This window comes from Mauremys mutica, chromosome 11 (genome assembly GCF_020497125.1).
Source record: "Mauremys mutica isolate MM-2020 ecotype Southern chromosome 11, ASM2049712v1, whole genome shotgun sequence".
Classification (NCBI taxonomy): Eukaryota; Metazoa; Chordata; order Testudines; family Geoemydidae; genus Mauremys; species Mauremys mutica.
The window spans coordinates 53,862,818-53,927,582 of NC_059082.1; the positions used below are offsets into that span (position 1 = coordinate 53,862,818).

At 46.8% G+C, this 64,765-nt stretch overlaps 1 protein-coding gene across 1 annotated transcript; it reads right to left on the reverse strand.

Annotated features, from left to right (window-relative positions):
• Positions 1-4,734: 4,734 nt before the first annotated feature.
• On the reverse strand, positions 4,735-48,936 carry CDIP1 (cell death inducing p53 target 1). The gene is made up of 5 exons (XM_044980009.1): positions 48,776-48,936; positions 13,395-13,493; positions 9,877-10,023; positions 8,843-9,104; positions 4,735-7,998 (listed from the first exon to the last, which is right to left on the reverse strand). Exons 2-5 carry the CDS (start codon positions 13,477-13,479, stop codon positions 7,887-7,889), a joined length of 606 nt encoding a protein of 201 aa, XP_044835944.1. The 5' UTR covers positions 13,480-13,493; positions 48,776-48,936; the 3' UTR covers positions 4,735-7,886.
• Positions 48,937-64,765: the final 15,829 nt, after the last annotated feature.

Below are 64,765 nucleotides of genomic sequence, written 5' to 3' on the forward strand. Positions count from 1 at the left end.
CTGCAAACAGACTAATTCAGGATGAGCTCTCCCCACCCCTGCTGAGGGGAACACACTTGAGTCTAGGGCTAGAGGAGCAGTAGTCTCCCCTGCTGACAAAGCACTATTCATCAGTAATAGCACAAAGATTTCCCTGTAGGGGGGAGCACAGGGGCTGTGAGATGCTAGGCTGCAGGCAAAGCAGCTATCCCCTGCTGAGTGGACTGGACTCAGAACCTGTGTGAAATTGTGGATTTCTTCTGCACAGGCTAACAAATCTTGCTGTCTACAGGGACAAAGCAGCTGTGATGCTGACAAACTGGGTTAATGCTTACTGCCTTTGCTGTAAGCTGCTGGCCTGAATTTCAGAATCTAGCCAGCATGGGTGCCTGCACAGCCCAGTCCAATCTATGTGGAAACTACCTCTTCCTTTCTAAGGGCTGCACTCTCATTTGTGCTGGGAGTGCTGATGGCTGGATTCCAGGTGGGGAGCTGGCTTTTACACTTCAGGCTCATCAGCCCCTTTAAAACAAGACAGAGCTGTGGTAGTAACCTGTAGCTGCATGTGGCCAGACCTCTGGAGGAGGGCAACATGGTCACAGTACCAGGTTTACAATGGCTCCATGGAGCTGGGTCCATGCTCAGAAGAGGCCCCAGCCTGCTTTGCTTGCATTATGCCCCAAGATCCCTCTGACTCCCCTTGCCCACCACTTGCTGCTCTTGGCCTGTCTGCCAACTGGCCCCACCCCCTGCTCCTCTCAGCCCCCTGGCTCTGGGCAGTCTCTGCTTCCCCCCACCTGTCTCGCCAGAGCTGAGCTGCCTGGGACTGGTGCAGAAGCCTGGCCAGTCTCAGCCAGGGGTGGGGTGGGGGAAAACAGCATGGAGGGCTTGGCTGGGCCCCTCCATGCAAGTGCATCTTGAGGGACCACACCAGGGCAAGTCCTGGCCTCAGCTGTGTCATCTCCCAGTAGGGAGGCAGAGCTGGCAGGGCTTGGGGGAAGGGAGTCAGGGGTGTGTGTGGGGCTGTGAAGGGACAGGGAAGATCTGTGTGTGTTGGTGCACTAGGAAGTGGGGGTTCTGTGGGCAGGAGTGGTGGTGGGCAGGGTGCTGTTGGTGGGTCAGAGGTGTGTATGCTGGGAATAGTGGCTCCAGGGGGCCTCAGGCCCTAGGGAGTTGGGCAGGGGAGGCTGTGTGGTGTTAGTATAGGCCTGCCCCCAAGAGGAAGGGTCATGGTGGGAGCACAGGGCCAGGCAGGCCCCTGTGCATCTGCAACTGTCAGTTTGTAAATAGTGCCCTTGCACTGGGCAAAGCAGGGCTGCCCCTTACCATGCCCCACTGCTTCCAACTGGCCCCTCACTCCAGAGACTGGCCTCCCCCCACCATGCTCCATTGTGGCTTACAACTATGTTTGGCATCAAGCCCACAAATGGTTAATCCAGCCCTGACAACATATGCCAATTTAAGCACCAGAATCTATTTGTCCCAAATGCCATGGGAGCTGCAGCAGTCCTGGACCTAAGCCTAAACCCTTATCATCCCTTTGGCAGCTGTGCTCATGGGCACCAACTTACATGGGCTTGTGGAGCTAAAGCCCCAGGAATATTCAAAATCAGGGGCTCTGCTCCACCAATATTTGGAGCTAGGTTTCGCCCCTTTAAATCCCAGCCGCGGCCGGGAATCAGAGGGCTCTGGGCTGCCCGCTGCTGCGGGGAGCCCAGAGCCTTTTAAATCCCAGCCGCAGCTGGGAATCAGAGGGCTCTGGGCTGCCTGCAACCGCGGGGAGCCCAGAGCCCTTTAAATCCCAGCCGCGGCCGGGAATCAGAGGGCTCTGGGCTGCCCGCTGTGGCAGGGAGCCCAGAGCCCTTTGAATCCCAGCCCCTGGCTGCTGATTGATTGCCTCCTCCCCAGACCTCTGCCCCAACTGCCCCCCAGGACCCCCACCCGCTATCTAAGCACCACTGGTCCTTGTCCCCCATTACCCACTCCTGAGACAACTGCCCCTTGGGACCCCAGCCCCTATCTAAGCCTCCCTTCTCCTTGTCCCCAACTGCCCCCTCCTGAGACCCCACCCAACTTCCCCCCAGGACCCCACCCCTTACCTGTCCCCTGATAAACCCCCTGGACTCCCATGCCTATCCAATTGCTGCCTGTCCCCTGACTGCCCCTCCGAACCTCTGCCCCATCCAACCCCCCCTGCTCCTTGTCCCTTGACTGGCCCCTGGAATTCCCTACCCCTTCTCCAACCTTGTAATCTTGTGGCACTGACGCGTTGTAGCTTCATTTTATATCGGCTTACAGGGCGGGAGTGGGGGGGCCCCACCAAAAATTATACAAACCTGCCGCCTATGGCTGTGCTCCCTGGTGCTTAACTGCTTGTATCTCCCCTCCAACAGCTGTAGACCCATGGTAGGGAGTGATAGCTCAGTGGTTTGAGCATTGGCCTGCTCAACCCAGGGTTATGAGTTCAATCCTTAAGAGAGCCATTTGGGGATTGGTCCTGCTTTGAGCAGCGGGTTAGACTAGATGATCTTCTGAGGTCCCATATAATCTATGATTCTATGATCCCCCAGCCCTGTGCAGTCGCTGGTGAGGCAACAGTGGCTGCTTGCATTTTTTGTGTAGCCACTCTCCTAGTGCCCAGTTGCTGCTGGAAGTGTATGTCCAGGACCATGGCTGCTGGCAGAAGATTGAGGGGGCTGGGTATATTACCATTCACCAAGTACAGTTTGTACAAAATGGGGGACTCTTCTCCCAGGAGGAAACCTCCTTTGCATAGGCTGCTGCAGTTAAGAGGTGGGGATGGTTGGGACTAGCAGTGAACTGGAGCTCAAAAAGCAGGGGGTGGGTCAAACTCAGCCTCTTAAACAGCTGCTCATTGAGTTATGCAAACCTCTTCCACAGAAGAGACAGAAAAGTCACACTCTATACTGCACAAGCTGGGAGGGTAGTTAAATCATCCCTTGTAAATGTTGCAGCAGCACTAGTGATCTGTATGCTGGTGAATAAAGGTTTTGTACACTGTTTCAAAAAAAAAAAAAAAAAAAAAAAAAAAAAGTGTATAACCTGGGTGCTCAAAAGGTCTGTTACACCTCCACACACACACACACACACACACACACACACACACACACACACAATCTCCTCTCCCTCTTTGAATACCTGTGAAGTGGCTTTTCCCCTCCCCCTCCCTCCTGGAATGCTTGTGGGATGAATAGGCTGCTTGAACAGCTGGAAGATCAGAAGAGCTTTCAGGTAGATAAGGCATCTGGGACTCTAATTAGGCAGCGCTCACACCCCTAGTGCATGGACACTGTCCCAGGTGGAGTGTGACCAACCAGACACACCCACATTATCTCTAGTTGCAGGGGAAGGGGCCATGTGCTCAGCAATGCACTCACAAGCTTGTACCTCCCATGAAGGACCTTCACCCGGACCACCTGTATTCCATCATGCCTTGGGAAGACTTACCTCCACCACTGCCTGTGAAACACCTTAAAGAATCCTGACCTCTCCAGTGCTGTGCCTGTCCTGGGAGCATGAGTATACAAATGTGACACACACACACACCCCTTTGAGCTTAGCTATCAGTATAATAAACATGCTGCTTTCTGCCAAACTCTAGTGGGTCATTAGTCCTCCCTAAGCTGACTAGCTGGCCCAATTTCAGGTAACACTAAGCCTCAAGGCCCCTGTGCTAAAGCAGCCATTGCATGCTGAAGTCAGCTGTCTGGTTTCCAGCATCACAACTGACACTAGCACAGCTGTTAAATGTTTGAGTGAGGGAAGGCAGAGAGGATTGGCAGTTTCTCCATGCCTGTAGCAGGGAGGGTGCTGTCCAGGCTAGGCTAGCAGGTGAAGCACATAGCAGTCTAGCCTAGTCCCATCCAGCCTAGGAAACAGCTAATTCTTCAGTGTTTGGTCATGTGCCAGCAGTGGCAAATGTTCATCTCCCAAAATTGGATACCACCATCTGCAGAAGCTCATTCAGGTTCTCTAGTGATAAAGGAATGAAGACCTCTTCCGCTGTTAGCAGAAGGGGTGCTGTTTCAGGTCATGCTGCCAGGACCACTGCTCTTCCACTAACATGCAGCATTTAACCTACACCCTTCAAAGACAGCCATCATTGAGCTACAGCATTTTCCACAACGTCATATAGCCATGATGTATTACCCAGCCTGTGCTAATCTCCAAAATGATCCCTGATAATGATCACAGATCTTACCCATCAAAACTCATACAGAAAAAGCACCCCTTCCCAGCCTGCTCGCATGGGCTCTCTTCTCACCAGGAAAGTTTCCTACCCTCTTCCCCCTCCCCGGAGTTCTGGTGAAAGCCCCTTGCCTTCTAATGAAGTCACTTTGACCTTTTCATGTTTTTATCGGTTTTAACTTTTACTCACACTTCCATGTGGGAAGGGGTCCAATCTGCACATACAATTTGTGTGCCACATTACAACAATTATTGATGCCCTAAAGGGAAGTCTTTCTTTTAGCCCCAGACAGTACTGCAAGCTTCCCCAGTGCCAGTGCCCCTCAGGCATGGCCTGGCAAGGCAAGGCAGGAATTTTCAGTCCTTGGTCTCCAACCAAGAAACTGTCTGCCAAGGCCTGGGCTAAAACCCACTGAACAGCCATCAGGTCAATGCTGCCCTGGGCTGGCTGTGTGCGCCCCATGCCCCAGCCTGGAAAGACTGTCACTACCATTCCCCTGAGTCAGCCAAATCTCAGAGGGCTTAAAGAAGAGCAGCACAGTGAGATCAGGGTCTGGTCTTTTATTTATATACAAACATCATGTAAAAGCGCCAACAGTTTGCTTTTCTAAGCACAGAATAATTCACTCCTGACATCAAACAAAGCTGACACCTGAACCACAAGTCAGAACTCAACCCCGAAGGAGTTCATTTTAAGACTTCCAGTTGGTTTAAAATGTTTACTCGAATATACCGAGTACAAATACCCTTGCACTGGAGCAGTTTAAAATCAGGGTCTCACTTTGGGCTGTGTTTCTCTAACCAATCAGCTTAAAGAACAAAATCAACCATTTCACGTTCATAAGCCAGAGGGCCAGAGCCCCCACGTGCATACATCTGACCCAGTTTAATGACAGGGGTGACAGACAACCAGATAAAGAGCAGATGTTCACTGTGTTTTGATGGCATGCACTCAAGACACACAAACCAGAAAGGATTACATCAACTGAAATAAACTGAAGTACAGAGCCACTGAAAAATGGAGATTCGGCAAAGGCTCCCTGAATAGCCTTGGGTTCAGCATCTCAACAACATCAGCTAGTTTTAACCCTCAAAATCTACATATCCTCTTCCTAGTATAAAAAAGGAACCAGAACTGAACCGCGTGCATAGAATAATTCATACCATACCCATTAGTGATGGACCTCTGGGCAGTGATTCTTCGTTTTCATGCAAAAACTGATTGGGCTTGAAGGGTAGAGGATTCACATTTTCAGTAAGTTAGTTACAACCTGGTGGCCATTTAATAATAATATAGTTAAATTAAGTTAAAAACAAGCCCCCCTACAGTGCTGCGCTGAGTTATCTACACACTTGGACGCACTGCCATTAGTGGGGAGAAATGAAATGTCAGGCTCTAGGTAGCACGGTGAAAAAGTGCATTGAGGGAGATTCATCAGTTTTTCTATCCCCCAAACATAGACATTAAACAAACGTGAACAGAACAAAATAAGAACAAGGCATATGATGCAAACCTACATGTCTAGGGAGAGAGCAGCACAGCCAGAAATGGCTAGAGCCATACACCTTCCCTTTCACTGCACTGTGTGGGTTCGATAGACGGGTGTTTCATTAGGGGGAGGGAGGGAGGCTGACAGCATCGGCTAGAGCTGAGGGTGGTGAAGGCGGACGAGTGTGGCATCCAGACTGCATCCCCACCTCTTACTCCGATAGGGGAGTGCTCTTGGTGATGGATTTGGACAAGATATCCAGTGAGGTCACCAAACCCATTGCACTTGTGATTGGCCACCGATGTGAACCCAAGACGCTGGTGACAAAGGCTAATGGCTACACCACTGAGTCCCAGGTAAAAGCTTATTAGAAAGTCAAGGCAAAGGAAATGCAGATGCACACACAGTTTCTATTATCTTACACTAGACAGCTCCAGCTCCAGCTCATCCATGTGGCAGCTCGGAGCACAGAGGGCCCGAGTCTCCTGAATTCCATTGAATGAATGGGAAAAAGATAAGGCCCATTTTTCTAGCTCTCAAGCTCATTGTCCACTAGATTTGGGGGTGGGGGAGGAGCAGGGAAAAACTGCTACTTAATGCTGAGTTCCAGAGAGAACCAACCCTCGCCCCTCCCGCAGGCTGAGCTTTCTCATCCCTCGGTGACACAGGCTCTGTTCCCAATGCCAGAGGTGTATGGTGGGGTTTACAGAACCCAAAGGGTTAAAGTGGCTTCATGATTCCAGCAGACTCACGGCAGGAGCTACTGCTCCATTCTCCATCCCTGGCTTTGTAATGGAAGTTTCTCAAGACTACAACTGAGGATGAGAATTTCTAGTAGCTGCCAATTTCCGTACAGAACTGGTGGGTTAATGCCTGCACCCGCACTGCAAGTAAAGGCCTGTCTCTTCATCTGTGCCTCAAGATGGCAGATGCCCTCTGTAACCCACTGCCTCTGGGCTGCTGTGTAATCACCCTGGGGCTACAGGAGCCATTACACCCATGGAAGAGCCAGACTTAGGGAGATACAGCCAGGGACTGACACCTGAGGCTCCAAGAGCCCAAAGCACTTCAAAAGAAACAGAAAACATCCCCTGGACACCTGCAAACTAAACAGAGCTGCTGCTTCTCCATCTCCTTCAGGGCAAGGCTGAGCCGGCTGGGCGCCAAGGCAGGAAACAAACATTAGCTTTGCTCAGCTGCATGGCACAGCCAGATGTAAAAGCACAACATACAGAACTGAATGAACACTGGCCCTAAAATAAAACCTTCCCTTTCACACCACATAGTCCAGCAACATGCACCCTCCGGTTGCTAGCCTACAGACAAAGCAGGGAAACGGAGCGAGTCTAAGCGTCCAAAGAAAGCGACCAGTCAGAAGCACTGCACTTCCTGCAGACAGGTCGCCCCTTCCTGGGGATGGACGGATGCGCTTGCTTTGAATCTGTGGTTTGTAGAGAACTGCAAGTCAACTAAACTACAGGATCTGTCTGCTTTAAAGAGACAGAGCTGGTGAGCACAGGAGCACCCCAGCACCCCACCGTCCCCGTGGGAGCAGACGGGACATCTCGGCGTATTCACACCTTCTAGAGAAATAAGCGAGCTGCCTGCATGGAATGGAAGGACAGCACCCTCGTTTTGCAATGGCTCAGTCTATCGCTAATTGGGCAAGAGCCCGTTGGAATGGCCGCCCCCCGCATGCTGCCAGCTGAAGGATGTCTGCCTTACATCACTTTAACAGTGGCTACCGACAGTGACTGATGTGGGGGATGCAGGAAGGTGAGGTAGGACAAACCACCAGAGGTGGCTCTGATGGACAGACATAATCCGGGAAAGTCTCTGTGCAGTCTGATGCCTCATTTGCTATCCTGGTTCTAAGCCCTCTGCAAACAGCCGTAAGGGTGAGAACAAGACGGGATGGCTGGAACGGCAAGGCGAGTGTCGCAGCTATTCAGTCTCACAGCCTAGCCAAGCTACTTGTCAGAGCTCACAGCTACACACCAGCTCTAGCTGTTTGGGGTGGGCCTATGGCTTCCTCGTCAGTGTGTGCGTACCGTCGCTCTACTACAGCTTTCTAAGCTCTTTACAATGGAAGGGGAAATAAACACACACTACCAACGTAGGGCTAAGCAAAGGAGCATTCTGCACGTGTAGATCGGCGTGGAGGAGGGGGTGACGTCATTCCAGCAGGTGTGGCTCCCGGGGGTGCTGTTAGCACATGCGCTTGTATGTGTAGATGTAGGCTTTGCAGTTGGGACAAGTGTGGGTCACATCCTTGAAGTCGTCTATTAAACATGGAATCAAGCAGCAGCCCAGATCACATCTGGAAAAAGAGGGAGAGATCGAACCCAAGTGAGCAGGGAGGGCACAGCAAGCACCGTAGGGGCCTCTACTCCACCCCTCACAGCCTGGCCAACTAACTACACACACGCACCCCCAAGAACAGGGACACTGCTGCCACCCCAGACACCCAGTGAAACCTGCTCCCACTGAACCCTGGTGGCTTCCCTGGTAAGTCCTAGCATCCCTTTGGAGCCTGGTACAGACACCTCCCCTCCCGCTCCCGCAGGCTGAGAAGAGCAAAGCCTTTTAAGGGTCCATATTTAAAGAACACAGCAAACACCTGATTTAACGTCTCTCACTGCTGGATGGAAGCTCATGATTGGGAGTGCAGGGACGCCCAGCAGGAAATTCCCCTTCCAGCTAAAAACCAGTCCCATCCCCACGACAGGAGCTCTCCTGACACCACAGTGAGTGCAGTGGGGGCAGCTTCCTGCTAGCACCAGAGCTGCCGGAGCAGCAGCTGTACTAGGGAGTGGCCAGAGCCCACCAGCAATTGGCCTCAAGCCCAGCTAAGATGGAAGGCAAGACAAAGGGCACACACAGGGACGATCACACACACTGCAGCTCAGGGTCCCCGTGGTGCCTCACTACCTCCTGGTCCAATTTCCTCCTCCGCCAGCAGCAGGCGAGAGGCCCAGTCCTGTGTGGGACTCTGTAGGGGATAAAGCCAGCTGGATGAGTAGCCCGTTAGTGGAGAGGAGAGGTCAGTGCTGCTTGGGCAAGTCCATTGCTTGCTCCTTTAGCTCTTCCCTCCCCCAATCCATCAGTGACCAGAGTGGAAGGCACCGGAGAATGGTAAAGTTCCTCCTCCTCCCGGCACATACCCGACAAAGCAGCAGAAGAAGCCGAGGAGGAAGTTCATGAGCCCTATCTCATGTGTGATCGCGGTGGTGATGGCCTGCTGGCAGTGAGGACACACTGTCTGCACGGGGCTGCCCTGGAATATTTCTCCCTGCAGCACGGTGACGGTGGTTGCAGCCCCCGATGGTACAATGACAGTTGCTGTGTGGCCACCAGGAGAGGGGTAATGTCCCGCAGCCGGGTAATAGCCCATGGGAGGGTGAGGTCCTGGGGGTGGATAATAACCTGCCAGTGATAAACACACACAGTGAGAGGTCTTGGCACATTAACAAGCGATCCCTATGCCACATTTCTGAGCAGCGGGACGACGTTAGCACCCAGCTGCTCAGTACTCCCCAGCTGGCTCTGTGGGCTCACCACTGACAGTCAGTACACGGATTCTGGTAATGCCCAGGGCCAGCCAGGATCGGGGCCCCACTGAGCTGGGTACTGTACAATGAGTTGTAGACACGTCGTACCACAGCGAGTGCAACTGAGGACGCTGCAGCCCTGTAATTGCTAACCCAGCGCATGGCTCTGCGCAGAGTGGGCAGTGTGGAGAGAGGAACCACAAAGAGTCAGTCTCAGATTACCACCGACGCCTCTCTGGAAAGTCAGGCTGCAGGGGCCCGGGAGCTAAGGCTCCTTCCTTGGTGCTAGGAGACCCCTAGTGAACATCTCCTCTGCCCACAGCACAGAACCCAGCACCAAAGCTCTGGGAGCTCCTGAGAGTACATAGCAGCCACTGTGTTTGCCTGCCTGGTCCTGACAGTAACTGGCACCGGCTCATGTGACACCAGAGCCTATCCTGCCATGCCACAGAGAGCAGCGACTGTGTATTCACTAGCAGGGCAGCTGGCATGGCGAGAAGCCCCAGCTGCTGCAGAGAGCAGGCAACAGCCCAGTCAGATTTCTGGGCTCCCCTCAGTGCACCAAGACAAGGCGTCTTGAAGGACACATTCATCGGAGCTCCCGCTGAAAGCCATTCTCCACATTACCCAGCCCCTCCAGTACTCACCATGGGGCATGTAGGGCATAGAGCCATCTGCAGAAACGGGAGCGGGGATGTACCCTGGCTGCAGGGGTGGCTCGTACGGGGGTGGCCCAAAATCTGAAGGGGGCACAGGCATCCCATGGGGCTGGACTCCAGCAGTGGAGACTCCGTCTGAAAGGAAAGGCAGAAGGCATAAAGGATTAGCTGGACTGGAAGGAGGTCGCTGGGGAGAGTGGAGGGGCAAGGCAGCGAGTGGCAAAGCAGAGCTGAGCTGAGCGTTCTAAGCCAGGCTGCAGTGGCAGCCAGGCCCCCAGCATATAGAGTGCAACATTAAAGGGGGCCTGGCAGAGACCAACCAAGTGGAGAAGACCAACTTAATGTTGCAGTGAGGGCCACACCTACAACCCACAACCGGGCAGTGCCAATGGGAAGAATCTAGCAAAACACTGGAAACCCTATGCTGTGCTGTGCTAGAGGGAATTGGAAAGTGTGTGTCTCAGCCAAGTAAGCTCTGCCAGAGAGACCCCAACATCTCCCCTTGCCAACTCGGGGGCTTTAACACCCACCATGTTCAGAGCGCAACTCATCTCCGGTGAACATACTTTAGCAGGGGGTGCCCCTCCCTCCAACCCTCCCAGCCAGTACTGGAAGTCCCCCGCACAGGCAAAAGGTGCTGTGCCGATCCGGTTAAACCTAGAGCAGATCCCGGAGCACTGGGATTAAAGGCCCAAACTGTGGAAGGGGCATTAGCTAGAGACCAGCTGCATTTCGCTTGGGCACTGGCCTAACAGCCCACTGCAGTTCCAGCCAACGTCTATAGCTCAGTGCCTCACTTCCTGCTCTGCGACCATCTGAGCCATGGCTGATGTGAGTTCTGTTGCAGAGCACTATGGACTCTTTGGGAGGATAGTTATGAACTACAGGCGAGTCTCATCTTACGCTGGGGTTACGTTCCGCTGTCAGCGCGCAAAGCGAAAATCACATATAGTCAAAATTACATTGAGTGTAATGGCAGGAGAAATCGCCTGCACTACAGAAGCAGCAAAGAATCCTGTGGCACCTTATAGACTAACAGAAGTTTTGCAGCATGAGCTTTCGTGGGTGAATACCCACTTCTTCGGATGCAAGCAGTGGAAATTTCCAGGGACAGGTGTGTATATATAAGCAAGCAAGAAGCAAGCTAGAGATAACCTCGCATCCGAAGAAGTGGGTATTCACCCACGAAAGCTCATGCTGCAAAACTTCTGTTAGTCTATAAGGTGCCACAGGATTCTTTGCTGCTTCTACAGAACCAGACTAACACGGCTACCCCTCTGATACCTGCACTACAGGTACAGTATTTAAATTGGTATTTTTCTCTTTTTTTTGTTTTTGCCGACCGCACAAAGCTGAATTCATGCATGTTAAATGTGCGTAAGATGAGACTCGCCTGTACAGTCATTCAGTCTGGCCAGCTGGGGGAGCAGCAAGGATGAGAGGGGGATGGGCAGGACCATTTGGGAGCTGAACTGCCCTGCCAATACTCTCACACAACGTCAGACTCGCCTGCATCTCCCCGCTGGCTGCAGCTGTGCTAGACAGGCAGGTTTCAGCCCCAGATCTCCACATCTAGCTGGGCTCCGAGATGGATGGATGGATGTGAACTGGGGACCATAGAGTCCCAATATATATGCAACCACTCGAGGGGTGCACAGCAGGCCTCCACCAGCAGCTTGGCTCCTTTTGCTCTTGGAGCACTAGGATTTTAGACCTGCCACGCCCACCCTACCTCAGACTAACATGCTGTGTGCTGCATTGTGTCAGCCATGCCTGCAGAGGCATCCCGGTGCTGGGTATCTCAAGGGCCTCCTTGGACCCTGGGGAGCACCTGATCCACGCCCCAATATATACAGGCACTCGCTGCTCAAACCAAGCTGTAGTTACCGGGAAGCACAGCTCTCCCCCTCGCTCAACACAGGGGCAGTGCCAGGGCACGGGCTGATACTCAAAGTGCAGTAAAGTCCCCCTCAAAGCTGATTCACATCATTGTATTAAGGAGCTAAGAAATCCCTGCTAGCCGTTCCTCTGCTTTTTTGGGAGGTACAAAGAATGCTGAGCAGCCACCCTGAGTCCGGCAATCCTGGGGCTGAGCGTCTTCAAAAAGGAATTCTGGGAGACTCTTGAGCAGCCAATCACTAACCCTTTAAGGTAAAGGGCTCCTGGCATGCTGGGATTAATGCCTTCCTACCGGACAAGAGGTGCAGGGAAATGCACAGCCAGATGGGTTTGAGGAAGCACATCTTGGTATCTTTTCAGCACAGCAATGGGACTGGCTTGGGGCCCACCAAACCCCAAGTGGCCAGGAGAGCAGCGAGGAGGCAGTATGGGAGAGAAATACAGAAATGGAACAATTCTCTGGCTGCTTCAGCTCATGAGGGGTTCTGTGGCTATAGAAACCTTCTACAAACCCCAAGAAACTGTGCTGCATGCTCATCAGTTATACAGCACCATGCAGCGGTGGCAGGATTTTGGGCAGGGCCTGGGTGTGAGGGGAGAAAAAGGGAGGATCCAGGCAGCTGGTACTGGATGGGATGGGAGCGGAGCAGCTGGTACTGTGAAGAAGCAGGAGGGGAGAAGGCCCAGTGGGAGAGCTCAGGGACTTTGTTTTAGCCATGCTGGGTCTAAGGTGGCAGTGAGCCATTCAAGATGGGACACTGGAGAGACAGACAGAGAAACAAGACTGGACTGGAGATGAGAAGCAGATTTGTGAGAGGGGTACAGTGGAGTCACAACAGCTGGTGAGATCATCCGGGGCAGGAGGAGTCAAGGATGGATCCCTGAGAGACACCAGCTGAGAGGCAGAAAGTGGGAAAGCTCCGAAAGTTTGGGTCAGAACCCACAGAAGAGCAGAGTTACTTGGAAGCCCAGAGAGACAAGGGACAGGCTGCAGGAGGGTGATCAACTGAGGCAACAGCTGGGTCATGGAGCACAAGCAGAGGAGAGGAAGTGAGATTTGGCCAAGGGCCCTGGTGAGAGTAGCCTGCGTGAAGCCAGAGGCAGGGGCTCATCTACAGAGAGGAGTGAACCTGCTTTGACTAAGTCTGTCACTCCTTGGGCCAGCAAGACGAGGACGAGAAATACACTGCTCAACTGGCCAACCGCTGAGTCACTGGCTGGCAGGTTCAGGAGAGAGAGGCAGGCCCTGCCACACTGGGCTAGAGTCTGGCCTGCACATAGAGTCACTTGGGTGGGTGACCAGACCTCTTGGCAGTCGGGAGATCCTGGGATGGTTTTATTACAGCTTCTCCAGCTGCCCACTGCATAGCTGCACCACAGACCTCTCCTTGCCTCCCTGTCAGGGAGTAAAGGGTCTGAAATCGAGGTGGAGCAATGTGCTGATTTCACTGCTGTAGCTGCTCTGCATTGACCCCAGCGCGCCCCACCCAGCAGTGTGTCTGTAAGGAGACCACCTGCCCCTGGGTTTCCCCTGCATCTGCCCTTCTCCCTCTGCCATTGGGACTGGATTACGACATAGCCAGAATGCCCCATCCTCTGCAACTTACCTGACATGGTGGGTGGGCCATTCTTCTCTTGTAGTAGCGGTGCTGAAGGTCCCCCTGGGTAGGGTGGGGGCGGGTCACTGGACATCGCTTACAGCTGGTCTGCAAGGAAAAGAATTACAGTATATACAAACTCATCACCCTTGGAAGTACAGAGGCATCCACCCCCCACACACCCACAGTGCAGCTCAATGCAGGCAGACAGGGAGAGCTTTAGGGTTACCGACAGGAACCAGATTTTTCCAGAAGTGTCATTTTGGTGGGATCCTAATCCAGCTCATCGATGGACACTCACTGCAACCCTAACACCCTGGGCTATGATCCTGTCCTCATATCTCCTGAGCTAAGCAGCTCGAGCTGGGGCCAGAACTCACGGGAAACCCATGGTGCTGCAGACAGTACGGCTGCGGATTCAGTGACCCTCAGCTCCTGGAGCAGCTGCAGGTCACTGATGCAATTCCTGCATATATTTCCTAAATGCTTTGGGATTATTCAGGATGGAAGCTGCTCTACAAAAGAGATCAGCATCATCACTGTAGGATCAGAGATAGAGGATGCACGTCTGAAATAAACATAGGCCCTGAACTCTGGATCCACACTTCATTCGGGTTAGAATCAAAGCTTTGTCTTATGTTAAAACGAGCAACACCTAGGGGGCAAGAGCAGGAAGAAAAAGCCCATAGATCACTGAAGGAAATTAAATATTTGTTCCTAGAAGTGCCTAGTCCGCTTCTAAGAGAGGCCTAGGAAAAGGATCATCTTTAGTTTCCAAATAGTTTTACCTTTCTTCTCCCTAGAGCAGGGCAAATCAGATGCCCTGATTCAGTCAAGAAAATGACAAAATTCTTGTCTAAATTCTATAGTCTGAAAGTCATGTTAATCTGATGAAGCTGTGCGAGGGGAAACACACACTTTATCAAATGAGCAAAATGATTTCCCCACACCCCAGAGGTGGATTTACAATAAAACACAGGGTGCCCTGGCACGGGACCCCCCGGGCCGGGCAGCTGAGGGGGCAGAAGCTTGGTCCTGGTTCTCCTGCTGCAGGCTCCGCACCCACCGGCATCCAAGCTCCCCACTCCCCTTTCCTCCCAGCGCCTCCCCCACCCCCGAACAGCTGTTTGCCAGTGCTCAGGTTGCTCCGGGAGGGAGGGGGAGGAGTGGGGCCACAGCGCGCTCGGGGGAGGAGGCAGAGAAGAGGCCAGGGCAGGGCCTTAGGGAACAGGGTGGAATCGGGGGAGGGCGGAGCAAAGGCAGGCCCCCTGCACTCCCCCTACACATACCCCCTCCTCAGCCCTGTGTCATGAGCAGCTCAGGACAGGGGGTTGGGGTAGGGTAGGGCAGGGAGCAACCCTACAACTCCAGCCCACACCCCCAGCCCTGATCTCTGCATCCCCCTCACACACCTATAGCCCCCTGCCCTCCCTGACTCCTGCACCCCCCACACATACCCTGCCCCTCCCACCTCATGCCCTGACTCCTGCACCCCCTCACATTCCCACCTTCACCCCTCGCACCAAATGGGAACTGCCTCAGATAAGCACTCCCACACCCTAATCTCCTGCCCCAGCCCTGAGCCTGCTCCCGCACCCTAAGTCCTGCCCAGACCCCGCACCCCAACAGTTTTTTATAAAGCGCTCTTATCCAAAGCGCTTTACAATAGTTAGCCAACAGTACGAACAATATTTGGAAAGACCATTAAGTGGTCCGCCAAGACGCCCAGCGATTTTCAAGTGGTCTGTGGAAAAATAAGTTAGACTACAAAAATAATCAAGGTACCTCACTTTATTTTCATTTACTTCCTATGACTTATAGGAGAAGGATGAAGGAAAAAAAGAATGAAAAATGGGGGCGGGGAAGGGGAGATAAGAGAGAATGGTTTTTTTCTTGGCTGGGTCCCCAGGAGGGGCCTTAAAAATGAAGCTGAGCACAGAGTCCCACTAACTCTAAATCTGCCACTGCCACACCCCTTTCTGGATGTGCTTCTGTATACATGTGTGGAGAGTGGCACAGCTCCTGCAAAAGAACTGTGTATCTGCACAAATCTCCATTCAGGCCAGTGGTTGTTCCCTCCCTGTGAATCAATAGGGAAGATGCCTGGGCGGAAGGTCAGGATCCAGAAAGTCCTGGGTGTTTTATTTGCACTTACTGGGAATGGCTTCTTTTCTGGATGTTTTAATGACTAAGAAAGCATGTTCCATTGCTGGGGGCTCTCTAGAGCCCCACTCCTCATGGGGACAGTGCACGTGCCAGTGGGGAACCAGGGCTCTCAGGGTCAGGACATTCCTTGGCAGATTATAAACACATCACAATTGGAGCCTACATTCTGTCTTTTCACTAGGAAGCCCAGTTCAGGTCAGGTCATGCAGTCCCAGGCTGGTGTCGAGCACACTGGCAGCACTAGTGGTGACTGGGTAGGCATGCAGATAGCACTTTGTTGTGGGGCAAGAGCTGGGACTTGCCCTGGGGCTAGACTGAGACTGTGTGATAACAACAGAGTACTAATCATGGAGACCAAACACTACCATACAGCCTTGTGTAGCTCAGACACATTCCTACCAGTATTTCAAGACAGCTTTTCTACGTGGGTGAGGAATGCACTTCATATGGGAATCCATTTGGAAACTTCTCCCCAACCAGGATCTTTCCCTTGCTGCAGTCCGGACAACAGGGTCACCGGGAATGATCTGCTGAGCACCTCCTGCTGAGGTAGGGGCGGGCTCCTTAGTGGGAAGGGAAAGGGGATGGGTATCAGTTTACCCGTAGGGCACTCACTTAGCAAAGCTTTAGATAAAGAGATTAAGAGGGTGGCTTATACACAAGTTTATACGGCATTTCTTGCCCCTTGAGCAGTATTTCACAGTGATTGGCAAGGGGTAAGAAACACTATTTCCCCTCCAAACAGAAGCACATAGATCTTATGCATGCTGCAGCTTGTTTTTCAAAATAGCTATCTATTCATTCCCTGGTGCTCCATCCCCCAGGAACAGAGTATTTTTTAGGGTCACTGTTAACCATTGCTGGCTATTGGGGCAAACGGCACTGAAATGCAGCAATAATAAAACAGCTCAGACTCTGCCAGCACAGAATTCACTGCATCACATCCAGTTCTAGGGCAATTTCATCCGCTTAGCCAAGTCCAGCACTGAAGGACTGGGATTCCGGACTCCCATTGCAGGAGAGGAGGGGAAGAGTGACTTGGCGATGCCCAGAACTGGGATGTAATTTTTTGCCTGCTCTACTACCACCTGTCTCTGAACCACACGTCTGCTAAGTAAGGCAGATGCAGACAAAGCCTTGACATGAAAAATTAAACAAGGCAAGTACCTGAGTATGGACAAATCTATACAACACACACTCACCTTTCTCAAAAAACTTCAAACATGCAGCAAGTTTCCCCTGTGAAGCATTACACCCATTTCACAGAAAGCTAAACTGAGGCAGAGGTAGACTAACTTCCATCTGTTAAAACTTATAGCTCCTTTTACCTGTTTAGTTTATTCTGCTCATATTTTTCCAATGACCTTCCCCAGATCATTCAAAGCGTAACCCAGTCAAGGAGAATTTTGTAGGAAACTGCAGAAAAATCTTACCACAATCAATCACCCTCTTGTCTTACAAACTTGTAATCATCCAGGAACCTTCTCATATCTCCAGGGGAGCAAGGGAATCCATCAAGGCCCATATGTTTTCAGCTGTTTCTATTTATTTACTTAAGCCAGACTACACTACAGACCTATATCAGAATAACTCCATCACTCAGTAGTGTGAAAAATCCGCACCCTGAATAACAGTTGTACTGACCTAACCCCACATGTAGACAGCACTACAATGGTTCTCTCACCAGCACAGTAACAGCGCTTTGAAGCGCTAAGTGTAGTCAAAGCACCAGCGCTGGGAGAAAGCTCTCCCAGCGCTGTCCGTACTCCACCTCCCTGTGGGGAATAACGGACAGCGCTGGGAGCCGTGCTCCCAGCGCTGGGGCTTTGACCACACTGGCGCTTTGCAGTGCCGCAATTTGCAGCGCTGGAGAGGGTGTGTTTTCACACCCTGCTGCAGCGCTGCAAATTTCTAAGTGTAGCCAAGCCCTAAAGCGCTACAGTGGCACAGCTGCACCAGTACATGAAGACAAGCCCTCAGATTTATGCTCTAGGGCATCCTTGACGTAATCTCAAAATGCATTGTAAGTGCAGTGCTTGGGGAAAATCCATCAAACAATTACAATCTTCATCAATCTCCATTTTCAAATGCCTGGGGGGAAACAGTACTTATTTCAGAGTAGCTTAATCAATTTGCAGCATCGCTCTAGAGCGTCATTCTATCAGAGTGACCTACAAAGACAGACATTGGGTTTAAGCCCTTTTTAGCTTAATTGAAATAACAGGAATGTCAGGTCTTCCCCATTTGTGCTTGGGATCTCCAGGAGTGACTCACATATGGACTGAGAGCGCTCTCAGCACTGAATTGAAGAGGTATTAAATCCTCTAAGAGACCTGTTTTGCCTCAGAGTGTTTGAGTTAAATAAGTGATAAACAAAAGCGTTACATTTGAAACACTGATCTTTTCACTAAAAGTCACTCCCCCCTCAATTGCTCAAGTACCACTTACTTGGTACATGTAATCCCAATTATCCTAACAGTTCACGACTCATCCAGATAGGTCTTGTCTGCCCTGGAAGACTAAATGTCTTATGTGAAAACCCAGGGAGGGGGCAAAAAGCCCAGGAGGCCTTCTTTATAAATCATAAAGCAGCGAGAGAGCACAAACCCACATTTTGTGTTTGTCAGTCACCTTAAAGGCTCTACAGATTTTGGTAGGATAGGGCAAGAATTAAATACAGTAGATCTCTTAAATCCTAACTCTCAGTCCAGAGATTATCCTGACCACAAGCCTCTCTCCTGTTTCTAGGGCTAATACACTTTTTTTCAGGGTGTGTGACAAATTTCTGCTCACTGGAAATAGGGAATAAGGATGCTTGAGGAATAACCCATCTTTTAAATACTCAGAGGGACTGACCCTTCAAGCAACCATTAAAACACCAACTGCTCACCCCTCTCTGCCTGTGGCTGCTAAACTGCCATTTCCTCCAGATTGCAACAAGTCAGGATGCTGCACTACAACATGTAAGTCACTTTCATTCAGGATGTTAGGAGGGGAAAGAATGGGGTATCTCAGATGTGCCAAAAGCTGACTGATGCATTCCCAAAGGAATGCGTCCAGTCCCCCTGGGCTGGGCAGGCAGTGGCGATACCAATCAGTCGGAGGGCTCATCACCTATATACAAAGTTTCACTGCTTTAACTCAAGGTGCTATTTTAAACTCATGCAGTTAAAGGGCTGCAAAAGGTATGTGGACACTATCAGTTTAAACTAGGCTTATTTCTGTTTAGTTTAAGTCTATTCTTAACTGATGGAAACTAAACTGAAATAAGCCCCCTTTTAAGCCAAAACAAGAGTGTCAATAAACTAGAGCAAATGTGTTTAGACAAAGCCTAAGGTGCTATAGGATTGAGGCAATGAGGTAGGACAGAGAGAGGATCTCCAGGGAACTGAGAAAAGGGACATACTAAACTATAGTCCCACAGGATCTGCCCGTTCTAATAGACCAGGTGTCGCCGAACTGTAGCTCACAAGCCACAGGCAGCTCTTTTACCATTAAAGTTTGGCTTGCGGAGTCCCTCCCATGGACCTCATTCTCTACCTACCAGACTGGAGGTGGGGGGAGCTCAGGACCTCTGCCTTACAGCAGGGTGGTGCGGTAGGGGCTTCTGCCCAGCAGGGAGGTGGGTCTCGGGGCTTCAGCCCTACAGGACGCACCTGCCAGGGCCCAGGGCTTCAGCAGGAGCGGGGCTGAAGCTCCAACCCCCAGCTCCTGGCACGTGTGTCCTGGCTCTCAAACTTCTGAAGACTGCCGTATGTGGCCTGGAGGGCCAGTAAGTTTGACCACCCCTGTAACAGGCAATGTGATTAAAGCGTTGGTTTCAAAGATTACGATGGCCCCAAGGGAGTGCTACGGCTTTGTGGGAGGGGGAGGGGGTTACACTTCATTTGAAGAATTTTATCCATATGGCTCCCGTTCAACAACTGAACCCCACTGATGGGAGCACCAGGGTGTCATGGAAAATAACCCCCTCCAAGGATTGGTTTGGCAAAAACATGGTGGGCAGCAAGATAGCTCTCCTAAAATAATCAGAAGTGAAACAGATAATAAGGCTGGCAACTAAAATGTCACCATTAGGCTTCTGAATCACCAGCCTCTTAAGAGGAACAGAGGCAGTTCACACCTTGCCAAGCTATGGTTTCAGGCTGTGATTTTGCAGACTCAGCAAGACAGCTGTACAACAGGTCAGGGTCAGAATGTTTTCTTTGCTACAAAAAGGGCTAAGAACTGAATTAGTTTGTAAATGAAAGTTTAAATTCTGTATAAACTAATGAGGCCATCAGAAGTACTCATCCCTTTTCCCATTGTAAGAATATGCCCATAAAGAGAGACATGAAAAGGCAAGAAAAATCTGTGCATGCCTTGTTGTTCCTGTAAGGTGTATGCAGAAAGCCTGAAAGTTGCTAGCCCCCTAAAAAGAAGCTGTCATTTTTCCTGCTTGTTTTTAACACTAGAAACATATGGCTTGTTCTACCCTGTTACTGCTGGAGGACTCTACGCTGTCTGGAGAGCTAGTGGCAGGTGACACCACAAGATGCTGAAATCGAAGCTATAGGGGGAGGAGGGTATTTTTGTCAGACTGTTTAAAGCTCTATTTTTCCATTTGCCTTTTTTTAACAGCAAACTCAGAACACCGGCCAATCTGTTGGAAGCTGAATCTTTAACAATTATATTTCCTTCCACCTTCACAGGAGGGCTGACGGCCCTCTTGGAGGACTAGAGAAGAAAAACGGGGAAGGCAAAACTTGACATGCCTGACATTGCTAAGATTATTATTATTATATTATTTTAATCAGTCAGGTTTCATTTATACATCATGAAGCAGCAAAAAAGCCACGAACAATTTCCAAGTTCTTTGCAAGCCACTTTTAAGTAGCACCACACTGTTCAGTATGCCAGCCTTCAAGACAAATCAGGAGCTAAACTCCCTTCTGGGGATCATTCAGCTGGAAGGCTAAAGCAGACACGCAAAAGAAACAAAACATGGGTTTGTGCCCTTTTTTGCTCCTGATGTGTTTGAGAAACAAAAACTCAGGCCCTTCATGTTTGCTTTTGTTTGTTAAGCATAGAGCATTCTGCTTGATTTTTCATTAGAAATTCAGGTCTCGGCTAATGTGGCAAAACTAGGATTACAAGTCAGTATCATAAGCACCAAGGAAACAAAATGCAAGCCACTGAGACAGGGAATCTGAATTAAAATCACTTCCTAAATCTTGTTTAGTTTAAAGTTCATTCAATTCAAACACCTGAGAAACCCACAGAATTAAAACTCTGTTACAGATTTAGCATCACAGGCCCTTCAATTAAGGACGGAGAATGCTTCCAATGTACATCTCTGGGCCCTACAAGATCTCCAGCACAGCAGAGAGCAAAAGGCTCAAGATTCCGAATACTGCTAAACAAGTAGAATCCTCCCATGCTTCCCCCAGCAAAAAACCATGGCACAGACCCAATTTTGAGTTTCTTTTACAGGTCTCTTTTCAGAAATGTGTAGCTTGTAAAGTTCTTTGGAATCCTTCAAGATCAAAGGCACTAACGACATTAAATATATTTTAGAAAAGTATAAAACTAAAGCATGTTCTGCAGTCTGGGGAACATGCTGGGAAGCGAGGAAAAGAATAAATGACATCTGAACTTGACATCACACCTGGCTATGTCGCACTCTGCCTTTATCTGACCGAGGCACTTACATTGAGAGTACCTACTCACAAATGAACACTTCTTGTTACCAGATACTGGGCAAGACAGCAAACGGGTGTGACTACAGTTTGCATGAACAGTGGAAACGGTTAGAAATCCAGTAAGATCTAATGAAAGGTCAGTTATATTTTTGAGCTACTCTACTGTATTTTCCTGGGCACAGGCTGTGCGTATTTAGCATTATCGTCCAGGACCAGAACCCCACCATGCTGAAAGAGCCAGTTCTACACTAGCACACTGACAGGTTGGATCACAGAAAACCCTGTGAAAGTAGAATGAATTATTGTAAAAATAAGAATGGATTAAAGAAATGTTGTATGTACCTTTAAGCAGAAATAAGAAATGTTGAAATACAGGTGCCAGGAAAAGAAACATTAGGCATAAACAATGGTGCTAATGGCGAAACATTAACAGAAGATGGGTAATAGTTAAGTAAGGAAATAAGATATGCATGCCTAGCCCAGGTAAACTTATCTGATTCTGCCTCCTTTGTTATCTTGTTAAGTTCTCACCCTTTTATCTGTATAAATAAGATAGTTTGTGTCTTGCATGGTGCTCACATTATCTGGGTGTTATTAGCAGGAGCGCTGTGCTAATAAAACAGAGTGGTCTGACAAACTGTGAGTCCTGAGTCTAACTTTGACAATTTGGAGGTTCCACCGAGATGGCAACCGTCTTCACTAGGGCTGTGTGATTCCTGACTGTTTTTGTAGGACGACCGTGGCAGCCGGCACCTGGGCATTTGGCCCGAGCGGTCCTCCACCAGAACAGAAAGGTGCATGACCACAGTGAAGTCTACGCCATTGAACCTGTTGGTTCCCACTCTGTTCTGGTAGGGATCCCGGGATCTGACATCAGGAATCTGGTCAGGTAATTATTTCTGTGTTTTGTCCGGACTGAGGACTGTTCTGTCTCTGTGTCTATCCGTCTTCCTGTGGAGTGTTTGAGTCTGGGTGCCATCTCCGTCCGGGGATCGGCCAACCAAGGGGTTCCTGTCCCTGCGGTCTGAGTGAGTGGAATCTGCACAATTGCAGCCGCACCACACTTTGGGTAAATCCCTGGGTGTGAAAGCAAGGGCAATTGAGGCAGTAGCCTGTGGGCTCCTTTTGTGTGTTGCACTGGGCATTGCTCTCACGAACCTGAATTTCCTTCTTGTGCGATTGGTGTGTGAAGTCCTCCTGTATGGGTAACCAGACGTCTAAGTCAGGACAGTTCCCTAAATGAACGCTGGCTCATTTTATATATTTAGGATGGGTCCAGACTCCTGTAAGAAGGGTCCGGACTCCTGTAAATTTCTGGAAAAATGGTCTAGGCTAACTCAGGGGGATCCTAAAACTCAGTGGCCACTGTTAAAATCTTGGAACAAGACCGAGTGGACGTCTTAAAGGACAAACTCGGCCAACCTAAAACTAAATTGGCTAAAGAAGAGGTTAATTGTTTCATTCAGTGGTGGGAAGAGGCAAATCGTAGCTGGACAAAATCAAAAACTCGCCTCTCTCAAATATTCAAATAATAAGTTGAAAGCTTTATTAAAAGCCTCCTCTCCCACCACCAGACCGAGCGCTCCCCTTTACCCCGTTCTCAAAAACCCACCCTGGATCGATCCAACCCCCTTAATACTCCCATCTCATTGTAAAAAGGACAAAAAGCCCCTTGTTCTGTTCCCCTTTGTTGTCTGCCTCAAAAACTGATTCTTTAGTGTTCCACTAGCAATTCAGCAAGGGTGGGGGGGCTCCTCAACTAGCCCCCACCCTTCCTGGTCCCTTTCCTTGAACATTTATTTCAAAATTGTGAAGTGACCACAATATCACTCACAAACGGTTCATTGGAAAAAAAAAAAAGCAGGATCAGGCCCAGACAAGCAGGCAAGCAACAGATAAAGAAACTGAAAAACAGGTTGGAAGCCCTAAGGGCCTAATGTCAGGAGTAAGAAAAGCAGTAAGTGCAGGCATGAACCCCTGGAACAATACCTAAAATGGTGAAATCTGAGGTGATAAAGGTGTTATTTTGGGAGATAAACAAGTGATTTATGGAAAGAGAGTGAAAAGTTAACTCTACAAAGGCTGGAGAGAATTAAGCAGTTAAACTTTGTGAAAATGTTAAAAAGGACCATGTTAAAGAGAGAATTCTTGGTTTCTTTGCAGCCATTCTGAAGGGAAAATGGGCCCTTTTCCAAAAGAATGCCTGTAAATAATCCAAATATATATAGAGCTATGTAAAAACAAAGCAGTGTAAAGGAATAGAAAATGTGTATGTATCTATTTGTCTGTCAAAATATGTAAAGTTCTAAGAAGCTAAACCAGCACATCTGGTTTGTAAAACTCCTGTTTTGTAGGTATAAGATAAATTGGTTTTGTTTTTGTTTTTAATGCCACTAAAAATTCATTTGACTCTTAATTCAAAGTTGCAAAACTGACAGACCTTTTTGCAAGACACAGGTAATTAGTGTTGTTTGGCTTTGGGATTTAGCATTTAACCCTTAAGGGGTAACTTGATTCTTTATAAAATTTAAAATGTTTTTTAAATAAAAACCAAGTCATGGCTGCAATAGGGCAGTCAAAATCAGGAGAATAGGGAGAGATTCTGGAGTCTTTTTGTTTGGTTGGTTGTTGTTGTTTTTTTGTAACAATAGCAGATAAGAGCTGTAGTGAAAGAATAAAAAATTTTTTTTTTAACAGTGCCCCTCTGAAGCAACAGCAGAGGTAAGGTGCACAAAACAAAAAGAAGCAATGTTAAAAATACTGAGCCTTAAAATGGCTCTGTGTAATCAGACTGTCACTTTTGATAAGGGTACATAAAAACTCTGTAAGAAAAAAAAGAAACAGTTACATCATATGTAACAATTGATATGGCTAATGTTTAAAAAAAAAAAAGTTGTAGTATAGAAGGAATGTGCTTTTTCCCTAGGACATGTGCAGTGTATATTGTAAAAAGGGGTAAAAGAAATACAAATGAAATATGCTACTGAATTAAAATCCTATTAGGGCTCCAAAAAGAGCCGCAATAGACTGTTTTCTTTTTCAGATCTCTGTGTGTTTTGTAAGCAGGAGTTGAAAGTGGAAACAAATGAAAACTCTGGTGAAAGTTGATTGTGTCCCTTTTAAGACAGAGTCTCTGAGCTCTGCTGATGGCTTTAAATCCAAAAGCCAAGCCTGTGTTGATGCAAATTACCTAACTGGAAGGTGAAAACTGCCAGCACAAAAGAAATTGCCTAAATAAAAAAAAAAAACATGGTATAACAAGATATCTTTAATAGATTTGACGCTAATGTTATTGTTAATATTAAACATTGATAAATGTAATGTTAGTAAGTACCCCTGTAACAACGTATAGTATGTATGATTTTTGGGAAAATCCTTTAAGGTAATATGGTAATGATGCTTCTCAGCTATTACCTGTGAATAAACTTAAAGCTTAACACAGCAGGAAAAACATTACAAACTTGGTCTGCTATATAAGAAGAAAAACTTGAGGTACACCACCTCATGAATTTAATAACTAAACAGTAGAATAATTTCCCCATAACCCTTAAAAAGTAAAAGCCATTAAAACCTGGCCTGCCTATATTAAAAAAACAAAAAACAAAAACAAAAAACCACAGGAAAATATGGGGGTAATTCCTCTGTTTTGCCTGCAATCAGCAAGGGTATTTGTAAAAGAAAGGAATCTTTTAAGCGACAATCAATGCCACCCTGAAAGGGGTAGAAAAATGTTTTTTGTCTTTTAGAAAATCAGAAATGAAAGTTAAAAAAAACATACTGCAATAGCTATGACATGTACTGAAATGCAGATATTTAGAACATAAAATGTTTTGGGTAATATAAAAAAAAAATTTAAGGTTTTAATACATCTGTTAAAGCAAAGAAAAAAATAATTGTTTAATACCTATCAATATAACTGGATGCAGTATGTCTCCAGTACGGTAAGACAAAATTTGTTAAGTGAAGAAATTGTTAAAATTGCACACCAACAGGCTCTGGAAGCAAAGAGATGGAAAGTTAGCCCACTCCACAGATTGCACCTGGGATCCTTCTGGCTACCTCAAACCTCAAGCCAATTGGGCTGGGGAGGAAGGGAAACTATTGGACACTAGAGGTTGTACCAAGTGAACTCCTCAAAAGTGGGTATGCTTATCCATGCCTGTTGCTCCAAAGCCCTGTAGTAAAGACATCTCACTAGGATCCTGTATGTGGGATAAAATTAATAATTAGACCAAAGTATTGTATAACGGGCAATGTGTGTGTTAATTCTTGGAAAGAAGTGTTTTAAAAGGATAAAAATGTTAGCAACCCACCAGTAGACAAATGTACATGTAATGTAAGTACTGTGTTTACCAATAATCACATTTACTATTTGCCACAACCAAAAAGTCTCAGCTTACTGTAAGCACTGATTTAGCTGAGTTCTCTATCAGTCTTGGCATTGAATGGCAAACAGTTACCAATTATCTGTGTAAAAAAAGGTAACAGTTCCTAAAAACAAAAACAAACAAACAAAACAATGTGGGAAACAGAACCATTCATATTATCTGGATGGACTCCCACAACTACTGGCATACTAATGTTACTACCCCTAATTGTTTTTGGTTTTAAATTATATGTGTTTAACTGAAATGTTTAAAATATGCTGGTGAATAAAACAAATGTATGCAAAGCTAGAGCCTCAGGCCCAAATCACCTCCCAGTATTTTTACTACATAAGAAGTGACACTGGCGATTGATAATCTTAGTGTCAAAAGGGGGATATGTAGGAGCTGGACTTTATAATGTATAATTTGATTTCATCCTACCAGCCACCCTTTTTTGAATAGCAGAAAGAAATGACCCTCTGGGACTATAAGATTCTGTTTTCCCATATGCATTACAAATTGGGCCCTCTCTAACTCTTTGTTTTAAGATTTAGGTAGTAAGAGACAGGATTCTCTATTGTGTCTATGTTAAGTAAATTAGAGAAACATTGAAGGCCTGGGTCTCAATGTAAATTGTCTTGGTTAATTGTAAAACTTAGCAAGGTTTAATTTGCAATGCCTTTTTGCTCAATATAAAATACTACTGTTTGTATTCTCAATCTGTTTGTGTGAATGAGGAATGAATGCATCAGGAAAAGATAAGGTGTGAAGGCCATTGTTATAGCCAGAGTCAAAGAAAGAAGCAAAAAGACTTAAAGAGTATCAAAGAATCATCAGGCACTGCTTACTACCCAGACGGCTGTTAAACTGTCTGGCATCCGCAGCATGAATACATGCTTTGCCGTGTAAGAATGCACCACCCTCAGCGAACCAATCATCACCTCAGGACCACGCAGAGTCAATTTTGACTCCAGAAGATGACGTAGAGGAACAGCCTGCAATACCTTACAATCTACGTTCTCGTAAGGGTTGCCAGAAGCAGACGACTACCTAAAGCAAGGCCCAAGAAAAAGCAGTAGTGAGCCTAGCGCCTGCTGCCTGGTGGACATAAAACTGTGACTACAGTTCCCTCAGTTGAGGTTGTCAGAACCAGAAGGGTCCTGCCTCCAACATGTGGTGCCTGTTCCTCGGCTGTTGGTGTCTGAAGGTCTGGGGAGTCCACAATGACAATTCTTTTATCCAGCAGCAAGTGTGGATAGCTCAGACCCTTAATATTTCTAAATGCTGGGTCTGCAGCCACATCCCAGCCCACTCTCAAACTGATGTTTCTGTCCTGGCTATTCCACTCAATTCCCCAGACCTCACTGGAGGACCTTGTCCGTTTAACACAATATGGAACAGTAATGACACCTGGGAAGAGACTATTGGCAGTTCCTTTAACTCACTTGGGGGAGTAATACACCAGGCCAAAAAAAAAAAAAAAAAAAAAAAGGCTCCTGAGGTTAAAAGAAGTAGTTAAAATAATGGCAAATAAAACTGGAGAAAGTTTGAGCCCTGGCCAAAGAAACAGGGGCAATCCGACAGGTGGCCTCCAAAACCGTCAGGCATTGTACATAGTGCTGGCGGCCAAAGGAGGGACCTGTGCTCTCATTGGAAAACAATGTTGTGTGTTTATACCTGACGATACCAATGAGGTAATAGATCACGCTAGCCACTTAGAACAAATCGCATATCTTCCCCATGAAGAGCCGACTTCTTTATGGAAGTGGCTAAGTAACCTGTTCAATTTCTCTGGCATAGGAAACTGGTTGTTTCAGGAAGCCCTGACTTTAGACTCAGGACTCACAGTTTGTCAACCCCTTGGGAGCTGCCACCCGATGTGCCAAGACTACTTCTATTCCTGTTTTCCCTGCCAGCTCAGGACTTCAGCACCCTGTTTTGCCGAGCCAGACACTCCTGTCAGCTCCAACAAAGACCCAGGGTCTGAATTACCTGTCCCAAAGCTGTAGGTTATCCTGAAGGCAGCTAACAGAAGTGTGCTTGTCTTGAGCACTCAGATGCCCAACTCCCAATGGGGTCTAAACCCAAATAAATCTGTTTTACCCTGCATAAAGCTTATGCAGGATAAACTCATAAATTGTTCGCCCTCTAACACACTGATAGAGAGATATGCACAGCTGTTTGCTCCCCCAGGTATTAATACATACTGAGTTAATTAAAAAGTAAAAAGTGATTTTATTAAATACAGAAAGTAGGATTTAAGTGGTTCCAAATGGTAACAGACAGAACAAAGTAAGTCACCAAGCAAAAGAAAATAAAATGCGCAAATCTATGTCTAATCAGACTAAATACAGATAAGGTCCACACCAGTTCCCGAATGCTCCCTTTTACAGGCTAATCTTCTTTTAGCCTGGGTCCAGCAATCACTCACACCCCTTGCACACTGTCCTTTGTTTCAGTTTCCTTTCAGTATCCTGGGGGGGTGGAGAGGCTCCTTCTTTACCCATCTGAAGACCTCTTGGAGGGGTCTCCCAGGGATTTAAATAGACTCTCTCTTGTGGGTGGAGACCCCCTCCTCCCCCTGTGTAGAATCCAGTCACAAAAATGGAGATTTGGAACCACATGGACAAGTCACCTGCCCATGCATGACTCAGGACTTGCAGGGAGCAGCCATTACCCACATGCTACCTTGAATGTCCTCAGACTTCTTATGTGGATTGAAGTCTTCCAAGCTCTTTTGTCTGTTAAATGCTTCCTGAGTGAGCACATTCCTTTCCCAAGAAGTGACCAAATGTTCTAACTAAGGCTACTTAGAAATCAAGCAATTATACAGCCAATGTTCATAACTCTGAACACACAAATGGTGCCTGCATACAACTAGGATGAACATAACCAGTAGATTATAGCCTTTACATAGATATGTTACATGGTATATGTAGCAAAACTCTATTCCAGTTACATCATATATACCTTTGTAAGCACCCCCCATATGTATTTTCCTGAGGCATAGGCTGTGCGTATTTAGCATTATCGTCCAGGACCAGGACCCCACCATGCTGAAAGAGCCAGCTCTACACTGGCACACTCTTCCCAAAACACCTTGAAAAATAAATTTACCACTCACACCCTGCTGCCAGCTTCCAGCTGTAGAAATATGGCTGCTTCCAGGGTGGCAAGCTTCTCTGGTGCACAGCTGAAGAGATCCACTGGCAGAGCAAGACAAAAGCAGTACTTACACACACACACACACACACACACACCTGCCTGCATACAAAAATAATGACATTCACCTTAGCAAATCCATCTAGGGCAGGGGTGGGCAAACTTTTTGGGGCGAGGGCCACATCTGGGTGAGGAAATTGTATGCAGGGCCGGGGCAGGGGGGGTGGAGTGCGGGATGTGGAGGAAGGGGCTCAGGACAAGGGATTGGGGCAGAGAAGGGGTGCAGAGTGTAAGAGGGGGCTCAGGGAAGGGGGTTGGGGTACAGGAGGGGTACGGAGTGCAGGATGGGGCTCAGGGCAGGGAGTTGGGGTGCAGGGTGCAGCAGGGAGCTCAGGGCAGGTGGTTGGAAAGCACAGGAGTGCAGAAAGGGGCTCAGGGCAGGGAGTTGGGTGCAGGAGGGGTGCGAGGTACAGGCAGAGGGCTTAGGGCAGGAAGTTGGGGGGCTGGGGGCAGGAGGGGTTTGAGCTCCAGCCCGGTGCCGCTTACCTAAAGTGGCTCCGGGGTGGCAGTGGCGCACACCAGGGCCAGGGCAGGCTCCCTGCATGCCTGCCCTGTCCCCACGCCACTCCAGGAAGTGCTGCGGCCCCTGGGCGGGGGGGGAAGAGGGCTCTGCGTGTGCACATGGAGCCCTTTGCCTCCCGGCCCGGGGGCTGCTTCTGAGAGCAGCGCCGGACCCGCAGTACCACCAGGGGTAATCCCGCGGGCCGGATCCAAAGCCCTGAACGGCCGGATCCGGCCCGCGGGCCATAGTTTGCCCATCCCTGATCTAGGGTGACCAGACAGCAAGTGTGAAAAATCAGGACGGTGTGTGTGCGTGTAAAATAGGAGCCTATATAAGAAAAACACCCAAAAATCAGGACTGTCCCTATAAAATCAGTACATCTGGTCACTCTAAATCCATCTGAGTCAGACAGATGATGCTTCCCATCCCTGTTCTACAGCCTGCATCTCTCTGCAGGAAGATCTTGGGTTCCAGTCACCACTGAGACACGCATTCTATCATGTGACCTTGGGGTGACCTTCCATGTGCCTCAGTTGACGCAGCTTGAAAACTGAATAAGCAATAGAAACCTCACTGAAAACCAGATGCTGCATCCAAGGCAAGATTCCCAGGGAAATAAATTACAAGCAGAACGAAACAAACAGCATGTTGCTGTTAGGGTTCACCTGCTCCTTGGCCAGAAAAATCAGATTTGTTTTTCCTCACCCAGCTCCCCAACAAGAGAGATCAGGAAAAACTGTAAATAAATTCTCAACTAAAACAAAGGCTAATTCTCCCCCAGCATCCCTCAAAGGGTTACACTGTGGGAGGAGCACTCAGAAGGACCTGTGCTGCACCATTTGTGCCTCCTGTACCGTTTGTCTTCAGCATTGACAATGCCAGAGCCAGAGCCAGAGTTAGCAGGAGATGGTTAACTTGAACATTTAAAACAAGCCTGCTTAAAAAACAAAAAAAAATTAAACAGCAAATTAGGCTGCAGCTCTTTGCTCTACACTTAAAACTAAAACCTTAACCAGAAACCAAATCCCAGCCTTGATACTGCTAAACGGGAGCACGCAAGGACAGCTCAGGCACGCGTTCCACTTCGCACCATCAAAGCAGTTGTATTTGTTTCTTCAGACATTTTTCTAAGTATAACATGGAAACCAAGAGCACAACGCACACCAGGCTGTAGCATTAATCACTGAGAAATTAATATCCCCACAATTATTTGCTGTCTTGCCCTGTGCTGACAGTGAGGTGGACTCAGAACACAAAGGGCAGGCTGCAGTATACTGGGTGTTATAGTGGATGTAATTAGCTCACTTAAAATGAACAGCAGAACCCAAATCTTAATTCTTCTATCCCTTACAAGTCTCTGCTCTAGAATGGCTCCAAAACTAGAATGGCAGGGGTGCTGCAGACCAGAACTGACACACGCTGGCAGAGAAGTTTGCACATCTCACTGTGGGCCAATCCAATGCTCCATAAATTCAGTGGAAAGTCTCCCTTGATTTCAGTGGCAGTTGGATATGGCCCAATATACAGATCTAATCTCTAGTCTAAAGTTTCATAAACCCCAAATCACATAATCTTGTCCATAGCACTATAACTAATGTAGTCTAATAATCTGTCCGGCAGTAACCTATGCTGGGCTTGTTACATTGTTTTGTAGTTCAACATATTATTGAGTGAAATAAGATAAATGTTCCTATTTTAGATAAACTCCAAATGCAGCAATTCTGCAAAGCATTAGAAAGTTCATCACTGCATATACAAAGTGCTTCTCTTCCTATTTTCTTCTGCTGGAATGTGTAGTTTAATAGGTTACTGTTTATTGCAACAAACAGATTTATTTTTTTAATGTATCCCATGAAACAAGCAGGAAGGACAAGGCTGAGTTCATGATGGAGTTGGCTTGTTTACACTTGAAATGTTGCAGTCCCACCACTTTGTGCTTCAGTGTAAAGTGTGGACACAATCTACGCTGACAGGAGGGGTCTCCCATTGGCATAGGAATTCTTCCATCGACCTAGCACTGTCTATAACAGGGATTAGATCATCTTAACTACATCGCTCAGGGGTGTGGATTTTTCATTTTCTCTCTCTGCAGATATTCTTATCTTAGCACTAGGGAAGTTGTGCATGCTTGCTTGCTATAAATGTCACGTAGCTGTTGTTACTGAAGACTTGTGAGAAATATCCTCTAAGTCATTTTGATTTTTCAGATTCCATGGTCATTTCTAGCAAGGACACATGGTCTTGCAGTTAAAACAGAAGCCTGGGAGTCAGGAGATGTGGGTTCTTTTCCCAACTCTGCCACAGACAGACACCATGGGCAGGTCACAGATGATCTGTACCTCAATATCCCCATCTGCAAAATGACAACATTAATTCAGTGATGGTGTGAGGTTTAGTTAATATTTGCAAAGGGCCTGGAGATACTCAACCAAGGCTTACGAAAGATAAAACTTGCATCTAGAAGGTGGACTCCTGACAGTGAAAGACCTTAGATTTTGGATAGCATGCTAAGCTAGGCACAGCTTCAGGACACCTTCCTTGGGCTAACAGAGATGCAGGTGGGGCATAATCACTAAGGCAATGTTCCAGAGAAAGACTATATATAAACACTCACTAAGGATGGTTCAATGATGAGGGCACTAGCCTAGGACTTGGGAAACCAGGGTTCAATTCCCTGCTCCACTTCCTTTGTGACCTTGGGCCTCTCTGTGGCTCAGTTCAGATGGGGACAGCCCTGCCCTACTTCACAGGGGTGTTGCGAGCAAGCATTAAAGATTGTGAGGTGCTCAGATACAATGGTAAGTACCTAAGATAGAGAAACTGAATCCCAATTAAGCAGACCCTGAAGCCTTGGAGGAGGTTGCTTGCTTCTCACCAGATGCTGCATTGGTTTTGTGGAATTGTCTACCAGGAGGATAAAGATGGGAGAAAAGGATGAATCAGAAGCTGAAAACCCCATGGCTCCCACTCAGGTAGATCAACTTAATGAGTTGTGGGCCATGAGATGATGCTAAGTGAAAAGGTGACACACAGACCCTGCTAGAGATATCTCTACTGGAGGGAACTTCTAGAATCATAGAAATGTAGGGCTGGAAGGGACCTCAAGGGTCATCTAATCCAGCCCCCTGTGCTGAGGCAGGACCAAGTAATCTAGACCATCCCTGACAGGTTTGTTCAACTTGTTCTTAGAAACCTTCAACAACAGGGATTCCACAACCTCCTTTGGAAGATTATTCCAGAGCTCAACTACCCGTATAGCTAGAAAGTTTTCCCTAATATCTAACCTAGACCTCCTCTGCTGCAGATTAAGCCCTTTATTTCTTGTTTTACCTTCAGTGGACACGGAAAATAATTGAACACTGTCCTCTTTATAACAGACTTTTACATGTCACAACCGTGAGCGCCTACCTCAGGGCAGACTGTCAGTAACAGAGCAGACACCTCCAAGCTGGTGGCATGTTCTATAATTAGATTCACCAAGCCAATAACAAATGTGAACGGATCACTATAGCAGTCTTACCATGAAGTCGCAGACAGCCTCCTGAGACTCTCCAGTTTATCCAGCCACCCAGACAAACTGGACTTAGTGATCAATGGTCACTTACGCCAAAAAAAAAAAATCACACCACATTCAGGTGGCTTCCAGTCACTTACCCCCCAGATCAGTTGGTACCCTAGATCTTACGCCAAAGACAATGTTTGTAGCCAATCCTGTAATAAACTATCCATATTTCTTTTTCCTAGTGAATAAACCTATGGATATTTATTTACCAGTTAAAGCAAGCAAATATATACAGTGAAACCCTGCTATAACGCGATGTTTGGGGTCCAAAAAATTCCATCGCGATAAACGCAGGGTCACGGTATAGCGGGGTTTCAAGCCAGTCAGTTTAAGTCAGTGGTCCCCAACACAGTGCATTGATGTGCGCCGCCTAGTCCTTAGTGCCCCTAGTGCCCAGCAGGGGAGAGAAGCCACAGCCCCGCGCCTGCCGGGGACAGAGAACTCCGAGGCTGCGGGCGCCGGTGCTCACTGTCCCCGGCAGGCCGGAGAGAAGCCGCGGCCCACGCCTTTGTATATGCAGTGATGAACTTTCTAATGCTTTGCAGAATTGCTGCATTTGGAGTTTATCTAAAATAGGAACATTTATCTTATTTCACTCAATAATATGTTGAACTACAAAACAATGTAACAAGCCCAGCATAGGTTACTGCCGGACAGATTATTAGACTACATTAGTTATAGTGCTATGGACAAGATTATGTGATTTGGGGTTTATGAAACTTTAGACTAGAGATTAGATCTGTATATTGGGCCATATCCAACTGCCACTGAAATCAAGGGGAGACTTTCCAGTGAGCACCGGCGCCCGCAGCCTCGGAGTTCTCTGTCCCCGGCAGGCGCGGTGCTGCAGCTTCTCTCCCCTGCTGGGCACTAGGCGGGGGCACATCAATGTCCTGGCAGGCGCCATGGTGTTGGGGACCACTGGTATTAGGCCTTAAAAGGGGGCCAACTTATGATCGTGTTATATGCGATTTCACATTATGGCGGGGCGCGTTATTGCAAGGTTTGACTGTACACACAAATGAGTTATCATCTAAGTCCTAAGAGTGACAGAGTTGTAGTGATCTGTCAGTTAAAAGTGTCTTTCAGGGCAGATACAGATCTCTGGCTTCAGTTTAGAGTCTCTGGTCAAACAGCCAAAAAGATGAAGTTCCTTGTCAGGGATTTTTATTCCCTTCCCCCATGAATTCAAGATGGACAAGTTCATGTGCATATCTCCTCTTCATGCAAGTGTGGGGAGAAGCAATCAACAAAGTCTTTTGTCTTCTGATGTTCCACAATGGTTTGTCTGGTGTCTATGGGCCTTCTTTTGCTGGGCAGGAGATAACACCTCCTGTGTCTCACACTGGGTAATGTTTCTCTCCCGACTGTGGGGGTTGATCGTCAAGTGTTTGCTCTGCAACTATTACCTTATAACAGGGGACATAGACATTATAAGTGAGATTAATGCATGCAGCAACATACAAGCATTTCATGGAGTCTAAATACATTCTTAGAAGACTAATATCTGTTTTGAGCAAAATGAACACACATGTAACCTGGCCAGGTCTCCAACTATGATACCATCAGTCCTTAGCTAATGCCCAAATGGCTTAGGCAAGAGCTAGCATCTGGTCTGTCAGTGTTGTAACATATTTGAAGATGGCTATTGGGTCCCACTTCAGTCTTCTTTTCTCAAGGCTAATCATCTCCATTTTTTTTTTGACCTTTCCTCATAGGTCAAGTTTTCTAAACTTTTTATCCTTTTTGTTGCTCTCCTCTGAACTCTCTCCAATTTATCCACATCTTTCTTAAAGTGTGGCACCCAGAATCGGACCCAGTACTCCAGCTGAGGCCTCACCAGTGCCAAAGAAATTGGAGAAAGAGGCAAAAAAAAGCATTGAGTACACTAGCTGTCTTCACAGACAAGGTCAGCTCCCAGACAGCTGCACTCTGCAGCACGGTATGGGGAGGAGGTGACCAGCTCTCTGTGGAGAAAGAAGTAGTTCGGGACTATTTAGAAAAGCTGGACGAGCACAAGTCCATGGGGCCGGATGCGCTGCATCCGAGGGTGCTAAAGGAGTTGGCCGATGAGATTGCAGAGCCATTGGCTATTATCTTTGAAAAATCATGGCGATCGGGGGAGGTCCTGGATGACTGGAAAAAAGCTAATGTAGTGCCCATCTTTAAAAAAGGGAAGAAGGAAGATCCAGGGAACTACAGGCCAGTCAGTCTCACCTCAGTCCCTGGAAAAATCATGGAACAGGTCCTCAAGGAATCAATTCTGAACCACTTCAAGGAGGGGAAAGTGATCAGGGAAAGTGATCAGGAACAGTCAGCATGGCTTCACCAAGGGCAAGTCATGCCTGACTAACCTAATTGCCTTCTATGATGAGATAACCGGCTCTGTGGATGAGGGGAAAGCAGTGGATGTGCTATTTCTGGACTTTAGCAAAGCTTTTGATACAGTCTCTCACAGTATTCTTGCCAGCAAGTTAAAGAAGTATGGGCTGGATGAATGGACTGTAAGGTGGATAGAAAACTGACTAGATGGTCAGGGTAGTGATCAATGGTTCCATGTCTAGTTGGCAGCCGATATCAAGTGGAGTGCCCCAAGGGTTGGTGCTGGGGCCGGTTTTGTTCAATATCTTCATTAACGATCTGGAGGATGGTGTGGACTGCACCCTTAGCAAGTTTGCAGATGACACTAAACTGGGAGGAGTGGTTGATACGCTGGAGGGTAGGGATAGGATACAGAGGGACCTAGACAAATTAGAGGATTGGGCCAAAAGAAATATGATGAGGTTCAACAAGGCCAAGTGCAGAGTCCTGCATTTAGGACAGAAGAATCCCATGCACTGCTATAGACTAGGGACCGAATGGCTGGGCAGCAGTTCTGCAGAAAGGGGCCTAGGGGTTACAGTGGACGAAAAGCTGAATATGAGTCAACAGTGTGCCCTTGTTGCCAAGAAGGCTAATGGCATTTTGGGTTGTATAAGTAGGGGCATTGCCAGCAGATCGAGGGATGTGATCATTCCCCTCTATTCAGCACTGGTGAGGCCTCATTTGGAGTACTGTGTCCAGTTTTGGGCCCCACACTACAAGAAGGACGTGGACAAATTGGAGAGAGTCCAGCAGAGGGCAACAAAAATGATTAGGGGGCTGGAGCACATGACTTATGAGGAGAGGCTGAGGGAACTGAGATTGTTTAGCCTGCAGAAGAGAAGAATGAGGAGGGATTTGATAGCTGCTTTCAACTACCTGAAAGGGGGTTCCAAAGAGGATGGATCTAGACTGTTCTCAGTGGTAAAAGATGACAGAACAAGGAGTAATGGTCTCAAGTTGCAGAGGGGGAGGTTTAGGTTGGACATTAGGAAAAACTTTTTCACTAGTAGGGTGGTGAAGCACTGGAATGGGTTACCTAGGGAGGTGGTGGAATCTCCTTCCTTAGAGGTTTTTAAGGTCAGGCTTGACAAAGCCCTGGCTGGGATGATTTAGTTGGGTTTGGTCCTGCTTTGAGCAGGGGGTTGGACTAGATGACCTCCTGAGGTCCCTTCCAACCCTGAGATTCTATGATTCTATGATTCAAGTAGAGCAGAACAATTACCTCTCGTGTCTTCCATACAGCCAGCATGGGATTAGCCTTTTCCACAACTGCCTCACATTGTTCACTCATTCAATTTGTGAGCCACTATAACCCCCAGATCCTTTTCAGCAATACTACCACCTGGACAGTGATTCCCCATTTTGTAGCTGTGCCTTTGTTTTTTCCTTCCTAAGTACTTTGCACTTGCTGTACTGCTGGCTTGTGTGCTGCATCAAACACTAGTTACTGCTCACAGGATGCAATTAGATCTTCCTGTATTCACGAGGTAGGGAACACAACAGATGGTGCAGGCTTATTCTTAAATGCAGAGGCACTGGAATGACCCATGCTTCCAGAAGCTCCTTGCCAGAACAGGGATTTAGTTCCTTTTTACAGTTTGGTGGTAGCAGTCACATTGTATTTTGCTCCTCACTAAGCCCCCTCAAAATTTAGCTCAGGATTAACATGGGGACACACTGGGAAGGTCCCAGATCACACATGGGGTAACACTGATACCCTGAAAACTGTTAGGGGTGCCCATAGCTAAGTCTACTCTGCCAGATTGTGGTGCACCTTACCCCTGCACACAGGAGCACACATAGGCACTGTTGCATATAACAGCAGCTAACAGAACTCCCCAGCTAAGCTGATATGCATTTGGGGAGATGGCTCTAAGAGGGGCAGAAGTGAGAGCACCAACCTGTCACCTCTGGAAGCCGGAAGCCAGTTTACATCACAAGTGCTTGGGAAGTGCTCAGTATAGCCACTAGGGAAAGTTCAGTTACATCACAAAACAAGGCTCTAGTCCCATTCTGGAGGAGAGACTTTCTTGTTCACTTGTCAGAATTTCACGTGTAAATGTGTAGGAAGTACTAGGCTCTTTGCCTTCCTCTCATGCCCCTCTTCTGTGCCAGTTCACAACCCCCAACTCGGCATTCTTCTCAGCCCCAATTCACTACTCATCCTTCTGTGGTTAGGAAGAAAGGAGGTTGTGACCTTCTACTCTGGTGTTGTGTGGACGGGTGCTCCGCTAGGTCACTCTAATCCTTGACTCTGGGAGCCAGCCTTACCCTGCTCTGCTGTGAGAACTCCCACTCCTGGGCTGTTCACACACAGCCTCTGGCACATAGGCTGCTCCCAGCTACGTGCAAACGAATAACACTAGCCAATATCTCCAGTCCCAGACACAACCCTCCGTCTTGCAGTGTTCAATTATGCCCGCTGGATGCTGCAAGCTTATACGAGTTTGATCAATTTCTTTGTTAAATTCATATGTACCAGGCTTGTTATCCGAAGGGGAGTCTCTGACATGCTTCAAACCAAACGCACTGCTTCAGGTAGAATAAAAAAGAAATTTATTAACTATAAAGATAGATTTTAAGTGATTATCAGTCAAAGCATAAGTCAGATTTGGTCAAATGAAATAAAAGCAAAACGCATTCTAAGCTGATCTTAACACTTTCAATGTCCTTACAAACTTAGATGCTTTTCACCACAGGCTGGCTGGTTGCTCTTCAGCCAGGATTTCCCCTTTGATCAGCGCTTCAGTCGCTTGGTGTGGTGTCTGCAGATGTATGTGGAAGAGAGAGGGAGAGCACGGCATATGTCTCTCCCTTTTATCATGTCCTTTCTTCCCTCTTGGCTTCCCCCCACCCCCCAGGTCCCTTCAGCGTCAGGTGAGCATTACCTCATCGCAGTTCCAAACTGAGCAAAGGAAGGGGGGTGACTCCCTTGAGAGTCTAACGGATTCTTTTGTTGCTGCCTAGGCCGCGTCTATTCTTCCTGTGAGTCTGAGCTGGATTTGTCCCATCTATGCCCTGTTGAGGTGTGAACTGCCCCTCTGCTTCTGGAGAGTTTTTGTCTGGGCTTGCTTTAAGCCATGAGAATACATTTTCAGCCTCATAACTATATACATGAAATTATAACCTATAACATCACTATAGTAACAACGCTCAGTACATCATGAGCCTTCCGAAGCCACCCGATATGATAAACTTTGCATTGGATACCCCACAATCATTTTACAAGGATGAACATGGGGGTGCTGGGTGTTCTCCCGACATACAGAGGTCTCTTGGCCTTTGCATGAATGAGTCTTTCAGGGAGAGGACAACTTCTCTGCTAGGCCACTTCCTTCTCCCTGCTTCTAACTGCGCTGTCTCCCTTATCAGAGCAGGGCTAGAGCAGCAGGTCACCTCCACAGGTGAGACGAATGGCAGTGAGGCCTCAAGACACTCCGAGACCTCCAGGCAGCCACTCAGCAGATGCCAAGAAGGGGCACAGCCTGGACATGGTTGGCCTGGTCCTGTAAATACATCAAACAGGATCAAAGAAAGTGCAGGATGAGGTGAAAAATGTGTGAGCCCCATAAACTCATGCTTAACATAAAGCCATGCCTTCATTTGACATAATTGGGGCTCAGTAAGCAGGGCACTGAAGAGATGTTGTAAGTCAGGACTTCAAGGTTCATTGACAGATCTGGGATAGGGAGCTCATGCAGCACTTACCAGCACTAGACTAAGCCAAGTCTGTTACAGCAACAATGTTCACCCAAAGATCTCAAAGTACCTTACGAGGGAAGGCAAGTATTCCCATTTTAGTGTGGGGAAACAGGGGAGGGATGGACGGATCACTTGATGATTACCTGTTCTGTTCATTCCCTCTGAAGCACCTGGCACTGGCCACTGTCAGAAGACAAGATTCTGGGCTAGACAGACCTTTGGTTTGACCCAGTATGGCCATTTTATGTTCTTAAGGAAGGTTAAGTGAGTTACCTAAGATCATTCCATGAGCAGGTGGGAGAGTCAGGACTAAACTAAGCTCTAAACTTCCCCCTTCTCTGTGTGACACTTTCATAGACACCAAAAATCACAAAAATATTTTCAGATTGCAAAAGGATGCAGACTTTTGATTATAAGCTCTTTTGAATCCCACTGCAGTCAGGGCATATCCTACAGCAAGCCCTACAAGACCTTGGACTAACATCACCTTCCAGTCGCAGCATTTCAAAGAACCCAGCAGGTAATCTGGAGTGACTGAATCACAAAGAGACATAGGCTTGGCCTCTGTCCCCTTCCCTACTCCAAAATGACACTGATCCAAATTATTACACTGGCCCACCAGTGCAAATTTCTCTAGTGTAGACAGGCCTATTGTGAAGGCATTACAAATCTGTGAAAGTGTTCCCTAGTGCTGTTTGAAACAGTAGTACATTAAAGCACACTAGGGAACATTACAATGAAATTACACATGACAGCATATACTGTACAAAAAGAAAGCCCACCCAAACCCCCTGATTTTGGACATCTACATAAAACTCAAAAATTGCTAAAAATAAACCCTTAAAAATGAAGTTAAAAAACACTGAAAAACAGAAGCCCTACTTATGATGGATGTTTTATGAGAAGCTACGAACACTTGAGACAGATCCTTGGGAATACAATAGTTTGATCTCTACTCTTGCTCTGATTGGGATGCCAACTGCCACCGCCAAGAAAGAAATCCCCTCTCTGTAATTAAGTTAGTAATAAGGACCATCAACACAAGAGATCCTGTAGGAGAGAAACATATTATCCATTTCTTAGTCAAGGTTGAATAAAGCTTTCCTACAGAGAGAAATGCAGCTTCCTGTTGGGTGCTGGACAAAGTTACCCATTCTAGTTCTGTCTTCCCGCACCTGACAAAGGGAGCACTACTAAGGGGCTACCTGAGTACAAGCACTACCATCTATGTGGAGTGGAAGGAACACCTCCTGCCAGCCAAATCAGGACTTGGTGAGAGATTTCCCCATGCCTAAACTTGGGGTGATTCTAATTCCCCCTCCTCTCCTTTTTGTCAGTGTAAATTAAAACATCACTGTTTGGGCAGGGTTAATGTATTATTGGCGACCAAGTTTCTAAAAGTCTAAAGCTTTCAAGACTAGCCACTCCTTCATGAGACTAATATCACATGCCATGGCTGTGAAACCCTTCCAGCGAAAACCCTCTTTCTGCCTTTTCAATGAGAGCACACTTTTAGCCAGTTTAGAATCGAACCCCTATCAGTCTAATGCATCTTACAGCGTCTCTTACCAACCTGCATGAATTGGTGTAGCCTAAAACAACTGCTAAAGGATTTTGACTCATGTCAATCATACTTTGAAGCAGAGTGTTTCAAAGGAATCTCTCAACTCTCAAAGGACAAATGTGTTCAGATGGCATCTCCAAAGAGGAACTGTAACAAATCTAGTGAAATATTTTCCCTTTACACTCTGCCTCCCTTTCCCATCCACAAAAAGCCCTACATTAAAAGCAACATTTAGGGCTAGCCTCAAAATCCCACACACCAATAAATTCAGAGTGAAGAAATCTTACTCCATCCTTAACTTACACCATCATAATCAATGGCATCACACAGAGGTGAAAAAAAAAATCTGTGTTCTTTCCTGGACCTTTTGCGGTAGATGAAGATGGAATCTACAGTTTAGAGAATACTTCTGATTTTTGTTAGTAGAAATGGCAGGCAGGTCAGGTCCTGCCTTCTCGCACAGTACTGGCAGAGTTTGGAGGATCAGGATGGCTGAAAGCCAACTTGCAGCTCTCTCCAACTTCAGGGAGAGTATTCTGAGCCTTCAGAAAACTTGCTCTGTTAAACTGAGAGCTCCTCTTTTTAATCATAAGGCAGCAGTAAAGGCACAAACTGTGTTTTAAAGATTAATGGCAAACAATAACTATATGCAAACCAGGCTATCAGCTATCAGATATGATCCCATTTGGCTCATGTAAGGATGCAGTTGGAAGCTTCAACTCTGAATTTAGTTTTTGCAGGTTCACAGCTACTATTTAAACAGATTGTAATATATAAAAAAATGTGTACTGCAAATGTGACACAAATGGATGTAGCATTGCATCAAATAATTTATTCTCAAAGGGGCTAATTTACTCCTGTAGTGGAACATTTATAGTACTTTCTTGGCTAGGAAGGTTTTTAGTTTGGTTGGCTAAACATGGCATATCCAAAAACATGGAGGGGATTCTTAACAGAAATGCAGCACTCTGTGTTCCAAGCCCTGTCCTATTTTTGTTAGTCTAATGGCTATTGGTAACCCCAGTCTTTGAGAAAAATATACAATGCATCAAGATTCTATAAAAAGCAGCTGTTATTTCAAGTCAGGGGCTACAATATCTCAAGAGTCTTGATGAATATAGTTTTGTTCTTTATACAGTGTTATCTTAATCTGTCTCTGGTTGTGTCTAATACAAATTAACTTCAAACTGCCCCATCAACAAGTGATGGGAGACAGCATGATCGGCCCGGCATGTGCCACGTGTCATTGGTAAGCAAGCCTCTTCCAGCCAGTGATGCAGTAAGCTGATGGACTCCCAGAAGAAGCTGGCTCCCCCACACACATTTTTTAAAAAATTACACAGGCTGTTTCTAACTAAGAAAGACATCAAAAGGATTCACACTAGTTCACATGATCTCCCCAACTGTGAAGTTATATAGAAAAAAGTAGGCTCCCAAAATGATCCACATCCATTAGCTTAAAATGGGACAGCATTTTCCTCTAGTCCTGTGGTCAAAACTTGCAGTGTTTCTGCGATGCTGATACACAATACAACAATACAATGTTGTGATGCACTGTGGGATTGTCTACAACCTTCACAATTTTGTCTTGCATGGCAGATCAGTGAAAACCCAAGCTTGACAGCAACCCGAGAATTAGAGGGCTACAGTCAAGGCTTTAAAAAAGTATTATGATATACATATGGATAGGTGCAACAGTGTCAGAGAAAGACGATCACTTCAGACTCTGAAAGAGTTCCAAGCAGTGGTACTGTTTGTAACACAGAACTGCAAAAGCACAACCATGCAAACAATCAGCTGTACAATGCAAACAGTCCCTGGAGGATTTGTTTACCATAATATTGGGGCAACAATATGCCCCTGCTCCAATCCTGCATCTTAAAACAAACAGATGATTGGGAAAGAGAGAAAAGATCACAGAACAGATTGAGAAAATCTTTAACAGCACCCATTGTCAGTCAAAGGCAGGAAGCACTGTCAAGAACTACCATCTCAGGCACCAGGAAGCACAGAAACATCAAGAAAGCACTGAATCACAAGAACCTGAAAAATTCAAAGGAAGGAAAGACAGGATAACGATTGTCTCAGCATTTAAATGTCATGCGGACACTCTGGCAGAATAACCTCTATTTGCCTTGCAAAATATGGATAATGTCCCATTTTAGGGGGACTGCTATTTGGTTAAGAGGAACTATTCCCACCACCCACATCAAAAGAATGCAACATGCAGCGTGACATATCGGCAGACTTCACTACAATACAGCTCAGGACCTCCCAATTTCAAAACAAAAGGATGAGAGCAATTACAGCAGGTCTGCTACCTGTGCAATTATTTTGCAGCCAACCTCAGTCCTGCCCACAACAAAGCAAATGAGTCCACCCCCAGAGCTAAGCCACAGTTAAGTTTTGTTAAAATCTGTCCACAACACAATCTTTAAGTCTGTGAGCTAAATTAAAAATCAATATTTCAATAATTCTCTACAGGAATTTAAGCTTATTTGTCTATAGATTATACCTACTCTTCCAGCTGCATGGCTTTTGGAGGGAACACAGGGGATTTCTGAGTGATGGTGGTTTAGGTTTAATGTAATTAATATTCAGCTGTTCTTCACATCCCATCTGGAGGACTCTACTTCTCATGCAATGGCTATTTAGGCCTCAAACCACCTTTTTTTGGGGGGGTGGGGGGAGAAATTGGATCTAATTTATCTGGACAGTCTGACGCATAATTAAGTTAGAGAAACAATGAAGGCAGGAAGACTGAGGTCCACCAGCATACGCCCCCCCTCACTAAACTGATTATGTGAGATGCATCCACTGAGACTGATGGATAATTGTGACTCAGAGTTTAAGTGGAAAGTGGAAAAAGCCAAGGTTTCTGCCCATATGCCTAGTTCTATTTGAAAAGCCATCTTGCAAAGAGGACTCCTTAATGATGGCATTTTACAGGACATACACACAGCTCACACCCTTTCCAAACATATTCATTGTATTATTAATGTTAGTGAGCACATCACAGGCTCAAAACTAGCCAAAACTGGTGATGACCAATGACTGTGACCATATGCATCCCAGATGGCTGCCTGTGTGAACAATCCAGTTCCCAGCAGCCAGATGAACATGTTACAAAAATACCAACACAATGGGCATTTCTGACTCTCTTTAACAGAGACAGAGGACTGAATGAGTCACAAAGACCAAACTGCCCTTCTTACACCTAGGCCAGGTCCACACTAGAAGCTTTTGCTGATATAGTAATGTCAGATAGTGGTGACTTTATGACATTTTTATACTGGCAAAAATCCCTAGTGTAGACAGAGTTATACTAGCAACAAAATGCTTTTGCCAGCAAAGTTTACAAAAGCACTCTTTTGCCAGTATAGGCTATATCTCCACTAGAAGGGGTTGCCAGTATAGATACACCAGTAAACCCTTTCCAGTATAGATCTAATGTAGATCTGGCCCTAGAGTTGGTGCCTTCAGGTCAGGTTTGGAACATGGAGGAAGTTTGCCTCATCACTCCCTGCACTTGCTACTTCTGTCTTGAAGCTAAACACAGGCTTTCAGTCCAAGTCTGTCAGAAAGGCATCTTTCACCAGTATAAAAACCACACCACAAATTCAATAATATCTATAATGTTTCCCCAAAATTAAAGAGCCCAAAGTGACACCATAGCACAGCAGCCAAATGTTTCCATCATCATAATTTTATGTTGAGAGTGCACACAATGCTCTGAACCCTTCACCAGGGGACTCTCTGTACTAGTGATAAAATGATGTATGTATGTATGTATGCAGTGTTCTTGAAGCCACTTCCCCTTGAATAGTCCATTGAAACATGTGTTAACTGCTTATGTTAAACAATCTGTTCCACCCTTGTATTTAGCTGTGACACTCTGAGTGAGTTTCCCAGCCATGAAGAAGTGTAAAATCGAAAACTTGTTTCTCTCACCAACCGAAACTGGTCCAATAAGATATTACCTCACCCACCTTAAAACACTGTATGGTCCATCATGGCACCTACACTATGTTGGATCATTTTAATAGCTGAAAAAGGCCTATGCTTTGTTCCACATTTAAGGGTCTAACATAACTTATGAAAATCAAGTTGCTTTCTTTCTGGTTTGCACATGATCACAAATTACTTCTGTCAGAAATCAAAGCACAAGAAGAACAATGTAAGTATCACATCAAAAGATAGAAGTTGACACACTTGCTCTCTGAAAATAAAACTGAATAGCCTGCTCAAGAGCCTGATCCTGCAGTCTTTATGGAGGCAAAACTCAGCTTTATTTTAGTGAGCTTTGCCTGCATAAAAGCTGCTGGGTCAGGCTTAATCAACCTTTTTCCTATTTAAAAAAAAAAGTTGACAATAGATATGTTTCATATAAAATATCATTTCTGCCATATGGGGGAGGATGGAAGAGAACTAGGTTTAAAGCTTTCTTCTATGATGTCACAGATACAGAGATATCATCTTACTACCTAAGAGCTGCAACACAAAGCTTGCTTCTATTAGATTACTTTTTCACCACTCTCTCTCACCTTGCTTGCAAGCAGGACATCCTGTCCAAGCGTTCTATGTAGTTAAGTTAGGAGAGATGGTTCAAGGTTGTGTGGGGGAGGGATTAGAACAACAGAATCAGCTCACAGTCGCAAAAAACAACCATCAACTTCACAAAGTTCAGTCTGAGAAGCTGTGCACCCACAATTACAAGGTTTGTTTTTTACCCAGCAGTTTGGTATGCCAGTTTAGAAGCTTGAAAATGTAAATTCTGCCACTGTTGCATGTACCTCCATTCTAATGATTTCATTATAATCACCATGTTACCAGGCTGCCATTTTGTCCTACAATTTGCACTTTGCAAACATTACACAACGTTGACATTAACATGCCTGTTTGTATTTAATAACTACTAGAGTGCCTCACAACCTCAAACTCTTTGTTCAGCCACATCAGACATTATGTTCACAGAACTCTGGAAGTGATGTCTACAAGGGAGCACAAAACACTGTTTTGTTCTAGGTCCTACAAAAATCATTGCATTTTATTTTTTTGTTTAAAGATTAGGAGATTTTAATAAACTTCTTTAGAGCCCAACACACATTCTTTCAGATTACAGCAATTGTCTATATTATAGCCTATAGCTCTAATATAGATCTTTTAAGGGGGCAAAAGGGTCCAGTTGCAACCTCTTTGCTACATAAATTCCAACCAAATATCTCTGGATCAGAGAACATGCTAAAGGACTGTGTGTATCCCATATCTCCTTCCAAAACCAAATCACCCGCAGACTGGGAAGAGCTGTGCATTAGTCACCGCTCTTAACAGTATTTTCTACTTGGACCAACAACAACAAAATAATCAGTTTTTACATAATAAAGTTCCTCAGTGCTTTTTGCTTTCTAACCTGACAAGTACCCAGTAAGGTTAGAACAGAAGCTTGAGGAATTTAATGGCAGACACACTTATTCTATCCTACTTCCCAAACTGATTCAAACTCATGCCTTTCTTTGAGTTTTCTATTATCAAAGAAAAAAGGCCCTTCCCCTCCACCTCCCCCTCTTTCAGGCTTCCATCTGTGTGAAGCTGCACTGACAGAGGCAATTAATGTAGGTTTGACATTACCGCCCCATTTTTAAACACAAATGAGACAACTGCATTTGCCTATGCCACACACATTCCAATATGACAGGGTGAAAGAATGAAAAAGTGAGCTCTGGAAATTACCAGTGCCATGGACATGCAGGGTTAGTAACATGGCTGAAATACCCCCTTCTCAACTTCAAAAAGGAACAGGCACCACTAATTACAACTTCCTCCTACTGTCTCCCCAATACTCACATCGCTACTCTTGTGTTTCCAAAATGCACCTGTTAGAATTAGGATCTTGCCCATCATTCAGACCATGTCATGCCCATCTTTGAATTCATTCCCTTGCTTCCCCCATTATCCACCACATCAGGTTTAAACTCTTGTTCTCGCTCTCAAAGTCCTTCAGAACTGTGTTCTGGCCTGTAGTCTCTGAACTAGTTTATATGCATGAACTTCATCCACTGCCTTCCTCCACTGATGACTGCCAGTACTCCACTCATTTCCTCTCACTCAGTGCCTTTACCACATTGCCAAGACACTCCCCAGCCCCGCTCTGGTTTCAAACCCCTCCTACAGATTCACTCTGACATGATACCCATAAGAAATGAAAAAATAAGTCATTTTAATCCTGTCTCTGGGCCTATAGGGGCCTGCAGTCATCTCAATTACAGATTTTTGACTGAAAGATCTTTATGGTAGGATCTTATATAAGGGCAGAGCACATCATCAGTTGTTTACAAATTAACAATAACTAATCACCACTTTCTCCCAAAACAGTCATTTCCTACCCCAGCTCACTCAGGTTTACTTGAAAAGGGGGAAGGCCTTTTTTGTAAATACATAAAGGTGAGCTCAGAGCAATACCATGTCAAAGTGGAACTCCAAATATTTTGGAGTATTAGGCCCAAAGGATGCCAAAGGGGAATGATCTTGATGTTTGAAGTGTTCACAAAGTGCCTCTGAATGAGTTATGAGTTCCTCAGAATAACTTCTATTATAAAAAAGAGGGTTTTTTTTACCTTGTATTAGAGATCTAAAGTGTAACAAAGAAAACATTACCACATTTAACCAAGTCTGTCATCTGTTAAAAGTGAACCATTTTAGTCATGACATGGAATGCTACAATTTACAAAGCACTCACAAAAAGTTTAGTGGAATTCTTCACTAGTGCATGAAAAAAACTGTACTTATGAAACCACTTTCAAACTCAGTAAGAATATGTCTGTAATCAAATGTCTTATACCCACAAAACCAACACTGACAACATTTTACACCTACTTTCCTTCATACGAGTCATACCAGGAAATATCTGAAAACTACAATCCAGGATATTTGGAAAAAAAATCTGGGATATTTGGGAAACAATCCAAGGCACACCTTTTAAAATGGTTGAAATTCCAAAAATTTGCAATTCTGTGTTTGACAGAATGGAAAAAATAGTAGCTATTTTGCTAAAAATTAAAGGACAGTTGTTAGCGTACAGGACTTATGGCACTACATTTCTGACTATACCACTGCCTCATTCGGTGACCTGGGCAAGTCACTAAGGCCTGCTCTACCCACAGATTTTGTGCCAGGATAACTATTTTGGTTAGGGGTATAGGTTTTTTTTAAACCAATGTAGCTATCCCAGAACAACCTCAAGTGTGGATGTAATTCTATACTGGTACAAGCACTTTGATACCAGGTCCATGCCAGGAAGTTGTCCCACTTTCATTATACCAGTACCGTTAAAATGAGAGAATTTTCATGCACCACCGAGGCCTTACACTCAATCTGTTTCCACCTATTTATGATTTTCCAGTTTTCTAAACCACTTTCTGATGCTCACGCTGAAGGAGCTCTAGAAGCATAAAGTATTTTTATGGCTGTGTATCACGAGTGGGGTGCGTAGCTGGGAGCCTGACCTTTGCTTTACCTCACAAGATACGAGGGTGCAAGACCTAGGTAACGTTTTCCCCTGGGTCACGGTTTACGGACAGGGCTTAACTGGGCACGCAGCAGCCCGACTGATTTTCATCAGTTCCATTCAGGAAAGTAAACAGAGACGCGAGGGGGGGGGGGAATCCTGCCCCGCAGACAGACCCCAACAACATCCTCCAGGCAGCTTAACCCGACTAGCGACTCCTCTCATGCCCCAGGCTCGCCAGCCGCCCCGGCCCCTCCAGCCTGCCCCACGACTGGTGCCCGGGGCAGGGGGCGCAGCCCCAGCCCCGGGGGACGCAAATCCGGACAGTGCCGGCTCCCCAGCGAGCCGCCAGGTGGTGCCGCAACACGCCGGAGTCCACAACCCCCCCCCAGGGACGCCCCCCAGCCCGGGGCTGGCTGCCGAGCGGCGCCCAGAGACACCCCGCACCCAAAGGACCGGGGCCTGCGCCCCCCCAAAGCTTGCTGCCTCACAGGGGCAGGTTGTCGCGTCGCGGAGGTTGCTGGGAGTGGTAGTTCTCGGCCCCTCCCCTCTCCCGGCTCTCCCTGGAGCGCGAGGCCGGCCGGACTACAGCCCCCGGCATGCCCCGCGCGAGGAGCGGGGCCACCCTGTGGGAAGCGCTCGGGTCCCTACTGCCCCAACCCTGCCGAGGGAGCGCGGCGCAGGCACCGAGCCGAGGGCGCACTGCCGTCCCGCTGTCGGAACCGCCAGGCCCCCCTCACCTCACGCGCCACCTACCGGATAGCAAGGCGGCGGCGCGGGAAGTCCCTGACAGACCCAGCGGCGGGAGGTAGTGGGAGAATCCGCTCCGCTATACTGCCTTGCTGTCACTGAGTATGCGCGCTGAGTGGAGCATGCGCAGTAACATCCGCTGAAGCCGCGGCCCCGCTCTGCCCTCACTTGGGATGACAACGGCGTCCCTGCGGCTAGCGGCGCGGGGCCAATCCGAGGGGAGGGGTGGGAGTGGGCGGAGCCTGTGCAGGAGCGGGTCAGACTCAGCCCGCTGCCGGCAGGGGGAGGGGCAAAGGGAGAGCACGGGGTGAAGGTCAGGCCAGCTGTTGCTTAGGTGCCTCGTGGGGCACCTGGGAGCACCTGGCTGCCCTTGTCACTCGCTGGGAGCCCACACACCTGGACAAGCCTGTACCACGGGGTTCTGTGGCTGCTAGCTGGTGTGAGATCCTTCTGTAGACAGACTCCACTGTAATTCTTTCATAGATAGAAGCAGCAAAGAATCCTGTGGCACCTTATAAGATGCCACAGGATTCTTTGCTGCTTCTACAGAACCAGACTAACACGGCTACCCCTCTGATACTCTTTCATAGATAGATAACCCTGAAATAGATTGACAGCCCCAAGAGTTCAAAAGTCACGGGTTGTGCACCAAAAGTTATTAAATTGAAAAATATACACACACACACATTTTTTTATTTGCTTTTTTGTGTCCAAGTCGTTGGTGGTGCACCAGCATCACACTTCTGCTGTTACCCTTCTCAAAGAATCTGCACCCTAAAATCCATATACTTAAAACATTTGTACATTCCTATAATATTCAGTACTGTTTAGGACTTCCTTTAGCATGTGATTCTGCCCCGCTCCTTCCCTTTTTAACTGAAAATTTATTAAAAATCCTTATTTGTGTAACTAATCTCCCAACACTGAACCACATGCTTTACTCATCTGTTACTTCACTTGTTGCATACATAGATGGTGAATTTTCTACTGAATTGTTTATATTTCTAAATGCATATCTGACATTTATAGCCTTTTATGTATGTTACATATTTTGCTATGATACATAAAGTGATGTTTTTCACTCTGACAAGTTTACTGTTTTGTACTGCCGAAATCAGGGATTTTTTAAAATAAATGATTCTGCCTCTCGCACCGAGGTTGCCTCTCCGGGGGAGGGAACTCCAGTTTCTAGGAAAAGGCAGGTGTTAGTAATGGGAGATTCGATTATTAGAAATGTAGATAGCTGGGTCTGTGATGACCGGGAGAACCGTATGGTGACTTGCCTGCCTGGTGCGAAGGTTGCGGATCTCTCGATGCTTCTAGATAGACTTATGTGTAGTGCTGGGGAGGAGCCGGTGGTCATGGTACATGTAGGTACCAATGACATAGGGAAGGGTAGAAGAGATGTCCTGGAAGCCAAATTTAGGCTGCTAGGGAAGAGACTGAAATCCAGGACCTCTATGGTGGCATTTTCAGAAATGCTCCCAGTTCCACGTGCAGGGCCAGGTAGGCAGGCAGAGCTTCAGAGTCTCAATGCGTGGATGAGACGATGGTGTAGAGAGGAGGGGTTTACGTTCATTAGGAACTGGGGAAACTTCTGGGATGGGAGGAGCCTATACAGGAGAGATGGGCTCCACCTAAACCAAAGTGGAACCAGACTGCTGGCACTAAACATTAAAAAGGTTGTAGAGCAGTTTTTAAACTAGGAGATGGGGGAAAGCCGACTGCTGCAGAGGAGCGTGTGGATCGGACACAGACTTCTTTTAGGGGAGAGTCTGATGATAGAGAATCTCCAGGTTATAGTCAGGAGCAGAGGACTAAAAAGTATAATGTAAGGGCCGGATCAGATGATAAACAGTCACATAAAAAAGAATCTGGCACATCAGAAAAAGGCAGGCTAATAAACAGGGACAAGTTTTTAAAGTGCTTGTACACAAATGCCAGAAGTCTAAATAATAAGATGGGTGAACTAGAGTGCCTTGTGATAAAGGAGGATATAGATATAATAGGCATCACAGAAACCTGGTGGACTGAGAGCAACCAATGGGACACAATCATTCCGGGGTACAAAATATATCGGAAGGACAGAACAGGTCGTGCAGGGGGAAGAGTGGCACTATATGTGAAAGAAAGTGTTGATTCAAATGAAGTAAAAATCTTAAGCGAATCCACATGTTCCATAGAGTCTCTATGGATAGAAATTTCATGCTCTAGTAAAAATATAACATTAGGGATCTATTATCGACCACCTGACCAGGACAGTAATAGTGATGATGAAATGCTAAGGGAAATTAGAGAGGCTATCAAAATTAAGAACACAATAATAGTGGGGGATTTCAATTATCCCCATATTGACTGGGAACATTTCACTTCAGGAAGAAATGCAGAGATAAAATTTCTCGATACTTTAAATGATTGCTTCATGGAGCAGCTGGTACGGGAACCCACAAGGGGAGAGGCAACTCTAGATTTAATCCTGAGTGGAGCGCAGGAGCTGGTCCAAGAGGTAACTATAGCAGGACCGCTTGGAAATAGTGACCATAATACAATAGCATTCAACATCCCTGTGGTGGGAAGAACACAACTGCCCAACACTGTGGCATTTAATTTCAAAAGGGGGAACTATACAAAAATGAGGGGGTTAGTTAGACAAAAGTTAAAAGGTACAGTGACTAAAGTGAAATCGCTGCAAGTTGCGTGGGCCCTTTTTAAAGACACCATAATAGAGGCCCAACTTCAATGTATACCCCAAATTAAGAAAAACAGTAAAAGAACTAAAAAAGAGCCACCGTGGCTTAACAACCATGTAAAAGAAGCAGTGAGAGATAAAAAGACTTCCTTTAAAAAGTGGAAGTCAAATCCTAGTGAGGCAAATAGAAAGGAGCACAAACACTGCCAACTTAAGTGCAAGAGTGTAATAAGAAAAGCCAAAGAGGAGTTTGAAGAACGGCTAGCCAAAAACTCCAAAGGTAATAACAAAATGTTTTTTAAGTACATCAGAAGCAGGAAGCCTGCTAAACAACCAGTGGGGCCCCTTGATGATCGAGATGCAAAAGGAGCGCTTAAAGACGATAAAGTCATTGCGGAGAAACTAAATGGATTCTTTGCTTCAGTCTTCACGGCTGAGGATGTTAGGGAGATTCCCAAATCTGAACTGGCTTTTGTAGGTGACAAATCTGAGGAACTGTCACAGATTGAAGTGTCACTAGAGGAGGTTTTGGAATTAATTGATAAACTCAACATTAACAAGTCACCGGGACCAGATGGCATTCACCCAAGAGTTCTGAAAGAACTCAAATGTGAAGTTGCGGAACTATTAACTAAGGTTTGTAACCTGTCCTTTAAATCAGCTTCGGTACCCAATGACTGGAAGTTAGCTAATGTAACGCCAATATTTAAAAAGGGCTCTAGGGGTGATCCCGGCAATTACAGACCGGTAAGTCTAACGTCGGTACCGGGCAAATTAGTTGAAACAATAGTAAAGAATAAAATTGTCAGACACATAGAAAAACATAAACTCTTGAGCAATAGTCAACATGGTTTCTGTAAAGGGAAATCGTGTCTTACTAATCTATTAGAGTTCTTTGAAGGGGTCAACAAACATGTGGACAAGGGGGATCCGGTGGACATAGTGTACTTGGATTTCCAGAAAGCCTTTGACAAGGTCCCTCACCAAAGGCTCTTACGTAAATTAAGCTGTCATGGGATAAAAGGGAAGGTCCTTTCATGGACTGAGAACTGGTTAAAGGACAGGGAACAAAGGGTAGGAATTAATGGTAAATTCTCACAATGGAGAGGGGTAACTAGTGGTGTTCCCCAAGGGTCAGTCCTTGGACCAATCCTATTCAATTTATTCATAAATGATCTGGAGAAAGGGGTAAACAGTGAGGTGGCAAAGTTTGCAGATGATACTAAACTCCTCAAGATAGTTAAGACCAAAGCAGATTGTGAAGAACTTCAAAAAGATCTCACAAAACTAAGTGATTGGGCAACAAAATGGCAAATGAAATTTAATGTGGATAAATGTAAAGTAATGCACATTGGAAAAAATAACCCCAACTATACATACAACATGATGGGGACTAATTTAGATACAACGAGTCAGGAAAAAGATCTTGGCGTCATCGTGGATAGTTCTCTGAAGATGTCCACGCAGTGTGCAGAGGCGGTCAAAAAAGCAAACAGGATGTTAGGAATCATTAAAAAGGGGATAGAGAATAAGACTGAGAATATATTATTGCCCTTATATAAATCCATGGTACGCCCACATCTCGAATACTGTGTACAGATGTGGTCTCCTCACCTCAAAAAAGATATTCTAGCACTAGAAAAGGTTCAGAAAAGGGCAACTAAAATGATTAGGGGTTTAGAGAGGGTCCCATACGAGGAAAGATTAAAGAGGCTAGGACTCTTCAGCTTGGAAAAGAGAAGACTAAGGGGGGACATGATAGAGGTATATAAAATCATTTATGTGGGTATCATTGAAAACTAGTTACCGCATTTTAAACTAAAAGAATTAACAGAGGCTTTCCCCCACTCAGTTTCCCGTATTCCCTTTCTCTTACTAAGGCGATGTCTACACTATGGACCGCACAGCAGCACAGCTGTACCACTGGTGCTGCACCCAAGGGCGGCTCCAGGCACCAGTGCAGCAAGCACGTGCCTGGGGCAGCAAGCTGCGGGGAGCGGCATGCTGGTTGTTGTGAGGGTGGCCGTCAGGCTGCCTTTGGCGGCATGCCTGTGGGAGGTCCACCGGTCCCGCGGTTTTGGCGGTAATTTGGCGGTGGGTATGCTGAAGGCGCGGGACTGGCGGACCTCCGGCAGGCAAGCCGCCGAATCCGCGTTACCAGCAGACCTCCTGCAGGCAAACCGCCGAAAGCTGCCTGACTGCTGTGCTTGGGGCAGCAAAATACATAGAGCTGCCCCTGGATGCACTGCTGTAAGGTCTGCTGTCTAACCACTCGGCAGGAGACGCTTTCCTGCTGACATAGAGCTGTCCACACTTGAAATTTATGTCAGTCAGAGGTGTGTTTTTTTCACACCCCTGACCAACAAAAGTTTTGCGGACGAAAGTGCTAGTGTAAACAAAGCCTACGGGTTTATCTACACAGACACTCTAAAGGTATGAAGTTAATGCACATCATTTACAGTGCCTTAAACCCCTGTGTGGGTGCTCTCATTCAGAAATAGTCACCTTAGTTTTGGCAATGGCAGTCAGGGCAACCATAAAAAATTGCTTGAGTCCTTTCCCAAACTACTACTAATCATTAGGCCGTTAATCTGTCTTGAACATTTTTAAAGTTTTGTATAGTCCGTGTGTAACCCACATTTGATTTTTTAAGTCCAAAGAGAAGAAGGAAAGCAGTGGAGCACTCACCTTAATTTTCCGAAATGCTCCCCTTTGTAGAAAAGCTTTTGAAATATTTCACAGGTATCAGTTTTAGCCTGACAAAATTTCAATATATGGTTTTAGATTCAAATTTAAGGTGATCTTACTCCTTTTGGGGGGAGGGATAGCTCAGTGGTTTGAGCATTGCCCTGCTAAACCCCAGGTTATGAGTTCAATCCTTGAGGGGGCCACTTAGGGATCTGGGGCAAAAATTGGTCCTGCTAGTGAAGGCAGGGGGCTGGATTCAATGACCTTTCAAGGTCCCTTCCAGTTCTAGGAGATTGGTATATCTCCAATTATTACCTTTTCTCTGCCCAGAACTGGTCAGGACATTTTTTATGATCAGGAAAATGAAGGCCTGATAGTGTAATGGTAAATTGTGATGTGCACACAGAGAGCATTGGCCCAGATGTACAGTTATCCCCTCTATAAGCAACGTACATAAAGTGATGGCACTTGTGTCCCATTAGAATTAACCAATTGATCCACCTTTTTCTGGTGATCTAAATTGTAAAGATTCCTCTTTGATTTCAGGTTCTACCTGCTCGCAATCACTTGATGTAAACCTTATCCTTTCCTCTGTGCTCCCAGGAAAATGTAAATAAAAACACAGCATTGTCTCTTACACCTGTCTTACATGATGATGATAATAATAATGAGTCCATGACTGCAATAGCCACAACAGTGTGATGATACAGTCCAGTAGGCTGCAACAAAATACTGTCAGCTCACTTAAAACATTTAGATGTTGCATCTAAGCATACATGCAGAGAACAGGGCTGATCACCTGGCCCTGGAACATCCAGAAGTAGGGTGTGACAATTACCAGATATGCTCTGAATTTGTTTCTGAAGCCATATAGGATGTTTTCATTGCAAGCAAGACACCTTGGCAAGTCATTCCTTGTTTACTCACCTGATAGCTGCGCCAATCAGGTCTCAAGAGGGGAAATGTTATAACTATATTGGCTTCAGAGTTAAGACTCTGTGACATCAGCGGCTGATCAGGGCTGTGCAGTATGGGTTTGCTGACAACATTGAGAAGTGTTTTGAAAACAAGGAGGATGTTGACATTCTTATCAAGAACTCAAGAAGCCAGGCACATACACTGGAGAGATGAGTCACACTGGAGGGATGAGTCATGGTACCTATTGAGTTCCTGGGGGCAAAAGGCCCCTCCCGCAGCCTAAGGGGAGGAGCTACTGGACACATTGCTCAAATACATTCAGGGGATAACAAATGATAAAACAGGGATGGGAGTGAGGGTCACAGGGCCACAAGCAGGGAGTCATGGGAGGTGGAGGTGAGTCATGGCAGCTGCATGAGCAGTCCTGGTCTGACTGCGGGGTTGCCTCACATAAAGTGACTTGAATCGGGCACAAAAAAATGGAAGCCCCCAATAATCAGAAGGAGCTTTTAAATCTTTAGGCCTTAGTGCCGTGTGGCCAAGGGTATGTCTGCACAGCATCTGCGATGGTGCTTCCCAGCATGGTTAGAGGTACACGTGCTACCTCTGCTTGAGCCAGCATACTAAAAATAGAAGTGCAGCTGCGGCTTCCACTAGCTGCCTAAATACGTACCCAGGTGGTTGGATGGCAGGACTGTACACCGATGGCTAGCCTGAGCTGCCACCCATGCTCCCACAGCCACACTGCTGTTTTGAACATGCTAACTCGAGCAGAGCTAGTGCAGGTATTTCTACCGGGCCTGGGAAGACCCCACACAGCTATTGCATAGATGTATTCTCGGTAGCTAGCACCCTGGACTGGGATTCAGGAGATCGAGGTTCTGTTCCTGGCTCTGTCACTGAGCTGCTGTTGGGCCAGTCATATCCTTCACTATGCCTCAGTTTCCCCATTTGTAAAATAGAGATAATGATGCTAAATCCCCAATGCTTAGCCTGGGTTAGCCCTAACGGCTACATAGACCTTGCTTATTACAGAAGCTTTTATAACTTTCTCAAACTTAAGCTTGCAACTCATTTGTGTGTGTCTGTTCATCTGTTTAACTTGAATAGCTCTCATTTTCTTTTCCTATTAAAAAATCTTCATGTAGCTTATTATAGGATTGGCTACAAGCGTTGTCTGTGGGGCAACTGATCTGGAGTAAGTGACTGGTCCTTTGGAACTGGGAGTAACCTGAATATTGCTGTGATTCTGCATGTAAGGAACCATCTATCACACAGGCCAGGCAAGCTTACCTGGGTGGCTAAAGAGTCCCCATGGAAACTCCCACTAGTCTATCTGTGATGCCATGTTTACACTGTTACAGTTCCTTAAGAATTTACACTTGACAATTGATTGTTGAAACTTAAGTACAGAATTGTAACAGGGAGAACCTCGCCTGCGAGCCTCCTCTCAGCTGGGTGTGGTGCTGTAATCTTTTTTTCCTCCTGCTCCAGGCACTCCCTGTAGGTTGCCAACCTTGCTAAGTGGCCTTCAGCAGCTCAGCCGTTCAAGTGAATCACACAATCAATAATGGACAATGTCTGTGACAGACTTCCCCAGGGTGCAACCTGGGACTGGGGTACCACTGAGCCCTCTGGCATACCAATCTGGGGGTATGGCTACACTTGCAGGTGTGCAGCGCTGGGAATTACAGCTGTCTTCATACAGTTGTGTAGGGAAAGCGCTGGTGTGTGGCCACACTCACAGCTACCAGCGTGGCAGTGTGGCCACTTTTGCAGTGGCGTTGGGAGTGGTGCATTATGGGCAGTTATCCCAGCATTCAAGTGGCAGCAACCTGCTTTTCAAAAGGGAGCGGGGGTGGAGTGTGACAGGGAGCAGGGGGGAGAGAGAGAGAGAGAGAGAGAGGATTTTTGGAGCCAACACTGTGTATCAGCTCCCTGCCTTGCAAAATCTGAAAATTTCCCTGACCCCTCATTTACTCTTAACTGCAAACAGCCTGCAGACCAGATAAGCAGCTGCTCCAACGGACTCCCTTTCTCTTCCCCGCCCCCACCATTTCTCTCCTCAAGCAAACACTCATCCCCCTGCCTGCCTCATTCACAGCAAGGTAGTGGGTTATCTCAATTGATTGTTCACAGTCAGTTACAGATTGATCACAGCAAACAGGAGCTGTGTTTGTTTTTTAGATAAGCAGCTCCCGGAGCCCCGAGTTCACAACAAAACAAAGAGAGGCATCATAACAAAACAAAGAGAGTAATTTAGTTAAAAGCATTCTGAGATATCTCCTAATACCTTGGAGACCAATAACAGCGCTGCTGTGTGGCCACACTTGACGAGCAGCGCTGCATCACCAGCGCTGCACTCATTATACCTCAAGCAGACCAGGTGTACAGCCAGCGCTGCAGCCAGGGAGTTGCAGCACTGGATGTGCCTTGCAGGTGTGGACAGTTACTAAGTTGCAGCGCTGTAAAGCCTCTACCAGCACTGCAACTCTCCAGTGTAGCCATGCCTGGGTCTCCTCTGAAGCTGTCAGGCTGTGACAAGCTGCAATCCTCTCCAGGTCTTACACTGCCATATACAAGCAGGGACACACCCAACTGCAGTTACATGAAGGCTTCTCCTAGCCACTCATGAACTAACAGTAAAGAGACTCCAGCCAGCTCTCTCCCCTCCCACCCCAAATCTCAGAGCTGTCCTGTCCTAGTCAAAAACCTGAACAATGTAAGTTTATTACCCAGTCCATCCCTCAATGCGGAAAGGACAATGTGCCAGTTTTTTGTTCCAAAGCAGATTCTGCAAGCACAACACACTGTTTTAGGGAAAAAATAAACAGATTTATTAACTACAAAAAGATAGATTAAGTGATTATAAGTGTACAGATCAAAGTTGGTTATGTCAGAAAAACAAAATTGCAATCTAAATTCTATAAACTGGACTGGATTTTAAATAAGTAAGGCTAAGATTTAGTCATGGGTATTTTTAGTGAAAGTCATGGACAGGTCATGGGTAATAAGCAAAGGTCACAGGCCGTAACCTGTCCATAACTTGTACTATAAATACCCCTGACCAAATCTTAGGTGCTCTGGGGGGCTATAGGACACTGCTGCTGCTGCTCCTCCTCCAGGGCAGCCCGGGGCTCCACTGCTGCTCCGGAGGTGGGGGCAGCCTGGGGCTCCACTGCTGCTCCAGGGCCACGCCTAGGATTGCTGCTGCTTCGGCAGCCCCCAAGACCAGCTGCCTGGGGCTGCTCCAGCAGCAGCCAGTGTGGCTGGCCCCAGGCTGCCTGAGCAGCTGGTCCCAGGGGCTGGGCCGGCCCTGAGGTCAGCCACACCAGCTGCTGTAGAAGTCACGGAATCTGTTACTTCCATGACAGACTCGCAGCCTTAGAAATAAGTAGTGTCTCACCCTGATGGTACAAACAGTCCACCAATCTTCTGTACAGAGGCAGGGCTTTCTTCTTTCCCACCTGGGACCCCCTTCCCCAGTTTAGTCTTTGTTCCTAAGGTGTTTCCAAGTGTTGAGTTGAAAGGTGATGATGTCACTTCCCCCTTTTATAGCTTCTTCCATGTGGAGGGAACTTCATTGTCCCAAAGCCCCAGAACAGTTTCTGGAAAAGTACAGGCATGGAGTCTAGTATCACATGATCTAGTCACATGCCCTTGCATACTTTGATGAGTCATAGCAGCCATTACCCATATACTGGCTGAAGCATCCACAGGAAAGTTATCAGGTGAGGATAAGTTGTTCCCCATGCCCATTGTTTTCCTTAATGGGCCATTACCTTGAATAGTCCCTTCACAACATGCTGGCTAGACTGGATATAAACTACCTTACCCAGGAGTGAGAACATTTTAAATGCAGATGTATAGTCAATATTCATAACTCCAGATACAAAGAGCTATGGACAGTGGGCCAGCAGATTTGCTGATCGGAGCCAGGTGAGGCAGGGTAGCCATAACTCCAGTGCAGCCAACCAGTTGCACTGAGTGTAAAGCTGCTTTGCAAAGCAGACAGAGTTTACCGGTCAATCAGGTGCTGTCTTTATTATATTAGGGTTTGTATTTTGGAGTTAGTGTTGCCCAAGACTAGAAATACAAGTTAGGAAGTCTTGGGTTTTACATAAAGATCATGGGGCAGACCTTGCTGTCAGTTACACCTGCCTAAATCTGAGTAACTGACTCCATTGGAGTTACTCTACCCTGGGCAACTCCAGTCAAGTCCATTGAGTGACTTGAGATTTACCCTGGGCTAACTGCTGGCAGAATCTGGCCCAGACGTGTTGCTTGTAGTGGCTGTCATCCAGGAGAATCCCTGAACACGCCAAGCCAGAGAGGGACCCTTTCACCCATCTTTGTGTTGAGTCTGTGTTAGGTAAAAAGCAAGTCCTACTCACCTCTCCAGCACCCGAGTTTGTGCGGAGTTGGTATAGGGCTCAGAAATCTGTCAGAGACCAGACAACAATTCGTTGATCAACGGGCTCACACCATCCTTAGCTTAAAAGCAGAGCTTCGGAGTAAGTGTGGCAAGTTTATTAGGGGTGAGCATCAATGTTTATACACAGAAGTAAACAAAGTGATTAACAGATCATAATGGTCATGCATAATCAATCAAGATTCTACGGGATAAAACAGGTTAAAATGCAAATTGGAGAAGACAAAGGAGGAAATGGCTACTTATGGCTACCTATTGGGAGGGGAAGGGTCATGAGTAGTTCGCAGGTCAAAACTTTTGATTAAAAGTTTCAGACAGAGACATGTAGTCTGAGTTAAGTTTCAGTGCATAAAGAGTTCAGACTCAACATTCCTCCATTTGTAGCTTTGGGATAACTATTTACCAAAGCTACACCCTATTTTAAGGAGCCAAAGGTTGCTTGGCAATTTCAGCCTGGGCCAACTTGAAGAGAGTAAGGCCTTTGGCTGAAGTAGAAAAAGAATAAACTGACCCACATGAGTTTATGAGGGAGGGGACACATTGAATACAGCAACACAGTATTATAAGGATTACTATGGCCCCAACAACACCCACCAAGAGTTTTTTAACCCACCCAAATCCAGGCAGCCAATTCCATAAGGCTCCCCACCAATCATAAGGTGGCTGGCCAGAGGAGTAGTTCTTAGCCATTTCCCTTAGATGTTTGGTACGTTGAAAAGTGTTAGGGTAGGTGTTGTTTACAAAAACACAGCATTTTTCATAAGCAGAAAATAAAATAAAAAGGCATAATAAAAAACATACAGTTGTCAGAATAAAAGGTCCTCTCATTTTTTTGAGTCAATTTAAGTCTGATGTCTGAAAGAGGTAAGCTGGTCCACTGGTTAGAGGCAGTATCCTCAGTGGTGGCAAGAGCTGCTGGTTCGTCACTGTGGTCCACTACGGCTGGCTTGACGTGGGAGTGGTGGATCCAGGATTTGCGTCCTTCCAGGAACACTGCAGTCTGGGTTGTTAAAAGAACCTGGTGGGGTCCAGTAAACCTCGGCTGGAGGGCGTCGCCACGAACGAACTTTTTGGCCCAGACGAAGTCCCCTGGTTGGAACGGGTGGATCGCTTTCCAAAGGGTACGGAGGCGAGCCTGTAGGGAGAGAAACTGGCACGCGGTCATATGATCCCCTCCCAATAGTGAAACATCAGCACGTGGTAGCGCCCCGCCTTTGAAAGGGGGGTGTCCATAGAGCAGTTCAAAGGGGGATAATCCCAATACACGGGTTGGGCGAGTACGAAGGTGAAACAGGACCAAGGGAAGTACCTGAGGCCAGTTTAACCCTGTTTCCTGACAGTATTTAGCCAATGTAAGCTTAAGCTCCCTATTGTCAGAGGGCAAACCAAAACAAGAAGGTGCTTTTTCCCAAAAGCCTTTGGCATATGTGCAAAGTCAATTTGAAGATGTTGAAATGGAGCAGCAGGCGGAGGTTTTTTACCCTTAATTTTGTTAAGAGGCGGAGCAGGTTCATTACGCTGACATTTGCTGCATGCTTTCACTATTGACAGGCAGTAGGGTTGAATGCCTGGAGCATACCAAAAGCGAGCGATGGTGTCCACAAGGGCGTGCGTGCCGTAGTGACCCCCCTTATCATGGTGCCAGCGAACTGCCACGGGGTATGTGGAGCGAGGGAGGCAGGCTCGGCCATCTGGCATAAGCCAGGTCCCTTTGACCAGAGTGGCTCCGAGGCTTTCCCACGACTGTAGTTCAGCAGCGGGTACCAGTACAGGGTGTGGAGGCCAAGAATTAATTAATAAAGGTTTGAAGGGATCTTAATGTATGTTAGCTAATTAGCAGAGGTTAAGCTGTTACCCTGTATCTGGTGCAGAGTGAATTGTGTGAAAAGTCGTTACGACCTTGTGAATTGCAGTCTTGTTTTCTGTTCTGGTATTGCAGACAAATAAGATAATGAATAGGCTTATGTATAAACAAATGCAAATGTTTACTTTTACTGTCTGCAAGTATGCTAACCATGGTCTGCTAGAAAGGTATAAAGATTGTTATGATTGTTTACTAATTGAGAGAGATCTGTTCAGGACAAGGGGCAACCCAGTTCCTGACACTCTCTCCCTCTTGTGTTCACTAGAGTATTATAATAAAGTATTTGTTTTTGCTGCACCTAAACATAAGCGAGAACTGAGTTTTCTTCGACAATTTGGGGGCTCGTCCGGGATGGCAACGCCCACGGACACACAGACGGCTGCTACGGATCGTTCCCCTTCGAACCCCATGGCGCCACAATAGAGGTAAGAGACCTTTTGAAATCTCTATTGGGGTATCGGAGGAGGACTGTCTGTGGGGACGTCTGTTTCTGTTGGGCTCACGCCATCTGAACTTTTGACTGTGCAGCAGGATCAAATGCAGAGTGGTATTGGGGAGAGGCCCCAATAAGGTTAGTTTATAGCAGTACTGGGAACTGCTGAGTTGGCCAACAGGTAATGCATAAGGTAATGCATTAGAATGCACCGGTGCTGAGGGGTTTTTTTACCGCCTCAAGAGGGGTTGTCATACCGCCTCATGGTATTGGTCCGGACCAGGTAACGATGCATCTTGGTTAAAAAAATAAAAAAATAAAATAAAAAAGAAAAAAAATTTTAAAAAGGTTAAAAAAGGGTTAAATAGAGGAAAGAGGCCTTGGTGTGTGTGTGTGTGTATACCGGTGTGAGTGTTTGTTGCTGGAAGACGCCCAGATTGCCCTGTGAAGCGATTGCTAATGATCAGGAGTAGTCTAACGCAAGCCCAGTAACTAGTGGATCTTTAGGAGATCCGACCCATGGTGGGCTGACTCAGCTTGGCATAGTCCGGCGAGGAAGCTGCCTGGGTCTAGGAGTGTGTGAACCCATCTTCCCTCCCTTTCCCTTCTGTGTGGGCTACTGACAATCTGATCGTCTCCCTGGAAGCAATTAGAGTATGCGGGTTTATCTCCCGGAAATGGAGTCTTTAGCCGACGCTCTTTGCTGAAAGGAGATGTACGAGGGTCGTAGTCTTTCTTGTGAGTCTCTCCTGTACGTGAGTGCCCTGTAGGGAGGGATTCTTAGATTCTGGTCCGCTAGCGCGGACAGGGACCCCCTCGGTTGGTGTGACTGGAAAATGGGGGGGGAACAGTCTAAACTTTCCACTTTACCCCCTAAGGGTACCCCAGCATATTACATGTACGTACATTATGGTCCTAAAACCTGCAGGTATTTAAATGATTGGAATCTGTACACGCGTGAAAATTCATTTAAACAATGCCCATTAGAAGGTACCTTTGAGTTAGATAAACTTACATACCTCCGGGAAGCCCTTACATCACACACCTCTGCTGCGCAGTGCGAGCAGTTTCTGTCTTGGTGGGAGGAAGCAACAAAGAGACTCCATGAGTCTCGGGTGCGGAGTCTGAAGGACTCCCAGGAGAAATTAAAAACTGAAGTACAAGATTTAAAACATAAATGTCAGACATCCAAATGTCTTCCTGCTTCAGTGCAGCCCTCTGCTTCTCTTTATCCTCAATTAGTTAAACCTGAAAGTGAGGAGGAGACTACAGAAGATATAGTGGATTTTTTTAGCAGCATTCCACAGCCGCAGCAGGTTTCCCCCTCGGCCCCCCCTTCTCGGGCTGTGCAGGCAGTAATTGTTTCGTCGCCGCAATTATCAACTGCACAAGTTGTTCATTCTCCTTCTTCGGAAGAATTATCTTCTTCCCTACTGACTGACACCAGTAGTCCGGTTAACCCTACTTCTGCTGATAACCATGCCGGCTACTTTCTTAGAAGCACGACACAGGCACTCCAGGCTCCTTTAAGGGACTTGCCTGGAGCTGGAGCGATAGGGGGGTTAGTTAAGGTACATGCCCCGTGGACACCTGGAGATCTTAGAACTTGCTATCAGTAACTCAACATCTGAACTCTTTATGCACTGAAACTTAACTCAGACTACATGTCTCTGTCTGAAACTTTTAATCAAAAGTTTTGACCTGCGAACTACTCATGACCCTTCCCCTCCCAATAGGTAGCCATAAGTAGCCATTTCCTCCTTTGTCTTCTCCAATTTGCATTTTAACCTGTTTTATCCCGTAGAATCTTGATTGATTATGCATGACCATTATGATCTGTTAATCACTTTGTTTACTTCTGTGTATAAACATTGATGCTCACCCCTAATAAACTTGCCACACTTACTCCGAAGCTCTGCTTTTAAGCTAAGGATGGTGTGAGCCCGTTGATCAACGAATTGTTGTCTGGTCTCTGACAGATTTCTGAGCCCTATACCAACTCCGCACAAACTCGGGTGCTGGAGAGGTGAGTAGGACTTGCTTTTTACCTAACATTTGTAATGCAGCCACCTCTGGGGGTGATCCGCTTTTCAAAGCAATTATTACAGGGAGGTGGGGACAGAAGAGTGCAGGAAGGAGGAGGTCTAGGTGGGAGCCAAGAAGGTGCATTGGGGAGAGATGTGGGAGCTTGGAGGGAGGGGGAAAGGGTGCCTGCCAATTAATTATTATTATGCCTTGTAACGGGGTGCGTCCAGGGCTCAACCCTCTGAGGGGAGGAGGGGAGCCACACCGGCCCGCTGGTCTCACGTGGGCTCTGCCCTGTCCCTTTAAGGCTAGACAACAGAGTCAGAGTCTACTGGGGCTCCAGCCTTTGGCCGCAAGGCGGAGCAGGAAACAGTACAGGGGAGCTCAGGCCTCTTGCAGCAGGGCTGAGCAGTAAACAGTACAAGGGAGCTCAGGCCTCTTGTAGCCGGGCTGAGCAGTAAACAGTACAAGGGAGCTCAGGCCTCTTGTAGCCGGGCTGAGCAGTAAACAGTACAAGGGGAGCTCAGGCCTCTTGTAGCCGGGCTGAGCAGTAAGGTGAGGGGGATAACTGCCACCCGTGAATGGGGTGGCAGGGGGGACACAGGCCCTCCCACTCCACTGTGTCCCGGCCCGGGGCCCTAGGCAGCGGTCGTTACCGCTGACGGTCAGTGGGGATCCTGACCGCAACACACTGACATGGGTATTGTCTGGTCAGCAGCCTGACTGAGGTCGGCTGCCCCCAGGCCACTTCCAATATCCCCCTGGTCCACGGCGTCCGGTCCCGGGAAGTCCCACTGCATGGGTTCCTCACAACCCGGGCTGGGGGGTAGATCTGGTAGTTCCTTGGGGAAGTCCGGCCAATTCTGCTCCGGGGGTTCCTTGGGGTAACAGCAAGGTAGCAGGGAGGTTCCTGGTGGCTCCTCCTCGTAGGTGGCGCGGGGAAGCTC

Excerpts from the sequence above, each read along its gene's own strand:
- CDIP1 (XM_044980009.1), bottom strand. The coding sequence starts at position 13,479 with ATGTCCAGTGACCCGCCCCCACCCTACCCAGGGGGACCTTCAGCACCG. Across the intron at positions 9,105-9,876 it reads TATGCCCTACATGCCCCATG|GTTATTATCCACCCCCAGGA; the intron begins GTGAGTACTGGA and ends TATCACTGGCAG. Across the intron at positions 7,999-8,842 it reads TTCTTCTGCTGCTTTGTCGG|ATGTGATCTGGGCTGCTGCT; the intron begins GTATGTGCCGGG and ends CTCTTTTTCCAG.